The 62608-nt window shown below is 38.9% G+C and overlaps 3 protein-coding genes and 1 pseudogene across 3 annotated transcripts; 3 read left to right on the top strand and 1 right to left on the bottom strand.

The window, feature by feature from the left end:
• Positions 1–8069: 8069 nt before the first annotated feature.
• On the top strand, positions 8070–8447 carry LOC132038081 (uncharacterized). The gene has a single exon (XM_059428805.1). It carries the CDS (start codon positions 8070–8072, stop codon positions 8445–8447), a length of 378 nt encoding a protein of 125 aa, XP_059284788.1.
• Positions 8448–23645: 15198 nt separating this feature from the next.
• Positions 23646–24452, top strand: LOC132038080 (transcription factor CYCLOIDEA-like). The gene has a single exon (XM_059428804.1). It carries the CDS (start codon positions 23727–23729, stop codon positions 24450–24452), a length of 726 nt encoding a protein of 241 aa, XP_059284787.1. The 5' UTR covers positions 23646–23726.
• LOC132037870 (uncharacterized) lies at positions 24451–25670 on the top strand. Its single transcript, XM_059428509.1, has 2 exons — positions 24451–25138; positions 25380–25670. Exons 1-2 carry the CDS (start codon positions 24535–24537, stop codon positions 25394–25396), a joined length of 621 nt encoding a protein of 206 aa, XP_059284492.1. The 5' UTR covers positions 24451–24534; the 3' UTR covers positions 25397–25670.
• Positions 25671–38805: 13135 nt separating this feature from the next.
• On the bottom strand, positions 38806–48229 carry LOC132038078 (uncharacterized; annotated as a pseudogene).
• Positions 48230–62608: the final 14379 nt, after the last annotated feature.

The raw sequence follows: 62608 nt of genomic DNA, 5'->3' as shown, positions 1-62608 counted from the left end.
AAAGTAACATTTTTACATTTTGCCTCATTAAAAACCTTATCAAAAAATCCACTTCGAGACAAAATCGATCTAAGAGAAAAAGAGTGCAACAAGTGTTTTCAGATCTAAGTCTAACCTTTTGAGCTTTGTTTGGGTCTATACCTGCAAGGACCAATTGACGAGCAACTTAAGAAATTCACAAAGGGTTAGCGATCCATACCTTAGCAATAATATCTTTTCAAGTGTGCCACGTTTCAATTTGCTGGCAACTGTTGGCCATCTTCAGATTCCAATTAGTACGAGCCTTTACCAGTTATTCCGGTTAATCTGTACGGTCCTTCCCAATTCGAACCCAACTTCCCATTGTTGGGACTCTTAGTGTGAAGGGTAATTTTTTGAAGAACTAAATCCCCAACTTGAAACTGTCAAAGATTCATTCTTTGATTGTAATATCTTCCCATCCGTTATTTCTGCACTGTAAATGGACCAACGAATTTTCGTGAAGTTCATCTGTTAAATCAAGCTTTACAACCATAGCCTCCTCGTTTGATTCGTCTGTAGCGTATTGGAATCTTAAGCCTGGTTCTACGACTTCCACAGGAATTAAGGCCATAGCACCATACACTAGAGAAAATGGTGTTTCTCCAGTACTGAGGTCGTTCTATACGCCTAGAGTACCTCCGAAAAAACTTCTGTCCATTTGTGCTTTGACTCCTCTAAGTGCTTCTTTAGATTCTGAATAATGGTTTTGTTTGTTGATTCTGCTTGTCCGTTCGCTCTTAGGTGGTACGGGATCGACAAAATCTTTTTAATCTTTAAGCCTTTGAGGAAATTATTGACCTTGCTGCCAATAAACTGACGGTCATTATCACATGTGATCTCGATTGGAATGCCGAATCGACAGATGATGTGATCCCAGATGAAGTCGATGACCTCCTTTTCTCTAACTTTCTCAAAGGTATGCACTTTAACCTATTTAGAGAAATAGTCAGTTATAAACAAAATGAATCATACCTTACCAAGATCCCAAGGCAAAGGTCCAACAATATTCATTCTCCATTTCATGAACGGCCATGGGATAGGATGGGGTGCATCAGTTCCCCCGATTGGTGTATCATCGGTGCGTGTCGCTGGCATTCGTCGCACTTTAGAATGAAATTCTTTGTATCTTCTTCCATCTGGTTCCAATAATAATCGGCCCTGATCAGCTTCTGGACCAATGACTCTGCTCCCGAATGATTGCCATAAGTCCCCTCGTGGACTTCGCGCATCATATAATCTATTTCTCCAGGCCCTAAACATCTAGCCAAAGGATCGTAAAAAGATCGACAATATAATTGTCCGTCGATCAAGCAAAATCTCATCGCTTTGGTCCAAAGAGCTCTGGACTCCTTAGGATCCAATGGAAGCTTCCCATGTTGGAGATAGTTTATATAATTGTTGTGCCAGTCCCAAGTTAGAGGTGATGTATTTACCTTGGCGTGACAGTTCTCTACCGAAGAGTTCATCAACTGAACGACCGTATCGGAGTTAAATTCCTCCGCTCCTACTAACGAACCCAAGTTGGCCAATGCATCTGCCTCATTATTTTGTTCTCTTGGTACATGCTGCATGGCCCATTCCATGAATCGGTGTAAAATCACTTGGATTTTGTCCAAGTACCTCTGCATCCTTTCATCTTTTACTTCGAAAACCTCGTTGACTTAGTTCACGACAAGGAGTGAGTCACATTTTGCTTCGATGACTTCATCTTCCAAACTCTTGGCAAGCTCCAAACCTACAATCATAGCCTCATATTCGGCTTTATTGTTAGTCAATTTTAAGGTTCTTATTGATTCTCGAATAATATCTATAGTGGGAGCCTTAAGTACGATTCCCAGTGACCCCTTCACGTTCAATTTCGTTCTTGTATAAGGTCCAGACCCTCAAAGTTTTTTTCGAGGCTAGTAAAAGTTCTTTTTCCACCTCAAGAACCATTACGGGCGTAAAGTCTGCTAAAATCTGAGACTTTATAGTCGTCCTTGGTTTTTAATCAATATCGTAACCACTAATTAGTACCGTCCATTTTGCTAACCTACCAGATAATTGCATGACATTTTTTAACGGTTATGGGGTTACTACGCATATAGGATGATATTGAAAATAAGGTTTCAGCTTTCTAGATGCACTTATCAAAGCTACAACCGATTTTTCTAACCGGGGGTGTAACACCCCAAAAGCTTTGTTTAGCGAAAACTTGAATTTTTGATTTATCATATCTTGATAGTAAGGGTATATTTTACTTCGCAATTCCTAAATGTGAACTTGACGATATTTGAAACTTGTTTGAAGTGTTATGGTGTATTTATATAAACTACTCCTACTATGATTATCTTAGTAAATTTATTAAATGGATTAGATATTTATAAAAGTGAGCAGCCCCTTTTCATTTTATTTTATATTTTTTCATCCTTATCTTACTAAGTAAGATATATACCCTTTTAGCTCTTATCCTCTCCACCACCCCTCCAATTTCATTTTCTCCAAGGAAACAAGACAGCAAAACCTCTCTCCTCTCATAATATTCATCCTCTAAATCAATCATCAAGACTTGCTTTGGTTGAGCCCAAGCAACTCCACACGGTTGAGGTAAGTTACAAACCCGTTTTTGGACCTTTGTTAGTTTTTTCAGAATAATTCCTTGTATAAAGCTTAGTTTTAAGTCATTCAACATGTTCTAGAAAGCTATTTTATAGCCCTACAACTTTAGTTCAGGCTCCAAAACCCAGTTTTGCTTGTGTTTACTCGAAAAGGGGTGATGAATACAGGGTGGGTGCGAGCCGAGTTACATTTTGCAAACCCTACACATGTCTTTGTAAGTATTTTGAGCATATCTTTTTGTACAAAACTTCTATAGGAGTGATTCGAATTTCTCTGAAACCCAAAGACATATATCTACAACTTTCATTAAGGCCACAAAGTCTATTTTGCCGTTTACCCCTTTGAAAGCGAGCGACGGTACAAAACAATAGTCGTCCGAATTCTGTTTGATAGTTTAGGCTGATTTTCAACGATTTCATGTTTAGTTTCGACGTGCTGAAACTATTGAACTTAAGTAGATATTTGATTGTATATTTAAGGTATATATGCTCTTGTACAAGCTAAGAGGAATTGTTTGACGAAGTGGACTTTGGTTGGTCTATGGTGTAGACGATTTGAACTCCTCGAGTTGTGGTAGAACTTGTTGTGTGGTAAAACGCCAAGGTTTGTGTATTAACTTGAACTTGGAATATCTTTATTTTCTAGAAGTTTGAAGTATCTTGACGGGTTGTTTCCTTACCCTTCATTTATATCATTATACGGTTATTATCTCGTCTTTACTGCAAAACTTTCGCTAAATCGCCCACTTGTACGAATTGCTTGATCATTTTGCATCCTTGTTGGGGCTTTTTCCTTCTTGTTGGGGCTTTGTCCTTCTTGTTGCGGTGACTTTGTCATCGATATCGGCATGCCTCTCAATTCGGATCTTGCCCATCTTGACTTTGGATTTACATTTCGCCTTGATGATGGATTTTCGTCCATTTTCGAGTACGAGTGGAAAGCCACTTTCAACATGGCTCTTGATTCTCTTGACTATTGGATGACGACCCTTCTTGATTTGGGGCTTGGGTCCATCTTGATATTGATTGTGCTTGGTGTGATGGCATGACGTACATATTGGGCGAAATTGGTTAATTGACAAACTCTCTTGAATTGAAGTATAAGCTTTCTTGATACTTGAACCTTCGAATATTGATTTCGACATTTGGAAACTCTTCAAGGTTTTGATATTTGATACTTTGATATACTTGTTTACTTGATTTATTGTTATCTTATTGAGCTACCTACGATGGACAAGGGGATTGGAGAATCTAATAGCTCCAAGCCCAAAGTTTATACATACTAAGCTTTATGCTTAGCGATAGTTGTTTTCTATCGTAGGTAATGTACGGAAAGAGATTTGAAGATGGCCATTTGGAGTAGACTTTTGGGAGCCTTAGTGAAGATCACATTTGCATATGCATCTAGGTCTTGTAAAATTTTAGGGACTTGTACATGATCCATATGTAACACTTATGTATGAAATTTTAGAGGCTTGTTGGACACAAGACCATATGCTTGTAAGTTGAACTTGGTGACTTGTTTTGCTATTTTAGGGTGTGCTTCCAACCCAAGTCATGCCATGTACTGGGTTTACATTTTTCCTTGTAATTATGTACAAAGAAAGATACTAGTTTCTGTGATAATCGCAAATTTGAGTTTTGTGTATCTTATGGACCCGCAGCGGTGTTGATTTGAAAATATAAATTTCAAAATGAAGTTTCTTCAATGTGTTGACTATTTGAGAAGGGCATTTCCATTTTAAATTCATACTCTGATATTATATTTCATCTGAGAAAGTTTTCGGAGGGTACAATGGAAAAAAAAATGTCGCACTTTCAACCCTTTTTCGCATGGGCTTATTTCCGCTATTAAATATTTTTGTGAATATCTTTTGGCATAAATTTATTCTAAACGTTGTAAGTGTGAAATTAGCTTTTGTTTCGTAAGTGGTATCCTCCCAAAGGAGATGCTACAAGTTTTGGTATCAGAGCCTAGGTTTGTGATTCTAGGACTTTTGTTGTGACTTGTTGGTGTACTTGTTCCTTTTTTTTTTTACATGTTTTGTTGAGTGTATTGCGTATATGCATCAGGTACAAGTCCCTAATGCAATGTGATCTTCCCTTATGTAGGAATTAAGTTGTGGCCTCTTCTTCTTCTAATAGACCTATGGAAGCCGCTCGTGAGGGTTTTAATAACTATAATGCCCAACCTCACTTACAAAAAGGGGTTGGAGAACATTTTTCTGATTCTAATTTTCCTCGTTCTAGTGGATCTGAAGTGGGAAATAATCAGGGTACACGAGTTGGGCCACACCCTCAAATGAGTCATAGTACTCCTGTCGTTGATCCTCATTTTCAATAAATGGCTAGAAAAATGCCCGACCCTAATGAAATGAACTTTGAGAAAATGAGAAAAATGGGTGGAGTTGATTTTGAAGGCACTGTTGATCCTACGGATGCCGAGTAGTGGTTCGAGCGGATGGAAAGAGTATTTGAGCAATTAGAGTGTTCGGTATCACGCCGGCTAAATTTAAGTATCTTTGTCTCTTGTTACAAAGATCCTTATGACTGGTGGGTAAGTGTACCGAATGCCAAGGCAAAACCTCCTGTTCTTACTTGGAATGATTTTGTGAAAGAATTTCATATGAAGTATGTTCCACCTGCTTATTATGATGCAAAGAAAAAGGAGTTCTTGAATCTAGAGCAAGGGAGTATGTCTATTGCTGAATATCAACAGAAGTTTCTCAGGCTTTCTCGTTATCTTTGGTGGTATTATTAATAACAAAAAAGATAAGTGCAGGCGATTCGAAGACGGTTTGAATAATTGCATCAGAAAATCTGTGGCGGTCCTACAACATGAAAACTTTTGTAAATTAGTTTCAGCTGCTCTTACTTGGGAAAGGATCGACAAGGAATAAGCTAGTAGAAATGAAAACAAGTTCAGAAAGGCTGATGTAGATTCAGGAGGTCCATCTAAAAGGGGAAGGTTTGATAATTCCAAAGCTAGTACTATTCACAAGTCAACCCAGCATAAGAAAAATAGATAAAATTTCTCTCTTTTGCTAGCACTCCAAGCTATGGCCAAGGTAAGACTCGTATACTCACTTGTGCACAATGTGGAAAGAATCACTCGAAAGTACTTGTAGGAGAGCTTCTGGTGCTTGTTTTAATTGTGGGAGCTCCTGTTTTATTTGTGAAAAAGAAAGATGGAACTCTTAAGCTTTGTATTGATTACCGGCAACTGAACAAGGTAACAATTAAGAATGGATATCCACTGCCTAGGATTGATGATTTATTTGACCAGCTGAAGGGTGCTAGATTGTTCTAAAAAATTGACTTGAGGTCTAGTTATTATCAACTGCGGGTAAGTGAACAAGATGTCTCTAAAACTGCCTTTAGGATTCGATATGGTCATTATGAATTCTTGGTGATGCCATTAGAGTTGACAAATGCTCCTGCGACATTCATGGATCTGACGAATCGCGTGTTTAAGCCTTATCTTGATCAATTTGTGGTGGTCTTTATAGATGACATTTTAATATAGTCCAAGAATAGTGAAGATCATAAAAAGCATCTCCGGATTGTTTTGCAAATTTTGGAAGAGAAAAGGCTTTATGCTAAGCTTTCCAAATGTGAATTTTGGCTTGGTGAAGTGGCTTTTCTGGGACATGTTGTGTCAGCTAAAGGTGTGAAGGTGGATCCTAGTAAGATTGAAGCTATTGTTGAATGGAAACCACCTAAAAGTCCAACTGAAGTAAGAACTTTCTTGGGCTTAGCAAGATACTATAGAACGTTTGTCAAAGGCTTCTCCATTATAGCCTCTCCTTTGACTAAACACTTGAGGAAGGATGTCAAGTTCGTATGGGATGACAAATGCCAAGCGAGCTTTGAAAAGCTCAAATCCTTATTGACGAAGCTCCTATACTTAGTCTACCGAAGGGAAAGAGTATGTGATATATAGTGATGCTTCTTATCATGGTTTGGGTTGTGTCTTGATGCAGGAAGGGAAAGTGGTTGCGTATGCCTCTCAAAAATTGAAACCACATAAATTGAACTATCCTACTCATGACCTTGAGCTCGCTACCATAGTGTTTGCTTTGAAAATTTGGAGGCATTACTTATATGACGAAAAGTGTCACATATTTACTAATCACAAGAGTTTGAAGTACTTGGGTACACAGAAAGAGTTGAATTTGAGACAACGTAGATGGCTTGAACTCATTAATGATTATGACTGCACGATTGATTATCATCCGGGTAAAGCCAATGTGGTGGCAGATGCTCTAAGTCGCAAAGCCTTTGCTAGTTCATCTCTAAGTCATTTGTCTTTGTCTCTTAAATTATGAGCCATGAATGCTTGTCTTGCATTTAATTACGATGGCTCTATTGTTGCTAGTTTTCAAGTCAAGCCGCCCTTCTACTTGAACAAAGGTGAAAGAAGCACGAAGCTAGATGAGAAGCTTGTGAAATTGATTAAAGAAGTTCAAACTGGAGGAAAGCTTGATTTTAAATTAAGGGAGGATGGTGTTCTATTTTATTGAAATAGGTTATGTGTCCCTAAAGATGACAACTTGAGGAAGTAAATTTTGAATGAAGCACATACTTCACCATATGCAATGCATCCTGGAGGTACTAAAATGTACCAAACCATCAAAGAACACTACTGGTGGAATGGTATGAAGAAGGACATTGCGGAATTTATTTCTAAATGCTTAGTTTGTCAAGAAATAAAAGCCGAGCATCAATTCCCAACTAGTTTGTTACAACCCTTATCGATACCTAAATGGAAATGGGAAAGAATAACTATAGACTTTGTTTCTGGGCTTCCACGCACTCAAAAAAATCATGATGCAATTTGGGTTATAGTTGATAGGCTAACCAAGAGTGCTCATTTCTTGGCCATCAAAATGGACTACCCACTTGAACGTTTAGCAGAATTATAAGTTAATGAGATTGTGAGGTTGCATGGAGTTCTATTTCTATTATATAGAGCGAGACCCAAGGTTTTTACATCCGGATTGGACTAGCTTGCAAGGAGCTTTGGCACTAGGTTGAACTTTAGTACTTCTTTCCATCCTCAGAGAGACGGCCAGTCCGAGAGGGTGATTCAAATCTTGGAAAATATGCTTCGAGCTTGCATTATGGAATTTGAGGGTAGTTGGGACAGGCACCTAGCCTTGATAGAGTTCGCTTACAATAATAGCTACCAATCAAGTATTGGCATGCCTCCCTACGAAGCCTTATATGGGAGAAAGTGTAGAACTTCACTTTGTTGGAGTGAAGTTGGTGAAAGAAAAATTGGTTGGTCACGAGATTGTGCAACAAGCGAAGATAAGGTAAAAATCATCAAGGATCGTCTAAAAATTGCCCTCGGATAGACAAAAGTCTTATCTTGATCTTAAGAGGCATGAAATTGAACATCAAGTGGGAGATAAGGTATTTTTAAAGGTTTCTCCATGGAAGAAGATTATGAGGTTTGGCCAAAAAGGAAAACTTAGTTCTCGATTTATTGGACCATATGAAGTACTTGAGAGAGTTGGTCCAGTTGCATATAAACTAGCTCTTCCACCGGAGTTAGACAAGATCCACAATGACTTCCATGTTTCTATGCTTAGAAGATATCGCTCAGATCCATCTCATGTTCTTCCTGTTGAATCCATTGAGGTCAGCCCTGACTTGACATATGAAGAGGAACCTATCCAAATCTTGGCGCATGAGGCAAAAGAGCATAGAAACAATAAAATCCCATTAGTAAAAGTCCTTTGGAGAAATCATTTTGGCAAAGAGGCTACCTGGGAGCGAGAAGTGGATATGCGAATTCAATATCCCCATTTGTTTCGAGACTAGCATAAGGTAAATTTCGGGATGAAATTTCTTAAGGGGGAGAGAGTTGTAACACCCCAAAAGTTTTTTTTAGTGAATACTTGAATTTTCGATTTATCATATCTTGATAGTAAGGGTATATTTTACTTCGCACTTCGTGAATGTGAACTTGACGATCTTTGAAACTTGTTTGAAGTGCTATGGTGTAGTTATATAAACTACTCCTACTATAATTATCTTAGTAAATCTATTAAATGGATTGGATATTTATAAAAGTGGGCAGCCCCTTTTTATTTTATTTTATTTTTTTTCATCCTTATCTTACTAAGTAAGATATATAACCTTTTGGCTCTAATCCTCTCCAACACCCCGCCAATTTCGTTTTCTCCAAGGAAACAAGACACCAAAACCACTCTACTATCATAATATTCATCCTCTAAATCAATCATCAAGACTTTCTTTGGTTGAGCCCCAAGCAACTCCACACGGTTGAGGTAAGTTACAAACCCATTTTTGGACTGGACTGTTGTTAGTGTTTTTAGCATAATTCCTTGTATAAAGCTTAGTTTTAAGTGATTCAAGATATTCTAGAAAGCTATTTCATAGCCCTACCACTTTAGTTCAGGCTCCAAAATCCATTTTTGCTTGTGTTTACTCGAAAAGGGGTGATGAATTACAGGGCAGGTGCTGCCCAGATTTCTGTTTTGCAAACCTTACATGTACTGCTGTAAGTATTTTGAGCATATCATTTTGTACAAAACTTCTATAGGAGTGATTCAAATTTCTCTAAAACCCAAAGACATATATCTACAACTTTCATTAAGGCCACAAAGTCTATTTTTGTCGTTTACCCCTTTGAGGCGGCGACGGTACAAAACGGTAGTCTTGCATCCCGAAATTCTGTTTGATAGTTTAGGTGATTTTCCGATTTCATGTTTAGTTTCGACGTGCTGAAACTATTGAACTTAAGTAGATATTTGATTGTGTATTTAAGGTATATATGCTCTTGTACAAGCTAAGAGGAATTATTTGACGAAGTGGACTTTGGTTGGTCTATAGAGTAGATAATTTGAACTCCTCGAGTTGTGGTAGAACTTGTTGTGTGGTAAAACGCCAAGGTTTGTGTACAAACTTAAACTTGGAATATCTTTATTTTCTGGAAGTTTGAAGTATCTTGATGGGTTGTTTACTTACCCTTCATTTTATATCATTGTACGGTTATTATCTCAAGTACTGCAAAACTTTCGCTAAATCGCCCACTTGTACGAATTGCTTGATCATTTTGCATCCTTGTTGGGGCTTTTTCCTTCTTGTTGGGGCTTTGTCCTTCTTGTTGCGGTGACTTTGTCATCGATATCAGCATGCCTCTCGATTCGGATATTGCCCATCTTAACTTTGGATTTACATTTCGTCTTGATGATGGATTTTCATCCATTTTCGAGTACGAGTGGAAAGCCACTTTCAACATGGCTCTTGATTCTCTTGACTATTGGATGACGACCCTTCTTGATTTGGGGTTTCGGTCCATCTTGATATTGATTGTGCTTGGTGTGATGGCATGACGTACATATTGGGCGAAATTGGTTAATTGACAAACTCTCTTGAATTGAAGTATAAGCTTTCTTGATACTTGAACCTTCGAATATTGATTTCGACATTTGGAAACTCTTCAAGGTTTTGATATTTGATACTTTGATATACTTGTTTACTTGATTTATTGTTATCTTATTGAGCTACCTACGACGGACAAGGGGATTGGAGAATCTAATGGCTCCAAGCCCAAAGTTTATACACCACTAAGCTTTATTCTTAGCGATAGTTGTTTTCTATCGTAGGTAATGTACGGGAAGATATTTGAAGATGGCCATTTGGAGTAGACTTTTTGGGAGCCTTAGTGAAGATCACATTTGCATATGCATCTAGGTCTTGTAAAATTTTAGGGACTTGTACATGATCCATATGTAACACTTATGTATGAAATTTTGGAGGCTTGTTGGACACAAGACCATATACTTGTAAGTTGAACTTGGTGACTTGTTTTGCTATTTTAGGGTGTGCTTCCAACCTAATTCACGCCATGTACTAGGTTTACATTTTGCCTTGTAATTATGTACAAAGGAAGATACTAGTTTTTGTGATAACCGCAAGTTTTAGTTTCGTGTATCTTATGGACCCGCAGTGGTGTTGATTTGAAAATATAAATTTCAAAATGAAGTTTTTTAAATGTGTTGACTATTTGAGAAGGGCATTTCCATTTTAAATTGGTACTCTGATATTGTATTTCATCTGAGAAATTTTTCGGAGGGTACAATGGAAAAAAAATGTCGCACTCTCAGCCCTTTTTCGCATGGGCCTATTTCCGCTATTAAATATTTCTGTGAATATCTTTTGGCATAAATTTTTTCTAAACGTTGTAAGTGTGAAATTAGCTTTTGTTTCATAAGTGGTATCCTCCCAAAGGGGATGCTACAGGGGGTATCTAGTTTCTGCATCCCCTAAGGTTCTGCTTACATAGAAAATTGGGAATTGCGTACCTTCTTCTTCTCGAACCAAAATGCCACTTACCGCAACCTCGGATACTGCTAAGTGCAAAAATAATTGTTCGTCTGCCTTTGGTGTATGCAGCAAGGGTGGGCTCGAAAAGTATTGCTTCAATTCTTTCAAAGCTCATTGACACTCTGGTGTCAACACGAAGTCAATTTTCTTTTTCAGCACTGAAAAGAACCGATGGCTTTTGTCTGAAGGTCGAGAGATGAACCTGCTCAAAGCTGTGATCCTCCCGGTTAACCTTTGCACCGTTTTTACATTATGGATCACTGCGATGTCTTCGATGGCTTTTATTTTGTCCAAGTTGATTTCTATTCCTGGGTTTGACACCTTGAAACCAAAGAACTTGCCCGAGCCTAGTCTGAAGGCTCACTTCTCTGGATTCAACGTCATGTTGTATTTACGAAGTACATCATGCTTTAAATGGTCCTCTGTTTCCAGGAACATAACTAGCATGTCATCAATATAAACTTCCATTCTCTATTTGTTCTTCAAATATCCAGTTAACTAGGTGTTAAAAAGTTGCTCCAGCATTTTTTAGTCCAAATGGCATTACATTATAGCAATATGTGCCATATCTAGTTACAAAAGAAGTTCTCTCTTGGTCCTCCGGATCCATCCGAATCGGGTTGCATCCGGAGTAAGCGTCAAGAAAACTTAACAATTCATGCCCTGCCGTCGCATTAACCATTCAATCAATGTGGGGCAAAGGAAACAAATCCTTCGTGCATGATTTATTTAAATCTTTATAATCTACACACATTTTGAATTTATTACCTTTCTTAGGCACAACTACTATGTTGGATAACCAGTTCGGGTATCTGACTTCCCGATGGAACCTATTTTTAAAAGCTTGGTTACCTCTTCTTTGACGAACTTATGTTTAACTTCGGCCGTTAGTCTCATTTTTCGCTTCACCAGGGGGGAAATTTTGATCAAGACTTAGCTTGTGAGTCGTCACCTCCGGTAGAATACCTATCATGTCTAAATGGGACCATACAAAACAATCGACATTAGCTTGAAGAAATTTAATTAATTTATGCCTGAGCTCCGGGGTTAGCCCCGTGCCTAGGTATACCTTTTTGTCTGGCATATGTACGAACAAGATGATTTGTTCTAATTCCTCCACAGTAGATGTTACACCTTGGAAATTTCACGTCGTTTGCATTATAAGTAAACTAATGCAAGCCTAAAGTGGATATGAATCCCTTAGAAGGTTAACGAGGATATCCAATAATTTTAAATATGTACCTTAAGGTTTCGGAGTTAAATGAATTGGCGGAAGTAAGTTCGTTGAAGGCTAGGATTGGTGCCATGTTTTTGGGAGGATTTCATGTCATTTGAGCTATACATTGGTTAGCATTACCTTGAGGGGGAGTTATAGGGCTCCTTATATAGTTAATGAAGTTTTATACAAGTGCCAAGAAGGTTCCATAAGGATTGGGGGTCAAAAGAATCGAAAAGAACACGTTTTCGCGAAAATTGGAGTTTGTGGACCAGTATGCGACAGCAAACTAAGTTTGAGGTGCAGCATACTAAGTTTGAGGTGCAGCATACTGTCCGAAAACTTGCCATTTTGGCTAAGTCTACTGCCCAGTACCACCCCCATATTGTGGAGGCAGTATGCGGTCGCATATTGAGTATGTGGTGACGCATACTTCCCGCAGCATGGGGCGGTGGGGCGGTTTTCAGCCCTTTTTAATGTCTAAAAGATCCCATTTTTCACATTCAACTTTCCACACTTCTCTCCCCACATTATTAAAGAGTTCTTGAAGGTTTTATAATATTCCAAAACCCTTCACACCATCAAAAGAGAAGATCAAACACCAAAACCCCAAGATAATCCATGGAAGATGATTATCTTTGCTTCTAATCAATGTTGTGATGAACTTGGCCTTGGAAGGAGTTGAGTAAGGTGAAGTTCTTCTACTACAAGGTATGTTCTTCATCTTATTCATATGATTGAGTTGGTTTAAAAGGTTTAGCAAGTCTTGGGGAGGAAAGAATCATAGTAGAGAAGTCATAAAGTATTGAATTGAAGTTGAAGATTATGAGTTGAACTTGAAAGGGGATTTTGAATTGATTTAAGATTAATATGAATATAATTCCTTGACTATGGTATTGTTGATGTTGTTATTGTTGATTAGGAATTGTTTTGGAATTTGGTGGAAGTCAATAAAATAGGGGAAATGCTGTCCAAATTTCGCTAGCTCGTTAATTACTCTAGTTTGAACTTAAGAGTGTTTTCAAGACTTAACTCTAGAATGAATCATCTTGAATGTAGATTTGCGAGCTTGGAAAGAGAACATTAAGTAGTTAAGGAGACGAAAGTTATGTTAAGGCTAACCCATTCTTTCTTAAGGCATGATTCCTTTGTTGTGAACCTACTCATGATATCCATAATGTCTAATTTCCTAAAAATGCTAGAAGCTTATGATTCTCAAGGTTCTTATGATATTGTTGATAAATGTCCTCTATGATGATGATTCCATTTCTAGAGATACCAAAGCTTATAGTTCTTGATGTTCTCATGATATTATTGAATTTGTTACATGATTGTTATCTTGTGCATTGTTGTTGATCTCATCTTATGGTAATTGTTCTTCCAAGGTCAGATATAGCGATAATGAGGATTGCATAATGGCAATTGAAGGTTTACCGACCTTACGTCACTCCGATAAGAGTTATAGCTTTCATTTGGGCTCTCATGCATGCTTTATATATATGTACATATTTTCTCACACCGAGCCGCACTATAGTCGGTCGGGTAAGGCACGTAGATGTGCACACCACTGTAGTGGGTATGTTATAATGTTACCCTGGATGCGGAATGATATGATATATGGATCGGGTTGCACGTTCCGCAATACTAACCCTTATATTATATATGTATGTATGAAAATGTTTTTTTTTAAAAAAAAAAAAGCTAACCATGTATGACATCCGCCTTAAGAGGCATTCAGATATACAGGTTATCTATCTTATCTCATGTTTTTTGTCATATCCTTATTATGTTGTTATTCATGCCTTAGATACTCAGTACATTATTCGTACTGACGTCCTTTTGCTTGTGGACGTTGCGTTCATGCCCGCAGGTAGGCAGGGAGACGGATCAGACCCCTAGGTTTCTTCATCAGCAATTACACAGGAGCGCTCCATTTGCTTCGGAGTTGCATTTTAGTGGTATTATTCTTTTGTGTACATATATGAGTATGGCGGGGTCCTGTCCCGTCTTTATGATGTTATGCACTCCATATAGAGGCTCGTAGAAAAATGTATATAGTTAGATGCTCTATAACCTCATCGGTTCATATTTGTATATCATTTTTAGCAGCCTTGTTGGCTTGTGCCTATTGACAAAGTTGATGGTGATTATATTGACGTGCACATAATTAATGAACTTGTGTCTCTTCCAATTTGTGGTAATTATGAGTTAGCCATGTGGCTCACCTAGATATGATTATGAGATGGATGTTAGAAGGTGCTCGGTAGGTTAGCTCCGGGTGCCCGTCGCGGCCCTCTGGTTGGGTCGTGACAGTAGATTTGGTTGCGTCCGAATCATCCGGCAGCACGGACGACTTGGGAACACCTAAGTCATCTTTCTCAGAGTTTGTCGCTTCTTACTCTTTCCTCGGGCTGTTTGGGCCCGAGTCATGTGATTGCTATTTAGCATCTCTGCCTCTTACTGGCTCTTCTATGGATTTTGAGGGTAGTGCCTTTGGTGTCGAGCTGCTTTTTCAACTGCAAACATCTCTCTGGCCACCGGCTGCTCCCCATGAACCGTTTTCACCCCCTCCGGGGTTGGAAATTTCAACATTTGGTGTAACGTTGAGGGTACTGCCCTCATGTCATACACCCAAGGTCTGCCAAGGAATGCATTTTATCTCATCTCTCCTTCGATGATGTAGAACTTCATTTGCCGAACTGTCCCGGCGGTATTCACCAGTAGTGTGATTTCCTCCTTCGTAGTTTCACATGCCATGTTGAACCCGTTGAGAACCCAGGCTGCCTACAACAATTTGGTCCAACAGCCCCAACTGCTCTACCACTTTTCAACTGATAATATCGGCTGAACTACCTGGATCAATCAAAATACGCTTAACCTGAGATTTATTAATAAGGACAGAAATTACCAAAGCATCATTGTGGGTTGAATGATGCCCTCTGCATCTTCATCACTGAAAGAGATGGACCCCTCAAGTACGTAATCCCTGGTTCTTTTTTTCCTGAGTGATCGAGACCTTTGTCCTCTTCATCATCGGACCTCAGGGAATTTTTGCCCCGCCGATAATCATATTGATCATGTGTTGAGGTTCCACTGGTTCGACCTGCTTATTTGCTTCCCTGCTTTTGTAATTTCCTTTGGCCCGGTCACTTAAGAATTTGCGCAAGTGCCCGTTCTTCAACAGTCGAGCTACTTCATCCTTTAGTTACCGACAATCCTCAGTCTGATGGCCATGAGTACCGTGGTACTCGCACACCACATTCAGATCTCTTTGAGCAGGATCGAATCGAAGCAGCCTTATCCATCTCGTGTCCTTAATATGGCCAATGGCTGAAACGAGACTCGCAGAATCAACATTGAAATTGTACTCAAACAACTTCGGGCTCTCGCCCTTTGCTAGACTACCCATCGGTATCATTCCTAAATTGCAAACCTTAGTTACCTGAACCGTAATTATTTCGCCTATCAATCCTGACTAAGTGATGTTTGTGACCGCTTCTTCCTTTGTCCATCCTAAAGTTGGACCTTTCCGACTGACTGTATGGCTGGTATCTATCCTTTGATAGCTTCGCCTCTGTCTTGACCACCCTTTTCGATCTATTTGCATTTCTGCTTTGGGTTACTGAACCCGGTGGGAGCTCGAGTTGATCATCCTTCACTTGAATTTTGGACTCGTATCTGTTGTGGACATCAGCCCATGTCACCGCCTCGTATTCTAACAAGTTATCCTTTAGAACGAGGCGGCGGAACTCCGAGAGTTTAGCTCCTTGGTGAAAGCTTGCGCTGCCCATTCCTCCGGAATTGGGGGAAAAAGCATTCGTTCCTTTGGCAATCTCGATACAAACTCTCGTAGTAATTTATTTTCCTTAGGCGATTTTGAATATATCGGCCTTTCTTGCTTGAACCTTCCAAGCTCTAGCATGTGCCTTTATAAAAGTATCTGCAAGCATTTCAAATGAGTTACCAGAATGTTCAGGAAGCATAGAATACCATGTCATTGCCTCTTTGGATAATGTTTAGCCGAACTTCCTTAGTAGGAGCAATTTAATTTCGTCCTCTTCGAGATCATTGCCTTTTATGGCACAAGTATAGGAAGTCACGTGTTCTTGTGGATCCGTTGTTCCATCGTACTTAGGAATGTCCAGCATCTTAAACCTCTTTGGCATCAACTTCGGGGCCGCGCTCGAAGGGTAACACCTTTTGTCACGACCCAACTAGGGGCCGCGACGAGTACCCGATACTTGTACCGAGCACCCCTTATCTGCCATATTACCTTTATTACTAAGTGGGCCGTGGGAACCTTACCAAGTTTGTTTTTTCTTAACATTAACAATAATAGCATATTTATAGACATAGGCTAACAAGCTTTGTTAACACGTTATACAGCGACGAGGACCATCAAAAGTACAAAACATCTGCGTACATATGTCTACAAGCCTCTAAACATAGTGCACATATACATAGGGAGGGCCGATCTTTACCGCCGTGCCCGAATATATATATACAAAATAGTACCAAAAACCGAGGCTCGGAGCAACCGGAGCGAGCCCCTTTCTGATGCGCGATGGAGCCCACAGGAGTCAAGTACGTCCCTCTGCCGACTGCGCGCGGCATGGAACGCAGCGTCCACAAAAAGGGGACGTCAGTACGAATAATGTACCGAGTATGTAAAGCATGGAAGACAATGTAAGCAGAAGTATGAAGTACGAATAACAATATCATGAAACCATAGAACATATGATAAGATAAGATAATAACCTGTACATATGAATGCCCTTTAGGCCGGAAACCATGCATGCTTACCTTTCCTTTGAAAAACATTTCTCTTTCATATATAGAAAATAGAACATATCATATCATAGCGCCGAATACGTCGGCTCCCCCATGTATCCCGCGTCCGGGACGATAACGCCAGCTGACCAGGTGGCAATGCGTCTTATAGCGCAACATGTCTCCCTTCCCCATATCCCCCATATCATATACATATCATATACATATCATATAAGCGGCATGCATGAGATCCCAAAGAAAGTCATGTATCTATCGGAGTGACGTAAGGTCGGTAACCTCCGATTACATTATGGAACAATCAGGATCGTCATGTCTCACCTTGAAGGAACAATTATAAGGTGAGACTAACAATAAAGGATAACTTCACGGGAACATAAAACAAAATCATGACATATCATTTCATGTACTTTGAAACCTTAAAATAGTCATTGTTCAAATATAGCTTAACATTTCGTGTCGTCATATTCATGATAAGAACAGATCCTTGACATATTCGTCATATACGTTTTCCCATATCTAGCATTATCATTGTCATCATAAAGTCATAGTCGTTGTTTTAGTCATAAAACTTTCAAAATCGCAAAACTTGGATTTTTGGAGAATATGGCATCTTGGAAAACATTTACGACTTATTAGAAAGAAAACGATACTTTAGAATTCTAGACTTCAAGGAGTTACTCACGAAAATTTTGGGACGTTCGGATCCATTTATAGAAGTTGCATACATTCAAGCTACTTTTCTAATAAAACCTAGAAAATCTAATTCAATTCTATTGAAGGAATAGTGGTCAAATTCGAACTCAGGTTTCTAGAGATAGAGTAGTCCCCGAGGCTTGCATTCAAACCTATTATGTCTAGGACATGCCAAAGAAGGAAGGGTAAAGCCTTACATACCTTTTCCGCCTTTTACGCCTCTCCAACTCAAGTTCCAAATTCGCCAAAATCTACAATTTGGTCACATTTACCAAATGTTAATTAGAGCATCTAGAAGTTGAAATTTAAAGTAATCACTTGTCTACCGAAATTTCGGCGACATTTCCCGTAAATACTCCATCCCACCAAGTTCACTCGGCCGATTCCAATCAACAACCATCCGGGAATTCAACCCGGCCAAACTATCAACAATAATAACAACAATCTTACCAAACCTCATCATTCTCGGCCAACCACTATCAACATATTTTCACGAGTTTTTCGTCTATTTCTACACATTACGATAACAACCAACACATAACATAAAATTAATTCATTCATTCTTCCTTGACATCACATACACACGCCAACTACACAAACACACGGCCACACTCTCATAATAATTCCATAGCAATTACAACTTTGTTTCAAATCATTAAATCCTCATTTCACATTATAGAATTCGCAATACAACAATCAAACAACTAAATAAAATGAACTCATCACTCCAACACCTCACCAATCCATTCGGCCACCACACACACATCCATATCTCATGAATTTCATGCATTTCTACATACAATAACATGCACAACCATCCATAATATATAAAGAAGGTTAAATCCTTACCTTTTTCCTTCAACTTCCTTCTTGGCTAGAGTTATGATTTTGTAAGAAAGGGTGATTCTTTTGCTTCAACAACTATACCATGTCGAAGAGGACGTTCAAATTAGCGGAAATACATGAAGAGCCAAATTTTTGGAACAAGATTTTTGGTCTCCTCTTTCCCTCTTTCTTGGCCGAATTGGCCCCTTTGTTGTTCTTCTTCTTTCTTTTGTTCTCCTCCTTGGAAATTTCTAGAGATTTTTGGACAAATAAGATGACTTAGTCATCTTTTTATATTTACTCTTGCATGCACATGGCCGGTCATGTGCATGCTCTCCTCTTTATTATTTTTTTTTTTTGTTCCAAATTTTCTTCCATTTTCTAGAATTTTCTTCAATTAACAAAGATGACCACTTAACTTGCTTCATAAGTTTCATCCATATAATAGTGGGACCCATATATATACATGCACATGCACACACACACGGCCAAGCCTTGGCTTGGGCTAGAAATTTTAAGACAATTTTGTAAAATTCCCATTTTGTCCCCCTGTGCTTCCAATATTATCATGAACCATTTGCGAATTTTTCCTTCTTACCCTTGGCCTTTTCGAACATTTCCACACTAATAACCTCCGTACCTAATATTCATAATAACTTGCACATTACAATAACTCTTGAAAGTGATCTCATCCTTAACTTGCCGCGACTTTCTCGAAGTATCCGAATGTATGAAACACGGGATATAACACCTTTGATGGTGCCGCTTGGAATCCGGCCCTCTTAAGATCGGTAGGGCCCCGGGGATCTGGTCCACTCGTGAATTATAAGTTTCCACCTTTTTCTCATTGGTGTCGATCCGTTTGGCCAGTGTTTCAAGCCTTTTCAGGACTTCGGTCGACCCATTGGAGCCCGATCCATTGTCGTAATCAGCGACTTGATCATTCCTGCAGACCGGTTTGCCAATTTGGCTCAATCCCTCCACACTTGCACTGCTGTTCTTCTTTTGGAGTTGAGTTATAGTCACCCGTTGTTCCTGCAACATATCAAAAATTAAGCGTAAGGTAATTTCTTCTCCCATATCACCTGGTGTCTTTCGCACAGAAGCACGCAGTGAAATCACGAGGTTATTGTTGTTGAATGGATCATCAAGCTGACTGCCGTCGACATTTAGGTTGACAGCGTTATTCGAATTGACAGCATTATGGTCAGCAGGGTGAACGCCATTTGGATCTTGGGGTAACTCGTCGACCGACACCTTGTTATTGTTGTTTTCGCCGTGGTGACCTGGTTCACCATTATTGTTCAAGTGAATTGACTTGCTGCTGTTTAACATTTTGAGGTTAACCTGAAATCACAAACTTCAAGAGAACAAGTGAAAGTAGGGTTGTAAACAAATCACCACTATTATCCTTAGCCCCAGGTGGGCGCCAAATTGTTTACCCCTAAAAAGGTAACAATTGAATTTATACGCGGTTTAAAGGGTACATGGTTTGATTAGCTGTTAACGTAATGAAATAAGAAATAACAATCAGTTGAATATAGAAAATACAGAGAGTAATAGCCTATTTCGTGTATGACTTCACTGCAAAATTGGTCCGGCCCGGAGTATAGTGCTACGAACCCGAGCCAAATTAAAAGAGAGCGTAAGCTTTTTTGAAGAGATATTACAGAGTAAATATATGTGTAAGCGTAAAGAAATCAGAGAGCTAAAATAAGAGGGTTTCACCCCTATTTATAGTTACAAGAATGAGCCTCTCCTTAAACCCTAAAAGCCTGATAAAACCCTAATACTAAAGACGGCGCCTCCACAGTTGTTCGAGTAACGGACGGCATAACGGGAGGTGAGAAATCAGGCCCGTAACGGATTTCTCGCATGTGTTGACTAGCTTCTCTTCGGTCTCTGGTGTCACTTCGGCTTCTGTTGTCTCTTCGGCTTCTGGTGTCTCTTCAGTTGTGGGCATCGACTCGTCGGGCATTAATTCATCCGAACCACCGAACTCAATCCAATGCCACATCTCTCGGCGTTCGTATTTTACTCCGACCTCTCATGGCACTTTACACCAGTTTTTACCGTATACAAAACTATTTATAAAGTAGTCCAGTGCAAAATTTACTCTTGTCACCTTATTGGTAGTTGGAGTCCTAGTAGATGGTCCTAAAAGTTCTAAAATTTTCTATGCAGATTGGTTGGATGCAGGGGCAGATTTAGATCATTGTATGGTACATTTGCGTGGATTCGATATTTGTATTGAAAAATCTAATAAATATGTAAGAAATACAACTTAAGAACTCATTAACAAAGTGTGTTGTTATTCTTGTGCCAGAGAAGGAACCTTTTAAGTTCTGCTTCTTCTCGGGTCAGGGATTCGAGTTTAGTAGGAAATTATAATATAAAGAAAGCACATTATAAAAGTATGAAGAGTATAGCTAGCCGTATGGGTCCGATAATTTTGCATAAATAATCAGTAAGAAAAAGGTGTCCAAAAGAAATGACTTGACGTTACTACTATTCAATCTTTTTGAAACATTTTACTGTCAATTCCATCAAGATATGACAGAAATTTAAATAGCGAGTATTAATCAGTAAGTACATCGATCTCCTCAATTATTAGTGCGGCCAAATTAATATTACGCCTTTTGTGCTACTATAATCTTTTAAAGTTAGTGGTGATTATTAGTATCCATACATATACCCAACGGACGTTTCATTTTCTCTGCCAATTTTAGTATACACACGTTAACAATGCAACAGAAAAGGAAAAATATGCCATCAAGTTTGAGTTTTGGAAAATGGAGAAATAGTTGGTGAAAAGCGTTTTTTTCCTTTATGAAATCTATTTTGTATTAAATTATTCGTGCTAGTGGGTTCTGAATTCTAGTTGATTATAAAAAATAAAAATAAAAAGGGGAAGAATAAGTCCGTGTTCATTTTTGTTCTCCATAATTTTATTGCATTTCTACTTTAAAATTAGGAAACAATTTGGCACACGACTTGGCTTTATGTCCAAGCAATGAAAAAACAAAGTGTGCCACTACTCAGTGATTAGCAATGGAAGTTTGAATTTAAATTTTGATTCTTCAAGAAAAAAAAATATTACTAAGCTAGGTCCTGTAGAAAAGTAAAATCAAGGATCTATCTTTACAGACTTTACTAGACCCTTCAATGTTCTCGTTCGAATTTAGTGTATATATTGTATCGAATCGACAAATGTAAAGAGAATTGAGGTTTCACCTCATTTTTAAATTTTACCCCTATATAGGGGTTAATTTTGATCTAGTTCCCCTATATTTTTGTATATATTTTATATATGTTCTAATAAAACTCCATCATCATGTGGTGTTTATCTAAAGGGATCTTAACATATTTAGGTCGGTGGCTATAAAAAATTTCACCCACTTAGCCATAATCGTTTGTAGTTGTTGCTGATGTATCCTACTATAAAGGGATTATAATAAGTATATAATATATACATACTAATTATACACAGATATACAGTGATTATACTGACCAAAATTTGGAGAGAGAAAAAAGTGTAACTAATAGGATTATTTTTTATCGTGGACTTCGTTATGAGGTTGTGTAGTGTACAAATCACTTATAAAGAAATCCTAAATATAACAATAGAAAATAAGTACTAGAGTAGATATTTTAGGGTTTGCTTTTATAGATAGTAGTGGAATGTTCAAATATGGATTTAGCTAGGGGTCACACTATATGAAGTCAGAGAAATTAGGGTTTCTTTTTTTTTTTTTTAAGAAATTAGGGTTAGTAGTAATTTGACTGAGTTGATGAGCTCCCAATAAGAAAAAGCCAGTCAGAACAAGCATAAATTAGGTTGTCTTTTAGTGAACATAGCGAAAAGTACATGTACCTGCCACTACTATGAACACTCCCAGTCCAAACATAAAGCTCACGGGTTTAATCAATCCCAGCCCTAGCTCTTCAATACCTAGGTTTTTTTTTTTTTTTCAGACCTAATGAATCTACTCTTCTATTTGTCCATAAATATGTGCCTTTGATTTGTTATAGATAGAGGGGCAGCAACAAATACCCGGTGAAATCTCACAAGTAAGGTCTGAAAAAATAATGATAATTGAACCGTACGCGAATTGAACTCGCAACTTTATGATTTCGAGTTACGTGCTAACATTGCGTCAAGGATCCACTTGGATAAAAAGATAGATGCAACACGAGGACTTTCCAGAGATAATCACCCATCTTAGACAGAGGGGAAACCAGTAATTATTTCCATCAATTTCATTGTTTGGCACACTACAAGAGAACATGGAATTAGCTACTGCATTTGTCGGTAATCCCTAGCTAATTTGTCGCTAAATAGCTTCTCGCTAATTAGATTTTCTTATAATCTGTCGCTAATCCGTAGCTAAATAATATTAGCATGGGATTTTGCTGTTCAGCTACGAAATTTTGTCCGTCGCTAATTCCATAATTTCTTGTAGTGGCAATAATTATTTCCATCACTTTCACTGTTTATAAATTAGGGAAAGTTTGAAAATGATCATCAGAACAATTACGTTTAGTAGATATTCTCCAAAGCCAAAAATCAATAAAAGGCGTTTCGTTCAGTATGAAATAGGTTAAAGAAGGGCAAAGTACTACTATAGATATATACCCCACCGAGTTCGAATTAAGTGGTCCTATTAATTGGTGCGGTTACCTTGAGTCCAATGTTTGTTAGAAGTCATTTAGTCTATAGTTATGATAGATTTATATAGGAAATGTAGAGAACATCAAATGCTAGGAACACGAATTTTTTTGTTTTTGTTATTATGCTAGTACTAGTAATAATAATTACGCTTATTAATTTTATTGTTTGCCGTTTTTCAATTAAGGTGTACTTAAATGGAGTAGTCAACAAAGTTTTCCTAACTTGTTTGTGATTGAGACACGGTTCTAACTTGCTTGTTACTGAGGCTATGGTTGTCTCTCCGAGCTATTTAAAAAGTTCCTACGAGCTTGTCTTTAGAACACATTCTAAGTTTAGCAATCCTAGCTCCAAGAAAGAAAGAAAAAAAAAGATAAGAAAGAAAGCTTCATCAAGATCCATTCTTTGTATGTGAAAGACAAAACCCTCTAATGCATGGAACTTGTGTGCAATTGGAGAGAGTAGTAATTACTTGCTCTAAAAAGCTTTTTGTTTCTTCAATATTTTAGTCAAAATATATTCCACAACCCTAACTAAATTTGCTTTGACCGAAATGTTCCCTGCCAGTAATAGTAGTACTGGGAACCCTGTTCCTCAGTACACTTCCTCTTCCTTTCATAGCTCTTCACCCTTTCTTGGCCTCAATGGAAACCAAATTCTCCTTCATCAATATTACCAAAATCAGTTCTCTAGCCACTACCTGGCAAAGAACACGGGATTCTCAGCAAACAATATTATCAACTGTCCAAATAACAATCAAGATCATTGTGACAATTCCTTCAGGTCATTTCCCATCAAGAAGAAAATCAAGAAAAAAGAGAGGTGTAGTAAGATTTTGACGGCTCAAGGTCCAAGGGATCGGAGAGTAAGACTCTCCATTGGTATTGCTCGAAAGTTCTTTGATCTTCAAGAAATGCTAGGTTTTGACAAACCAAGCAAAACAATGGATTGGCTATTCACAAACTCCAAACTAGCCATTGAGGAGTTGACTAATTGGTTAACTCTTCGGGATCATCAGTCAAAGATTTCAGGTTCGATCCCTAACCCCATCAACTCACTTCGAAGTAGGAGCTTAAACTCAAGTACTACAATGAACCTGATTAGGTTATCTCTGAGGTCGGCCCCCTCTAACCTCGTGAGCCCTGTCCTGCTTTGCCTTAAACTAGAACTCCAAAACCAAGTTACCAAAATAAGCTCCCCAAGGTCGCACCTAAGATCCAAAAGAATGCTTGAGAACTTTTTTTCTTTAAGACACCATCACCCGCGTTATAATGCTTGAGAACTAACAACATACCTAGAGTTAGCTTATTTACGCATAGCGTTATCCTATCTTTGAACAATTCTGGCGAGGAAGATATTTTATGTGGTCCGTTAAACTGACATCATCATTTCAATTCTATTGTATTTATGTAGGAGCAACGAAGTCCAGCTGCGAAGAGAGTACTGCAAAGGTTGGTGCTTCATATGCATCAGAGTGTGAGGACCTGGCAATAGCAACAAATCCCAAAAGAGGAAAAGAAAATGAAGAAGTAAAAGATGAGGCAACAAATCATGTCCAAATTGCAAGAGAGTCAAGGGCCAAGGCAAGAGCAAGAGCTAGAGAAAGAACAATCAAGAAAATGTGGAGCGGAATTGAAAATAGCCACAGATCATCAGCTAATTCTCAGATAATATCTAATTTATTTGGAAAGAAGGATATTAGGGAAATGGAAGAACAAGTTTGTAAGAACAAACTACAAGCAAGTGAAGGAGCAAACAAAGAGACAATTAGGGGATCTGGAGCTACCAATATTAAGATCAAGCCTTCTTTAATCTTGGGTTTTCACCCTAATCTCTGTGCTCCAATAGAGTCAGGTACCTACTATGGTAGCTCTTCTTCCAACAACGGAAACTGGGACATCTGTAGAAATTTGGTGAAATCAACTGAAATTGCTGCTATGACCACAGTCACTTCCTCACCACAAGGTATCATTTAGGCTTCAAGTTTATATACACCGACAGTAAAAACATTATATATATATTAGAATGTTATTACACCTTTTTTAAGATATTAATTAATGCTTATCATAGAGAGTTATTTATGTTTATTTTATAAGGGAGCTGATTGTGTAAATATTTTTTACACCATCAGTAATTTTTTTTTTTTTTTTTACACCATCAGTATATAAAATTTACACTCTCACTTTAATATCCTTTCTTTGAGCAGGACCTCACAGTCGCTAGAGACCATGGGACTCATATCACAGCAGCCAAATCTAATATGGGGAAAATGTAAGCTAAGGTTTCGTATGTTTGTTTCTTTCTCCCTACCTTTCTCTGTGGCCGCAGGTAATGGGTGTATAAGTCTTTAGCACGGGCAGATCTAAGATTTAGATTTGTTAAAATTATACGCTGCCCTATAAATCCCAGAAGGGATGAGATGAGGACAGGGTTATAGCTCATATTTATTCTTGGATTTACTTTATATGCTCTTAGGAATTTTTGTAATATCAATGTAATTTTATTTATTTCAGCAGATTGCTTGATTTATTTTCTAGGTTACCAAATATTTAAGCTTAGTATAACCAGTTACTTATTGGCTTGGATATATTGGATTCTGTGTGACTATCTCAATTAAAACTTTAATCAAATCGTTAGGGAGAATAAATCACCTTACGTGTAGGTTTGATTCTTTTTTATGAGCCGAATACGTAAATAAGCTTTTGCTTCTTGCATAGCGGTGAGATTTGAACTCATGGCCTTTGTTTGCTCTAATAATGTAACATATTGAAGTATGAACCTTAACGGAGTAAAAATGTAAGATGTTACAGAAAATATAATATAACTTTATATTTAATTATAATATATATGACATACTACTAAACTTGAGACTGTAAAACAGTCTGCACAAAAGTTATGCTCATCGTTGATAAACAACTAACTAGGCGTTTGGTCAAAGATCCTAAATATTTTTCACTTTATTTGGAACTTATGGAGTTGTGTTTGTTTAATTTTTTTTGCAAAGAATGTTTGGAATAATGTTCATGTTTGAATGTACCTAAATATAACTTCAAAAGTGAAAAGTGAGTTGGCAAAAAATAAAAACAGATTATTAGTTGTTTTTCAAATTTGAAATACAACTTTAAGTTGAGATTCTCATGATCAAACACTGGTTCTCAAATAAAGTGATAAATTATTTTGGGAATAAGTGAATAATTTCGATGGCCAAACGGGTCCTAAAAAACTTGTGAGCTCATATTGTCATTGTTCTTCACAGCTTTTATCAGGTGTAAATGATCTTTTGGAGCAGTGCTTCTTCCCTAAGTAGAATCAAGGCTTCTTAAACTACTGGATGTTCAGCAAAGTTATCAGCTGATGAACAGAGAAACACTTACGTATTGACTAAATGCCTAAACAGTGCAAATCCTAGAAGACATTAATGTTGATTAACTACTAAAGCTGAAAACAAATTCAATACTAAAGGTAGAATCTATGTAAACCATGCATGACTAGAATGATAAATATGTAAGTACTATTGTTGTTTCCCTTATCTCCCCTTTCTCTATTTAGTTTGAAACTGTTTCCTTCTTAAATTTTATTTTTTTATTTCTTAAATTTTGTGTCAAGTCAAACGGTGTCACATAAATTGGGACGGAGGGAGTAACATTTTTGTATGTTAGTATATCTATGCAGAAGGGGTCCCTAGTATATCTATGCAGAAGGGGTCCCCTTCGGCAGAAAATTACACTATTTAGACATGATTAAAATTATCTTTTATGTATATATAATAGACGTTGAACCCCCTTTGGCTTCTTCGTGTGTTTATGTTTTTATATTTTGAACCCTTTAGTGAAAATTCTGGCTCCGCCACTGTATGCCTGTATCTATGCATTGTTATTTTAGTTTTTCCTTTTCCCTATAAAATTTATATTTTCATATTTTTTATTCGCAAAAATATTTGGAATTCCTTGAAAGTTTTGTTAGTTAGCAAATATATATATATAGTGTGTGTGTGTGTTCATTCTCAAGACAAAGGAAGGGGGAGGGGCGCTATATATATTATGTGTCTCTTGAGCCGAGATTCTTTCGGAAACAATCTCCCTATCTTCCGAGATAGGGGTAAGGTCTGTGTACACCTTATCCTCCCGCATCCTACATTGTGGGATTTCACTGGCTAAGGTCTGCATACACTTTATCCTCTCCAGACCCCACATTATGAAATTTCACTGGGTATGTTGTTGTTGTTGTGTTGCTAGCTGTTATCTTCTTACCCTTTGCATAAGCAATAGGAATTTTCAAGGTTTTGACTTATAATATTCACTAATAGTGTACTTATACTCTGTGTAACTAACTTGTTATAGAGAGTTAGTTGTCTTATTTTCGGGTCATCAATTCTAATTAATTTATTATGAGAAATTAGAATCAAGGCAAAAAAATGAATTTCTGAGATAATAACTACAGTATCATATGAAAAATCAACCCCAACAGAAGTACAAAACCGCTTGTTAAAAAAGAAAGGAGCGGAAGAAGGTTCAAAAGTCTTTTTTTCATACTTGAGCTCCGAGTTTAGTAAAACACCTTCACATAAATTGGGACGGAAGACGATGAACCCCTTAGTAAAAACCTGGCATCTGCAACTCCTCAAAAATTCAATTTTACATGAACATAAAAGAGTTGCACATATGTAGAAACATGCATATGCTAATTAATTATCTTTCACTTAATGCAGAAAATTTGTAAGGAAACTGAAGTGGAGATAGAGTTCAGCTAACGATATGTCTAAGCCACCATGAATAAAACTTCATTTTAAATACTACAAAGGAGAGAGAAACATACAGAAAGTGGCATTAATTATAGCAAAGGTGGGGTTTTGACGTATGTTTGCTTCTTTCCCAAATTTCCTTACTAATACATCATGTTAAGTTCTGCTGGTCAGACTTTACCCCGATGGAGACTAGCCGCAGGCTTAGATTGATATCTACAGTAGCTTTTTGTTTTTGACTTTTACTCCCTTTTGTTCCAAAAAAAAAATTGACATTTTTTTTTTTTTAAGAGTCAAACTTCTTAATTTTAATCGTATTTGAATATAAAATTTTTAATTTTTTCAAAATAAAATTTACATATTTGAAAATTACGTAAAAAGTACTATAAATCACCATAATTAATAATTTAAAATATTTAAAAGACATAAAAAAATAATTCATTTGATTCTACGAAAGTTTAAAAAATGACAATTTTTTTGGGATCGAGGGAGTACGTTTTTTCATTGTTAACGTAAAAGAGTTTTTACATTATCACAAAGACTAAAAGATAATTATATAGATCACTTATTGAAACTAAAACTGGTAACCCGAAAAATAAAGAAAGTACTTATTCAACATGTCAAAGTTTTACATATTTGTATACATAAATTAAGAATTTAAGCTATGTGCACTAATAATATACTTCCTCTGTTTTAATTTATATGAACCTTTTCGAAGTATGAGGATCAAATTTTATAACTTTGACCTTAAATTTTGACATAGATTTTTCAAGTTTGTAGAAAAATAAAATTTATATATTTTGAAACTACATTAAAAGTACTATAAATCATGATAATTTTTAATTCAAATAATTTAGAAAAAATCTAAGGAAAACGTGATCAAAGAATCACTTTGTAGACTCCCAAAATAGTAAAGGGTTCACATAAATTGAAACAAATGGAGTATATAGTACCATAGTAATTTTTTTTTTTTTTTTACCATCGGGTTAACTTGACCTACAGCAAGTTACTCCTCCTAGCAAGTCTAGCAGAAAAAATACTACTCGTTACATTCATTTTTACTTGTCCACTTTTAACTTTGCACGTCCCTTCAGAATTAAAAAATGAAATATATATTTTACCATAATACCTATATTAATTGGTGTATAGTCTCAATATACTTGGAAAATAACTTCGAAATGAGTAATTAATATTAAAAATAAAATAAGAAAAAAGAGTTTGTCTTTCTCTTGATATGTTAAAGTAGAAAAGTAAAAGTGAAATTATTTTAAATATAATAGACAAGTAAAAGTGAACAGAGGAGTGAGTACAACAATATAATTTCACTAATGATATAATTAAAAATTGTTTTATTTAGGCTTAAGTTATTGATAGACCCTCAAACTAATCCGTGAAATCTATTTGAACCCTCCAACTGAGATTCTACCGTCTGAACCTCCAAAACCTGTGCCACTTGAACACAAAATAAATATGCAACAATATACAAATGGTATGTAATTCACATGCAAGAATAACAAATAAAACGACACATGGATTTTAGCTTTAAAAATAAAAATAAAATTGCAAAAAAAGAGAAAAAAGAAAAAGAAAAACATTCTCTTTCTATCTTCCTTGACCCCACCACCTCTCTCCTCTTCGAGTCCACCTCCTCCGTTAGGTTCGCCCCACCTCCTTCACCCATCTCCTCTTCTTCAACATCGCCTTTGTTTACTCCTACCTCGCCACCCACGCAACTAACATCACTGTAGCTATTGCCAATTTTAACCCAATTTCCCAAATCCTTAGTAGTACCAATTTTAACTCAATTTCCCCTCACCACTTCATTACATGTCATCAACCGAAAAACCATCAAATTAACAAGGATTTTCAGAAAATATGAAGTTTCGCTGTAAAAATGATTTTCCCTTCTAATTCAAGGATCCAAATTTGACTCCTTAACTAAAGACAAAGCATTTAGAGGAAGAAGCAATCTTACTAGTTCACAATACCATCCACGAACAAGAATAGGAAAAATTAGTAGTCAAAATCTAAGAAAACATAAAGAAATGATATAACATAAAGAAATGATATATAAAAATCTAGTCCAAATTTGGTCATGGTGAAAGATTCAAATGAAAGCACTGATTAAGACGGTGGGTTGGTGAAGAAATTCTATTTAGGGCTGAACTATATTAAAATATACTTCTGTACAACTAAGTATACTACTGTACTCTGAACTACATTTAACTATTTAGGGCTTTATATATTAAAATAATATACTAACAGGGCAACTACAGTAATAGAAAACGACAAAATTAGAAACTGGTTTTTAATGACATACGTGCGTAAAATCGAAGTATATCTGCTTCTCTCTGAGCTTTCAGAAACATTTCTTTCAACGGAACAGTAGAAAACATTACGATCTACACTTATTATTAAAGTGCAAGTAGAAATAGACACTGAATTTAAAAGCTTAAAGAGAAAAACAAGAATCAAAGTTCCTCACTTTTTCAGGAACATGTTTTCATTTTAGTTGAAAATTTGATCATGAAAGTTCCAAATCCAACTTGAAATTTGTACTTCAATTCAAATTGGAAAACAGCTTATAGCATGCTTTCCAACTTATTTATTACTTTTAAAGTTATATATAAGTACATTCAAACATAAACATTATTCTAAATATTCTCTGCAAAAAATATAATCAAACACAACTTCACCTTCAAACTCAACTCCATAAATTCCAACTAAATGAAAAATATTGGAAACTATGGCCAAAAGCCTACTTAGGCCCCGTTTGTCCATAGATGTCAAAAAAAAAAAAATCACTTTTTTTTTGGAATTTTGGAGTTGGAGTTGTGTTTGGCCATAGTTTTTGAAATTGTAATTTTTGGTGAAATGTAGTTGTAAAAAAAGTGAAAAAAGTGAATTTTTTTTTAAAAATAAGTTTTTTGAGTTTTTGGTGTTCCGGAATACAACTTCAAGTTGTATTCGGAATTTTCATGGCCAAATGCTGATTCGGGAAAAAAGTGAACAAAAAAATTCGGAATAAAGTGAATAATTTTTATGGCCAAACGGGGGCTTAATTTCTGGAGAATCTCCTCCAAAGCTCACCTTACCAACACTAGCATATTATTATCTCATTTTCAATTAATATGAACCTATTTCTTTATAATCGGCTTACGAATGAATTTTTTAAATTTAAATACAATCTAATTTAAACCTCTTATGTTATTATATATAAAATATAACTTATTAATTATTATTAATGAAAGATTTCTAATTGTGAATATCTTTTTCCTTAATTTAGTTGAGGTTGTACAAATGTGTGAATAAATAATGATAAAAGTTTTCTCTCTTATTAGATTAAAATAATATATTTATTGTCCTCTTAGGTGCACTTGTTTCTTTTTCGTGTTTCAACGATTTCACTTTTTAATTTCAGCTAGGCTTTTCCGAATTAGTTATTTTATTTTTCATGTTTGATTTATACATCGGAGAACAAGTTCTTCTGTGTCTAATCTTTCTTAACCGAGAAATTCCTGAGCACAAGTGGTGCAAGGTTCGAAACTCGATGGGTAATAGGTCCTTCCCTCCATCCTTCAGACGTAAATACCGTGCTTTTGTCTATAAGAAAGTTTGAAATAATGACACGTGTGACACTCTTACCACTTGACAAAAGCCATGAACTTTTTGTTTGAGTCTCATTATTGTATGGATTTTACGAAATAAGTTTAAGGGTCTTTTAATATATTTTAGCTTTAGGCCGCTAGATTTTTCAAGTCGCCCCATGTTACACTTAATGAGAAGCTTTTATAGCTACACAAATGTAATGACATGTTTAGAACCACAAGTTTTAAAAAAATTATAGCCATACAATTGTTATGGCATGTTTAGTTCACGCGTTTAAATATTCTTTTCTTTCTTAAACTTCGTGTTCATTTAAATAGGCTCGTATATATTGAAACGATGGAGTATAACTTTATATGTGTTGAAGGTGTAAATTTCTTTTAAATTATCAGTATATTTTAATATATTGGAGGAAGTAACTTATCTTATTATTTTAGGTTATATTAGTCCCACCCTTTTATGAATTGTTATTATATTTATCATTTGGATTTAAATTACAAGCAAAAATGTGTAAAGATTTCCTGTACTAGTTATTACTGAATTTTAACATGTATCACTATCACGACAATCCGTCGTGATAGCACCCACAGTAACCCCCTGTTAGGCGAACCATCCCCTTAATCAATTATTCATTCATTTGTACAATTATAAATCCATAATAGGAAATAAAACCATGACAATGTCTAGTCATGCCATAACTAAAATAAAGATGCGGAAGTCTAACTATTACAACCCCAAAATTTGAAAGTCATCTAACAAGGACTCTAAAACAATAAACTGTCTAAGACTAAATAACTGTCTGAAATAACATAAATGTCTGGAATGAAATAGACATCAGAATAGGAAAGATCTTCAGGCGGCATGGCATGGATAGAAGCTCACCCTCTGATCTGGATAGGAAAAAGCCTCGAGCTAGATGTGAGGTCTGGAAGAAGTCTCTGCCACATAATCTGCACCAAAATAAAAAGTGCAGCAAGGTGGCATCAGTACAAACACTATGTACCAGTAGATATCATAGGCCAACTAAGATTAGTAGCATGCATACATTGTAAAACCAACAAAATAGCCAGATAGGCACAACAACACAACAACACAACAATATCAAGGGTCAATCATCAACCAGTCCACAATATGCCACAAGAATAAAATAATTCCAATGCAATGCAATGTAACCAATGATAGTATCTCAACCGTACACACATGCCAACGGCTATTTTCGCTCATTAATCATGACCTGCAGCGAACCATGGTGTCCATGTACCACTCGCTCCGAAACTGACCTCAGATTATGAGCCCTTAAGTAGCCACATACTCACCCCCTGTCAAATGTGCCATCATATATGTGTGTTTCTGTATCTGATTACAATGTGCATCTCAACATATCCCAGTCCAACAATCAACATGGAATATGATCAGTCAATAAATGCAAGCACCATGCCACAAGTCATAACATGACTCAGAAAATTAACTCAACATAGCATGAATATGCAACCATCTCAATCAACAAGAGGAGTATATATTGACTCCTTCCTTTTCGTAACACAACAACATAGCATGAATGGTGACAAGCCCATATAAGCAGCAATCATACCAACCTAAGTAATAACCAACCATACGTCATGTCTGAAGACCTAATCATGCTTTCTCTCATCAATTCTACTACATATACAATTAACTAAACAAAGTCTAACTCAAGTAAACCATAACCTACCTCAGATGCAAAACTGGAACAATGCAAGCTACTCCGCAAGAGCTTTCTCCTTTCGTAATGCTTCGGAACGCAAGTCTAGCAGTATAACACCAAGTAAGCAATAGACCTTCTAATCAAGTAAGAACAACAATTGGAGAAGAAGACCTAATTACTTCTACCCATTTCAAATGGGTGAGCTATCACTTACTAATGAATTTATCATAATCTTAATCTCAATAATCATAATCTTCCAATTTATGGGTTTTCTAATCAGGTTACCCCCTTCAAAATAGATTTTAGGCCAAAGTTTCCATTTTTATTAGAACCCTAAGTCTCAATAAACTATTCTCAAAATTATTAATCAAATTCTCGTCCTAGAAAGTAATAATCTACGATCCTAGGTGATAGAACAGTAATAAAATCAATATTCCACATTTTATGCAAGGGTTTATCAATTCTAGGGTTCTAGGGCCTTCACCCACCATTAATGGACCTTAGGCTAGTCATGGGACTTGAATAAGAAAGGGGAATGAATTACAAAAAGGTTGGAACTTACCTTCAAAGAAGAACTTCGCCCTAGTCTTAGAAAATCGCCTCTCACTTTCATGGGAACTGCTTTTAGTGTTATGTGGTGAATGACTTCGAAATTTGCAATATAAAAGTGGGTTTCTATCTCCCGTCGACTGCTGCAGCGGTCATAGCTTGGATGCAGCGGTCGCGTTATAGCGAAAAATCCCACCGCTACGGCGGATCTTATTAAACTCGAATTCCAGCGGCGGCGACCGGTGCCCCACTGTGGCGGACTCGCTGTAGCGGTCCCTCTCCCACTGCAACGGTCCCATTCGACCAGTGACCTCTGGTTTTTCACCCAAAATCCCAATATCAATCCCAGGCCCTACAGACACAAACCAAACATGAACACAAATGTAAAAACACGTTGCGGACTCACATGTGGCCTCGGAATTCACAATGGAGGTATAATTTACTAGGTCAACCCCACAACGAAAATAAGTCAAGTTTTCAAACAAGTGCACAAATACAATCAAAGGCCTTTATTTTAGAATTCTAGCTCCTTAAGTTATCACTAGACTCGCTCCTAGTCTCTGAAATGAACTGGCGAGGGGTAAAATGGTCAAAGCGCACAAAATGACCTAGCGGGTCATTACATCAGATACCAATTGCACAACCGTTAGTCCTCAAACGGACAAGGGAAGAATACAATGGGAAAGGCACTTGACTGTGTGAAAAGCTGGGGATACTTATTGCGCATATCAGACTCAGTCTCCCAAGTAGCCTCTTCAACGGGACGATTCTTCCACTGAACCTTCACTGACACTATTTCCTTAGACCTCAACTTACGAACATCTCTATCCAAGATAGCGATAGGCTCCTCCTCATAAGACAAGTTCTCGTCTAATAAGACTGAATCCCAATGAATGATGAAAGAACCATCACCATGATATCTCTTCAACATAGAGACATGAAACACCGGATGAATACCGGACAAACTTGGACGAAAAGCCAATTCATAGGCTACCTCCCCCACACAGTCAAGAACCTCAAATGGAGCGATAAACCTAGGACTAAGCTTGTTCCCAAACCTCATCACACCCTTTATGGGTGAGACCTTCAACAATACCTGTTCCCCAACCATGAACTCAAGATCTCAGACCTTTCAATCCACATACTGCTTCTGTCTACTCTGAGCCGGTAAGTGCTTATCCAGAATCACCTTAACTTTATCTAGTGACTCCCTCAAAAGGTCAGTACCCCATGGCCTTACCTCAACTGTATCAAACCATCCAATAGGAGACCTGCATCTCCTCCCATACAAAGCCTCAAACGAAGCCATATCAATACTCAAGTGATAACTTTTATTATACGTAAACTCTGCCAACGGTAAGAAATGGTCCCAATGACCACCTGTAACGACCCGTTTGGTCGTTATTGCATTTTTACCGTTTTTGCCCCCGTTGACTCATCCCCCAACCTTGTTAGTACTATTTTGACCCGCGGGGACATGTGGCACAGTTCCCTAGGCATTATTTTGGGTTTTGGAATGACTTTTAGAAAATTTGGTCTTAAAGCGAAAACCATTTGACTTGAAGTTGACTTTTGGGTAAACGTGCCCATAATCGAATCTCGACGTGGTTCCATTAGGTCCGGAGGATGATTTATGACTCAGTGGTGTCATTGGTTTAGTTCCCGAAGGGTTCGAGTGTGATTTGGGTCATTGGTTGAGAAACTGGTTAAGTTAGAATTAGAGTTGACCACGATCAACATCGGGTCAAGATGATCCTGTGTCGATGTTTTGAAGATTCCAATAAGTTTGTATGATGATTTTGGACATGTCCACAAAGTTTGGTTAGATTCCAATGAGTTTTGGATAATTTTGAGTTGTATGGTGATTGTTTTCGGTTTCGACGTCGATTTGAGCATAAAGGGTACCATATTTAGCAAACGACTTTTGATTCGTGTTTCTACTGAATCATTATATCCGTATTATAATTTTGGAACCATAGCAACTGAAATCATCAAGTTTCAACATCGTATGAAGGGATTATGCTCATTTTACAAAGAATTGGGTTGCTAGATTTTTCAATTTAATTACGAAATTATCACTGAATTCATATTTAAAATTTTGCACTATTCCAAATATTAAAACTTCCATATCTCCTTCATTATAAGGCCAAATGGAGTGATTCTAAAGCCTGACTTGACTGGAATTTCACAAAGAATCCATTGGAGGCATCAAAAGCAAGTTATGCTAGATTATGATGTATCTAAGGTTGCTAATCATATACCTTCCATTATGAGTGATGAATTCTTGAATTTAAGAGTTAGGGTTTATACCAAAAATTGGGTGTTTTGCTTGGATTTTGAAATTGGATGAATCCTTGAGTTAATTTATCAATTAGTTGGTGGGTTTTGATCACCTAGTGTTTAATTGGATAATTTACCCCCGAATTTTTCGTTTTGCCCTTGTGGGCCCCGTTTTCCCAAATTCTAGGGTTGGTTTTGACCCAATTTGAATGATAGCAATATAGGTATCGATCTTCATGATTTCTAATCTAGATTTTGAATATGACTAGACTTTCTTGATCTCGAGGCACGAAGGAAAGGAAAGGCTAAGGAGTGATTGTTGGTGTTATTGATGTTCGGTCTTCCAGGTAGGTTATGGCTTACCCTTGGTGAGACTTCATGTAGCGAAGCATATATTTAGATAATATTATCGGAGACAGCATGTAAACTTTGGGGTATGAAGTTGGGTTGGATATTATCTTAGGTTGGGCCCTATTGTGTGATTGGGGCTAGCCATCCCGTTATGTTGTGACTTGACTGTTCTATTATTGTTGGCTTGATGCCACGTGATGATAGTAGTTATTGGGGAATTTCGTTACCTCTTGATTGTGATATTATAGTAGTTTACTTGTTGATGTTGATACGAGGATAGTGTTCGATATGGCTTGTGTAGTATTCCATGATGTTGTTGGCGTACCCGTGTTTGGTACTTGTGATATTGATCAATTATTGATGTTGACACGTATATTGCACGCATTCTCATCCTTCATGATATACTGTTGATATATTATTGGTACTTGATGAAACACTGTGATGAGCTAGGCTCGGTTTGGATAAGAGTGATGTGAGAGTCTGATATCCGATGTTTATCCCGGAATAGTGAATTGAGTGAGTGCATGGACTCCGTGGGTCCCCCTGGGTAGTGCTGATGAAAATCCTCCGTGGGCAAAGATACGGAGTCTCGTCTGTCTGTTAGGCAAAGATCCGAGAAGAGTAGCATTTAGACTTCACGAGTCAACTTGGGTTGTGCTACCGAGACGTAGAGGTTTCCGTCCGGAGTACATGGGTACACAGCATTGCATTGCATTTGCATTCATACATTATTGCATTGCATTGCATTAAGGCTTACATTGTGATGATCTAGCGTTTTACTTGTGATGTTGGTTTCGATTGGATATATTGAGACTTGGCACACTTGGATTTAGATGCTTCTACCGAGGTGATGACGTGTACTTGGTTCTGATTACGTTTGATTTATACTTGTTGATTTATCTACCTATCTTGCTTTATTATCTGAATTATGTTAGCTATACTTAGTCGGCCTATGATCTATCGACCGTGGTTTTGTCAGACGACTGCACTCGTCGCATTCTTTTATGAATGCAGAATTCCAGGTTTGATCTACTTCAATTTCTCGTGGCTGATAGTCGCTCCGAGATTTGCTTAGAGTCTATAGGATGAGCACGAGACGTCCGCCGCCTTGAAGATTCTATTTTATTTATGTCTTACTTTCTATTCCGAGATATATTCAGTGTTGATGTATTATTGATATTCCAGACTTGTAGATTCTAGTTAGATGCTTTTGTATGGATTAGACCAGACTCTGGGGTGTATTTTCTTATTTCCGCACTTGTTCTATATTATTATCGTCAGACTTACGTGATTTATTCTCTTCCGCTTATTTATGTTTTTATTATCGTTGGGTTGAGAGTTCGCTTATCGAGGTGGAAAAGGTAGGTGCCCGTGCGACTTAGCTAAATTGGGTCGTGACACCACCAAAGTCAATCACACAAGCTCGGAGCATATCCTCGAGAACATGAATCGTCTGCTCAGACTGACCATCTGTTTGAGGATAAAAAGCAGTACTGAGATCCAATCGAGTACCCAACTGGGCCTGTAAAGTCCTCTAAAATTGGGACAAAAACTGAGTGCCTCTATCAGAAATGATGGAAATAGGGACCCACGCAAATGAACAATCTCACAAATATAAATCTAGGCCAACTTTTGAGCAGTGTAGGTAATCTGAACCGGTATGAAATGAGCAGACTTAGTCAATCTATCAACAATGACCCAAATCGAATCAAACTTGCCCAAGGTCTTCGGAAGACCAACGACAAAGTCCATAGCTATTCTCTCCTACTTCCACTTAGGAATGGGCATCCTCTGAAGTGTACCCCTAGGTCTCTCATGCTCGTACTTAGCCTGCTGATAATTTAGACACTACGAAACAAACTCAACAATATCGCACTTCATCCTAGACCACCAATAGTCTTTGCCTCAAGTCTTGATACATCTTGGCTGCATCAGGATGAATAGAATATTTGGAACTGTGGGACTCCTCTATAATCGTCTGAATCAAGTCATCAACACGAGGAACGCAAAAATGTCCCTTGATTCTCAAGACCCCCTCACTATCAATCATGGCCACCTTGGCCTCAACACTCCAAACCTTATCACGAATCTAGCACAATCTTGCATCCTCGAACTGCTTTGCTTTAATATGGTCCAGAAGTGATGATCTAAACCTCAACACAAGCCAACACCCTACCCAAATCGGACATATCAAACCTCACAAAACTATTAGCCAAAGTCTGAACCTCCATGGCTAACAGTCCCTCCGAAACGATCAAGCGAGCCAAGCTACCCATACTAGCTGACTTCCTACTCAAGGCACCCGCTACAATGTTTTCCTTCCTAGGATGATACAAAATAGTAATATCATAATCCTTAAGCAACTCTATCCATCTCCGCTGCCTAGAATTACTATCTCTCTGAGTAAACACATTCTAAAGACTAATGCACACCATAGAGATAGGGCCTCCAAATCTTCAAAGCAAATACCACCGCTGCCAACTCCAAATCGTAAGTGGGATAGTTCATTTCATGAATCTTCACCTGTCTTGAACTATAAGCAATAACTCTCTTTTCCTGCATCAACACAACACCCAAACCAGAACATGAAGCATCACTTTAAACCACAAAATCCTTACCCTTTATGGGCAATGCTAGAATCGGAGTTGTAGGCAATAAAGTCTTAAGCCTTTGAAATATCTCCTCGCACTCGTCGGACCACGTAAAAGGTACCCCTTTCTGAATCAAACAGGTCAAATGCGAAGTAATAGAAGCAAACCCCTTCACGAACCGATGGTAGTAACTAGCTAATCCCACAAAGCTACGAATCTCTGTCATTGATTTACGCCTAGACCAATCTCTCACTACCTCAATCTTCTTAGAATCAACCATAATCCCGTCCTTCAAAACCACATAACCAGAGAAAGATACAGACTTAAGCCAAAACTCAAACTTGGGGAACTTAGCATATAACTCCCTGTCTTTCAGCAACCCAAGAATAATCCTCAAGTGTTTCTCGTGATTCTCCCTACTCCATGAGTAAACCAAAATGTCATCAATGAATACTATCATAAAAGAATTCAAGTATGGCTTAAAAATGCCATTCATCAAATTCATAAAAGCAGTTGCGGCATTAGTAAGCCCAAATGACATAACAAGAAACTCATAATGCCCATATCGAGTCCTAAAAGTTGTCATAGGAATACTTTGGCTCGAATCTTCAACTGATGGTAACCTGATCTTAAGTCAATCTTAGAAAACACAGAAGCCCCTTGAAGTTGGTCAAATAGATCATCAATACGAAGAATGGGGTACTTGTTCTGAATAGTGACTTTATTCAGCTGGCGATAATCAATGCACATCCACATAGTCCCATCCTTCTTCTTCACAAAAAGCACAAGAGCGCCCCAAGGGGAGACGCTCGGTCTGATAAATTCCTTACTCAAAAGGTCCTAAAGCTACCCTTTCAACTCCCTCAACTCTGCTGGTGCCATCCGATATGGCGGAATAGAAATAGGGCGAGGCCTAGGCTCTAAGTCAATATGAAAGTCAATATCTCAGTCGGGTGGCATACCTGGCAAGTCTGCGGGAAACACCTCCATAATCTCATGCACCACAAGAACTAACTCAAGAGATAGAACGTCAACACTAGTATCACGAATATGCGCCAAATAAGCCAAGCACCCTCTATTAACTAGCTTTTTGGCGTAAAGAAAAGAAGTGATCTTCTTTGGTAAGGGACTAGGGGTACCCTTCCACTCAAGTCTAGACATACCTAGTATAGCTAAAGTGATTGTCTTGGCATGATACTCCAGAATCGCATGATAAGGAGCTAGCCAACTCATACCCAGAATAACATCAAAATCTACCATGTTAAGAATCACTAAATCAACCCATGTGCTATACCCCATAAATGTGACAGTACAAGAGCGGTATACTCTATCTACAACCACAGAGTAGCTATAATGTACGGCTAAGTTGGTGCTGCTGCAAACTCTACTGCCTCATCTGGAGCAACCTGAGGCGCGGGGGATCTAGTACAAGCCTGACCAGTCGCAGAAGCCCCGCCCCTAGCTTGTACTTCTCCTCAGCCTCTACCACGACCACGGCCTCTAACCTGGCCTCCACCACGAACTGCGGTCAGCTCGGGTACCTCATCCATGGCTTCCCTCACACGATCCTCACCATCCGTGCGAATACAATGAAAATTCAGATACAAATTTGACTTATCCAGATACCAATTTGGAATCAAGTAGCACGAAAGAAAAAAAGAGTTTGAATTTTCCTAGTGTCCCATAGCCTCTCAAAGATAAGTACAAATGTCTCCGTACCGATCCGCAAGACTCTACAAGACATGTTGTTGTACAACGAGATCGATGAATCTAGGGCTCTGACACCAACTTTCTCATGACCCAACCCGTCGTGATGGCACCCACACTAACCCTCCTATTGGGCAAACCATTCCCTTAACCAATTATTCATTCATTTGTACGATTATAAATCCATAACAAGCTGAAATAAAACCATAACACTATCTAGTCAAGCCATAAATAAAATAAATATGCGAAAGTCTAAATATTATGACCCCAAAATCTGAAAGTCATCGTATAAGGACTCTAAAATAATAAACTGTCTAAGAATAAATAACTGTCTGAAATAACATAAATGTCTGGAATGAAATAGACATCAGAATAGGAAAGATCTTTAGGCGGCATAGCATGGATAGGATCTCATCCTCTGATGTAGATAGGAAATAGCCTCGAGCTAGATGTGAGGTCTGCAAGAAGTCTCTGGCACACAATCTGCACCCAAATAAAAAGTGCAGCAAGGTGGTATCAGTACAAACACTATGTACCAGTAGATATCATAGGCCGACCAAGATTAGTATCATGCATACATTGTAAAACCAACAAAATAGGCAGATAGGCACAACAGTACAACAACACAACAATATCATGAGTCAATCATCAACCAGTCCATGATACGCCACAAGAATAAGATAAGTCAAATGCAATGCAATGTAACTAATAATAGTATCTCAACCGTACACACATGCCAACGGCTATTTTTGCTCATTAGTCATGACCTATAGGAGACCTATGTTGTCCAGGTACCACTAGCTTCGGAACGGATCTCAGATCACGAGCCCTTAACTAGGCCACATCCTTACCCCCTGTCAAATGTGCCTTCATATATGTGTGTTTTTGTATCTGATCACAATATGCATCTCAACGTATTCCTGTCACGACCCAACCCGTTATGACTGGCACCCAACTAAATCCTAGTGGGCGAACCAACACACAAGATCTCTATTCATTCAAGTCTGATTTTATATTAAAAAGTCAAACGATTATACTCATTCATGCATCAATTAAACTGGGTAAGTCATGCCATAAAATACTAAAATGAGTGCGGAAGTCTAATTGTTACAAATTCCCCAAAATCTGAAAGTCATCGTACAGGACTCTAAGCCAAAACACGTCTAAGAACTGAAATCTATCTAATGAATATCCATAATGTCCAGAAAAAGAAAAGACATCATAAGTAGAAGACCTCGGGCAAATTTCGGCATGGAGAAGAAGCTCACCCCAAAAATCACAATTATCCTCCACCCTAGATGTGAGGACGAGTAGCGGTCTCTATAGCACAATCTGCACTTAAAGAATGCAGCAAGGTAGTATCAGTACAAACACTATGTACCGATAAGCATTACAGGCCGACTAAGGCTAGTATCATGCATATCTTATGAAATCACTAGAATCAACAAGCCAAGAATCATACACGAATATTAATACATCACAACAAGTCAAACACAGACGAACACAACAAATCACCAAATTGCCAAGAATCACAAACACGTTAACTACAACGGAGATAAAAGTACACTATACCCCCCACTCGTTGTACACTCATGCTATCTGATGTCATTGCTCAGTAGTCATGACCTGCAAGGGACCCATGGTGTCTATGTTCCACTTGTTCCGGAACACTACTCGAACTCGAGCACAACCTCCGCTCCGGAACGAACCTCGGACGCGGGATATAATAATAAACCTCTCGTTTTCGGAATTAACCTCGGACCACGAGCCCATAAGCTAGGCCACATAGGTGCCTTGTCATACCTTCTCAATAACCGTATTTACCTCATCATTTCATGTCACATTACCCTCGAGAAGACTATATTAACTTCTCCTCACAATATATCCACTGCAGGTTAAATCACACAGGAATAATGACCTGAAGCCTACACTGCATTCAATCACAAGCACATAGGAGCTTAACCACACAATATCATGTAATGAATACTAGACATGCTTTCTTCTAATAAAATCACAAACATACTTTCAACTAACCTAAGTCTAACTCAAGTAAACCGTAACCTACCTCAAAGCAGAGCTGGAACAATGCAAGTCACTCTGCTACAACCTTCCCTTTCCTCAAAGCCTCTGAACGCTCAACGTCTAGAAATAGAGGGCCCAATGAGTTATAATACTCAATCACAAGTTCCAACGCAAGAATACCCTTCCCTTACCCTATTCCAAGGGTTGGATGATTTTCTAGGTGATAAACAACCTATTTAGACCCTTAGTAATCACTAATCATCAATTTATAACAACATTCTATCAATATTGCCTCTACAAACAGTTTTCCATGGCAAAGACACCATTTTGTTAGAACCCTAGGTCTCCAATCACTTAATTTTTGTCTCTAAATGTTTAATTTATGATCAAGAACAACTAACCAACGCATTTAGATGATAAGTAAGCGATAATAATCATAGAAGTTCCATTAATATTCTAGGGTTTCTAATTCAATTTCACCATTACGGACCCAAGAGGATGATTATAATCATGAAGGGGAACGGAATGGAAGCAGTGAAACTTACCTCAAAAGGTTGTCTTGCCCGAGCTTGGAATTTTTCTCTAAGTGTTTGTTGGGAAGTGCGTTGGGGTGTTATGAATGAGAAAATAAAACTAAGGCATTTAAAACCCAGCTACTGCCTCCCGTCGACTGTTGTGGCAGTCGCTACGCCGCTGCAGTGGTCCCATTATAGCGGTCAAGTGACCGCTACCCCCACTTTATTGACTGACCGCTATGGCGGTCGGTTTACCACTATAGCGGTACCGCCACAGCGATCAACCTTCCGCCACAGCGACCACCAAAGAAATGGTTGGCCGCTAGAAGCGGTCGAGGCGTCGCTACAGCGGTACCGCCGCAGCGGTAATCCCACCGCTGTAGCGGTCCATTTTGGGCAGTGAGGTCGTTTTCTGTTTAGTTTTTCCCCCTATCACCCCACATTTCATCCAAGGCCTTAAAACACAAAACGAAACATGCATACATATAAAAAGACGCCCTACGAATTCACCCGCGGCCTCAGAATTCCCAATGGAATCCTAAATTTCCATAACGACCGAAAAGGTCATTACACCAGATACCAATTAAGACATCGTTCATCCTCGAACAGACAAGAATGAGAATCTAGGGAGGAGTTACCTGATTCGGCAAAAATCTAAGGGTATTTACTACGCATATCTGCCTCTGTTTCCCAAGTGACTTCTTCCACTGGTCGATTCTTCCACTGAACTTTTACCGAGGATATTTCCTTGGACCTTAACTTGCGGACATCCCTGTCTAAGATAGTAATGGGCTCTTCCTCATATAACAGATTTTCATCTAACAACATTGAATCCCAACGAATGATATAGGAACCATCACCGTGGTACCTATTCAACATCGACACATGGAACACCGGATGAACGCCAGATAACCCCGGAGGTAAAGCCAACTTGTAAGACACCTCCCCCACACGTTTGAGAATCTCAAACGGACCAATGAACCTCGGACTAAGCTTGCCCTTTTTCCCAAACCTCATCACCCCCTTCATGAGTGAGACCTTCAATAGCACTTGCTCCCCTTCCTCAAACTCAAGGTCTCGGACCTTGCGGTCCACATACTCCTTCTGCCTATTCTGTGCTACCAACAGTTTGGCTTGAATCACCTTCACCTTCACCTTCTCTAGGGACTCTCTCAGAAGATCAGTACCCCAAGGCCTCATCTCAAACGCATCGAACTACCCAATAGGAGACCTACACCTCCTCCCATACAACACCTCAAACGAAGCCATATCAATACTCGAGTGATAGCTATTATTGTAGGCAAATTCGGCTAAGGGCAAGAACTGATCCTAATGCCCACCAAAATCTATCACGCACGCACGCAGCATATCCTTCAGAACCTGAATAGTCCACTCGGACTGTCCGTCAGTATGAGGATGGAAGGCGGTGCTAAGATCTAACCTCGTACCCAACTCCTTATGTAAACACTCCCAAAACCTGGATGTGAACGTGGTGCCCCTGTCGGACACGATAGAGATAGGAACCCCGTAGAGTCTAAGTGCCTCCCGAATGTAAACCTTAGCCAACTTCTCCGCATCATAAGTTATCTTCACCGGAACGAAGTGGGCAGACTTAGTCAAACTATCAACAATAACCCAGCTGGAGTCAAACTTCCCTAACGTCTTCGGAAGGCCCACTACAAAATCCGTGGCTATTCTTTCCCACTTCCATTCTGGAATGGGCATTCTCTGCAATGTACTCCCAGGTTTCTGATGCTCATACTTCAGCTGTTGGCAATTTAAGCACTGCGCGACGAACTCCACAATATCCCGCTTCATCCAGTAATGTTGCCTCAAATCACAATACATCTTAGTGACACCAGGGTGGATAGAATACCTCAAACTATAAGCCTCTGTCAGAATGGTCTTAATCAAGTCGCCCACACGTGGCACACACACTCGCACTTTGATTCGCAGCATGCCCTCCTCATCAATCACGGCCTCCTTGGCCTCACCAGGAAACACCTTATCTCGTATTTTACATAGCTTAGCATCTTCGAACTGCTTAGCCTTAATCTGCTCTAAAAATGATGACCGCGCCTCGACACAAGCCAACACCTTACCTGTGTTAGATATATCTAGTCTTATAAAACTGTTAGCCAGATTCTGCACCTCTTTAGCCAATGGACGCTTAGAAGAAATTAAACGAGCCAGACTCCCCATACTAGCCGACTTCCGGCTCAATGCATCAGCTACTATATTTGCCTTACCAGGGTGATACAAAATGGTAATGTCATAGTCCTTCAGCAGTTCCATCTACCTCCGTTGTCTAGAGTTTAGATCTTTCTGAGTGAACACATGCTACAAACTGCGATGGTCTGTGTACACTTCGCAATGGACACCATACAAGTAGTGCCTCCAGATTTTCAATGCGAACACCACCGCTGCCAACTCGAGATCATGAGTAGGATAGTTCTTCTCATGCACCTTCAACTGCCGAGAAGCATAGACAATCACCTTCTTTTCCTGCATCAAAATAGCACCCAAACCAGAACGAGAAGCATCACAATAAATAACAAAATCCTTGCCCTCAACGGGCAATGCCAGAATCGGTGCGGTAGTCAACAACATTTTGAGCTTTTGAAAGCTCTCCTCAGATTTGTCGGACCACTGAAACAGTACCTCCTTGTGAGTCAAACGGGTGAGATGCAATAGAAGCAAACCCTTTCACAAATCGACGATAGTAGCTAGCCAGACCCACAAAACTACTGATCTCGGTCACTGATGTGGGCCTAGCCTATTCCTTGACTGCCTGAATTTTCTGAGGATCCACCATAATACCCTATTTTGAAATAACATGCCCCAAGAAAGACACAGAAGACAACCAGAATTCACACTTGGAGAATTTAGCATACAATTTATTCTCCCGCAATACTCCAAGAGCAATCCTCAAATGTTTCTCATGCTCTTCCTTACTTCTAGAGTACACCAAGATATCATCAATGAACACTACGACGAATGAGTCTAGGTAGGGCTTGAACACAATGTTCATCAAATCCATGAACGCAGCTGGAGCATTTGTAAGCCCAAAAGACATAATCAAGAATTCATAGTGGCTATACCTGATCCGAAATGCAGTTTTTGGAACATCCTCTGCCCGAATCTTCAACTGATGGTATCCTGACCTCAAATCGATCTTAGAGAACACAGAAGCTCCCTGTAACTGATCAAACAAGTCATCAATACGGGGAATGGGATACTTATTTCGAATAGTTACCTTATTTAGCTGTCTGTAATCAATACACATACGCATAGACCCATTTTTTTTCTCAACAAACAACACAGGAGCACCCCACGGAAAGGCACTCGGGCGAATAAACCCCTTACTCAGAAGATCTTGCAATTGCTCCTTCAGTTTCCTGAGTTCTGCTGGTGCCATCCTATAAGGTGGAATAGAGATAGGACGAGTCCCTGGGTCTAAGTCAATCCTGAAGTCAATATCACGATCTGGTGGCATAGTAGGCAAGTCCCCCGGGAACACATCCGCAAACTCGCGTACCACTAGAACAGAATCAATGGATGGAGTATCTGCACTGGTATCACGGATATGTGCCAGATAAGCTAAACACCCCTTCTCTACCAGCTTCCTAGCACGGACAAAGGATATTACTTTCTTAGGGAGGGGACTAAGGTTACCCCTTCACTCGAGTCTGCAGTGCCCTTGGCATGGCTAGTGTAACAGTCTTAGAGTGGCAATCAAGTATAGCATAATGCGGGGACAACCAACTCATGCCCAAAATAACATCAAAATCTACCATGTCTAAAATCATCGAATCCACCCAAGTACTATACCCCATAAAAGAAATTGCACACGCAGGGTAGACGTTATCCACTACCACAGAGTCTCCAACAGAGTAGACACAAAATAGGGGTATTAAGAGTATCACACATCATATCCAGTGCCCACAAGAAAATAGGTAGAGACATAGAAAAAGAGAACCGGATCAAACAAAACGTAAGCCATACGGTCGTAAACGGAGATAGTACCTGTGATAACTGCATCGGAGGCCTCAGCCTCGGGTCTACCTGGAAAGGCGTACAAATGACCGCGCCCCCTGTCGCCTGCGTACCACCGCGATTACCATTACCAGTCTGAGCCCCGCCCCTGCCGGGCTGTTGTCCGCCTCTTTCTGCCTGAGGACCTCCTCGGTTAGGCTGGGCACCACCCTTACCCGTGGTGCGGCCACCCCGCCCTGTCGGGGCGCGATCCTTACCCCCTCCATCTGGTGCATATGGAGCTCGAGGAGCCTGATACTGAGTCCCCTTCCCACTCTGTCTAAATTTGGGGCAATATCTTTTAATATGTCCTATCTCATCACACTCGAAGCAAGAACGGTCCAGCGTAGGCCGCTGAACAGAAGATGATGAAGCAGTATAGCCTCCCTGCTAACCGAAAGCCTGATAATTTTCCCTTGAAGGGCCCCCAGCTGACACCTGCATCGCTGACTGAACCGGACGCCCCGAATAAACCTGTGAACTCTGACCCCTCGAAAAAGAGTTGCTAAACGTCCCACCCCTACGGGCCTTCTTCTCTACATGTTTCGCCTGGCTCTCCTGCCTAATACTCTCTACGGTACGAATGTGCTCCGCTACCTCCTGAAATGAAGCCCCAATGGCTACAAGCTGAAGAGCTGATAACTGAAGCCCAGTGTTCAACCCCTTCACGAACCGCCGTATCCTCTCCCCCTCAGTGGGCAGCAACTAAATAGCATATCGGGATAGGGAGTGGAAACGGGACTCATACACAGTAACCGACGAGTTTCCCTGATCAATAGTAGCAAACTCATCCTTCTTTCGGTCCCTTAGAGTACACGGAACGTACTTGTCCAAAAACACAGAGTAAAACTGGACCCAAGTCAACGGAGGAGACCCAGCTGGCCTACACTCCATATAAGCCCTCCACCAAAGCTTGGCATCACCTAAGAACTGGAACGTCACAAACTCTACCCCGTACTTATCTACGGCCCCCATATTATGGAGCCGCTCATGACAGTCGATGATGAACTCATATGCGTCCTCCGACTCGCACATAAAACACGGAGGCTTCATTTTTGTGAACCTCCGTAACGCATCATGTTCTTCACCGTCATCACCGGCCCCGCAATGTGCTCCTCGGGAAGGCCTCAAAACCCGAAACCTCATCCAAGCGAGGCGCCACTGCTGCTGCGTGCTGTACCCCCGGAGCCTGTGCTCTGTCCAGATCTGGAGCCGCTGCCCTTGCGCCCGGTCTGTGCTAACCCACGCAACAGAATCAACACTTATGCCATTGTGTCTGGTACACCTTGGGAGCCCAGCCTCCCGGTGGACCGGTACCGCCGCCGGCCGGGCTGCGGTGTCGCCGCAACTCGCCGCCTCGTTAGGGACCACCGGAGGCACAGGTCAACCACCGGGACACCACCCCCACGGGGTCGCCCTCTCGCGCCCTCCGCCGCCCCCACCTCATCCCTCAGTTGCCGCCGCGCGTGTTCTCGCCATCCTGCGCGATGTAATGAAGGATAGTCAGATACCAATTTGAATCAGCAGATACGAATTGGAATCAAGTAGCACGAAAGAAAAAAGAAAATGGCGTTTTCCTAGCGTCCGGCAGCCTCCCGAAGATAAGTACAGACGTCTCCGTACCGATCTATAAGATTCTGCTAGACATGTCCTGGTACGTTGAGATCGACGAACTTAAAGCACTGATACCAACTTTGTCACGACCCAACCCACCATGACTGGCACCTAACTAAATCCTAGTGGGAGAACCAACACACAAGATCTCTATTCATTCAAATCTGATTTTATATTAAGCAAGTCAAACGATTATACTCATTCATGCATTAATTAAACTGGGTAAGTTATGCCATAAAATACTAAAACGAGTCCGGAAGTCTAACAGTTACAAATTCCCTAAAATCCAAAAGTCATCGTACAGGACTCTAAGCCAAAACATGTCTAAGAACTGAAATCTATCTAATGAATATCCATAATGTCCAGAATAAGAAAAGACATCATAAGTAGAAGATCCTCGAGCAGCCTGGCATGAGAAGAAGCTCACCCCAAAATCTCGCACAAGAATTATCCTCCACGCTAGATGTGAGGACGAGTAGCGGTCTCTATAGCACAACCGCACTCAAAGAATGCAACAAGGTAGTATCAGTACAAACACTATGTACCGATAAGCATCACAGGCCGACTAAGGCTAGTATCATGCATATCTTATGAAATCACTAGAATCAACAAGCCAAGAATCATACACGAATATCAATACATCACAATAAGTCAAACACAGACAAACACAACAAATTACCAAATTGCCAAGAATCACAAACACGTTAACTACAACGGAGATAAAGGTACACTATACCCCCACTCGCTGTACACACATGCTATCTGATGTCATTGCTCAGTAGTCATGACCTGCAGGGGACCCATGGTGTCCATGTACCACTCGTTCCGGAACACTCCTCGGACCCGAGCACAACCTCCGCTCCGGAACGAACCTCGAACGCGGGATATAATAATAAACCTCTCGTTTCCAGAATTAACCTCGGACCACGAGCCCATAAGCTAGGCCACATATGTTCCTTGTCATACCTTCTCAATAACCGTATTTACCTCATCATTTCATGTCACATTACCCTCGAGAAGACTATATTAACTTCTCCTCACAATACATCCACCGCAGTTAAATCACACACAGAATAATGACCCGAAGCCTACACCGCATTCAATCACAAGCACATAGGAGCTTAACCACACAATATCATGTAATGAATACTAGACATGCTTTCTTCTAATAAAATCACAAACATACATTCAACTAACCCAAGTCTAACTCAAGTAAATCGTAACCTACCTCAAAGCAGAGCTGGAACAATGCAAGTCACTCTGCTACAGCCTTCCCTTTCCTCAAAGCCTCCGAATGCTCAACGTCTAGAAATAGAGGGCCCAATGAGTTATAATACTCAATCACAAGTTCCAACGCAAGAATTCCCTTCCCTTACCCCATTCCAAGGGTTGAATGATTTTCTAGGTGATAAACAACCTATTTAGACCCTTAATAATCATTAATCATCAATTTATAACAACATTCCATCAATATTCCCTCTACAAACAGTTTTCCATGGCAAAGACACCATTTTTATAGAACCCTAGGTCTCTAATCAATTAGTTTATTTCTCTAAATGTTTAATTTATGATCAAGAACAACTAACCAACGCATTTAGATGATAACTAAGCGATAATAATCATTAGGGCTGTTCACAGTTTTGGTTAAAACCAAAACCAAACCGAAAATTTAACCAAACCGAATAAAAAAACCGACATTTGGTTTGGTTTGGTTTTAAATTTGAAAAACCGATAATATTTGGTTTGGTTATGGTTATAGTAAAAAATAACCGAATAAATAACCGAACCAAACCGATAATTATATACATAAAATTTATAATTATTTATATGTATAATATTAACTTTTCATAAATAATTAAAGATATTTTATACCTTTTAATTATTAATTTAATTTTGATCTACTTATTTTTAAGGCCCGTGTCTTAAAAGAATATGTCCAAGTCCAACAATCCAAGCCCAACTCTAACAAGTCGTAAGCATAAGGGTAAAAAGTAAAAATCCTACTACCTCTTTTCATTTTACATTGCCATCAGCATGTCTTTCCCTCAATATGCAACAAAGTTCGCCCTTGTGGGCCATGAGGAAAAAAGAGCTTCATAAGAAATTTGAAGAATGTAGAGAGAGCATATTTGAATTGTCACGGCTAGTCATAAATTGAAAAACCGAACCAAACCGACAATAACCAAACCGGTGGTTATTATTTTACTTGGTTTGGTTATGGTTTTAACCAATAACCGACCCAAACCGAACCATGAACACCCCTAATAATCATAACCCAACAAGTTTAGAAGTTCCATTAATATTCTAGGGTTTCTAATTCAATTTCACCATTACGGACCCAAGAGGATGATTATAATTATGAAGGGGAAAGGAATGGAAGCAATGGAACTTACCTCAAAAGATTGTCGTGCCCTAGCTTGGAATTTCTCTCTAAGTGTTTGTTGGGAAGTGCATTGGGGTGTTATGAATGAGAAAATAAAACTAAGGCATTTAAAACCCGGCTACTACCTTCCGTCGACCGCTGTGGCAGTCGCTACGCCGCTGCAGCGGTCCCGCTATAGCGATCAAGTGACCGCTTCCCCCACTTTATCGACTGACCGCTATGGTGGTCGGTTCACCGCTATAGCAGTACCGCCACAGCGGCCACCAAAGAAATGGTTGGCCGGTGGAAGCAGTCGAGGCGCCGCTACAGCGATGCTACCGCAGCGGTAATCCCACCACTGTAGCTGTCCATTTTGGGCAGTGAGGTCATTTTCTGTCTAGTTTTTCCCCCTATCACCCCACATTTCATCTAAGGCCTTAAAACACAAAACGAAACATGCATACATACAAAAAGACGCCCTACGAATCTACCCGCAGCCTCGGAATTCCCAATAGAGTCCTAAATTTCCATAACGACTGGAAAGGTTGTTACGATTCCTACTAATAGCTACTATGGAATATGATCAATCAATAAATTCAATATCAATAAATGCAAGCACCATGCCACAAGTCCAGGACTCAAAAAATTAACTCGATACAATATGAATATGCAACCATCGCAATCAATAAGAGGAGCATGTATTGACTCCTTCCTTTTCGAAACACATCAATGTCACCTCAGGTTTCGGTATATAAAGCAGTGGCGACAAGTCGACCTAAGCATCAATCATACCAACCTAAGTACTATCCAACCATACATTATGCCCGAAGACCTAATCATGCTTTCTCTCGTCAATTCTGCTCCATATACAATTAGCTAATCAAAGTCTAACTCAAGTAAACCATAACCTACCTCAGATGCAAAACTGGAACAATGCAAGCTACTCCGCAAGAGCTTTCCCCATTCGCAATGCTTCGAAACTCTCAAAGTCTAGCAATATAACTCTAAGTAAGCAATAGACCTTCTAATCAAGTAAGAACAACAATTGGGCAAGAATACCCAATTACTTATATCTATTTCAAATGGGTGAACTTTCACTTAGTAATGAATTTATCATAATCTCAATCCCAACAATCATAATCTTCTAATTTATGGGTTTTCTAACCAAGTTACCCCTTTTAAAATAGATTTTAGGCCAAAGTTTCCATTTTATTATAACTTTAACTCTCAATACACTATTCTCGTCATTATTAATTAAATTCTCATCCTAAAAAGTGATAATCTACACTCCCAGGTGATAGAACAGTAATAAAATCAACATTCCACATTTTATTCAAGGGTTTATCAATTCTAGGGTGCTAGGGCCTTCACCCACCATTAATTGTAACGACCCATTTGGTCGTTATTATGTTCCCTACCCTTTTGATCCCTTTTCAAGATTTATTAGCTCATATTTGACTCGTGAGGACCATTGACACGCTTCCTGAAGTCATCGGATATGATTTGGGTGACCTTTTGGAAATTTGGGCTTAAAGCAAAAAAGGCTTAACTTAAAGTTGACTTTTGGATAAACGGATCTTTTTTGAATATCTGTCGATTCTGAGAGGTCTGGATAGTTATTTAGAACTTGTGTAAATATTCGATTTGGTTCCCAATGCACTCGGGTGTATTTTGGGACTTAGGTTGGAAAGTTGATGTTGAGGTATCGGGGGTTGATTCAGTTAATGAGACCTTCATTGGGAATTCTGAGGCCACGAGTGCATTCGTAGTGTGTTTTTATGTATGTCTGTGTATGTGGTAAGTGATCAGATGGCCTCGGGTGATAGTCGGGATTTCGGGATTGAGTTGTGATTATTTTAGGGAAATCTGGTTCTGGTGCCCGCTATAGCGGCTCACCACAACGGTCTAGTTCTTTCTGGGATGCCCGCCTAAGCAGTCTGAGTGTCGGTCGGGGTGGCACCACCGTAGCGATACCGTAGACGCAGAAGCGGTATCGGGCAGGGATTATTTCATTAACTAAGCATTAAAAGCCCTAAGTTTCCCATTCTTTATTATTTTGACTTTAGAGTTCTTGGGAGCTTTTCAAGGATATTCTTGGAGGAAATTCTTGGTGGTAATTTCTTCAAACTCCTTTACTATTCCATTTTCCGTAATCACCTTACAATTCCTTTATCTTGATAGTTCATTAAGTGTTGGAAGATTAAAAGTGGGTTCAATGAGTTCTTCTTTCTAGGCTTTTAAATTATGATTTGTCGATTGGGTTAGCTTCTTTAAGCATTGAATTGATGACTAGAATCTATAATTACATGATTCTCCCTAATTAGTGGCTATATTATAGGATTAGAAGTTAGGGTTTATACCCAAATTTGGGGGTTTGGCCTAAAATTCGAATTTGAATAAATTGTTGGTTATTCTAGCTTGATATTGATGGGAATTGATCACCTCGAGCTTTAATTTCATGTTGGAACTTTTAAATTCCTAACTCCACCCCTCTAGTTCTTAAATCCTATTCCATAGGTTGGGGATTTGAGCTTGAATAGAAATAAAGTTTCTTTGATGTTCTTCTTGATTATAATTCCATGATTCGAATATGCTCAGACTTTCTTAATCTTGAAGCTCTCAGGAAAGAAAAGGCTAAGGTGTGATTGTGGAGACCTTGTTGTTCGGCCTTCCAGATATGTTACGGTTTACCTTATGGTGAGACTTTAATTAGTGAAGCGTATGTTTAGATGATATTGTTGGAGAATTCATGTAATCCTTCGGGTACAAAGTTGGGATAGATATTGTCCTAGGTTGGGCCTTGTTGTATGATTTTGGGGCTAGCCACCCCGTAGTGTTGTTGACTTATCTGATTAACTACTTGTTGGCATTGTTGAAATATTGATACCGTGACAAATGAGAATTGTGATTCCATTATGGCTTATTGTGTAGCCTTGTCATTGATATTATTTTTGTGCCTGAGAGGTACTGCTGAGAGCTATGATTCCATTGTCGCTTATTGAGTAGCCTTGTCATTGATATTACTTGTCTGCCTGAGAGGTACTGCTGAGAGTTGTGATTCCATTGTGGCTTATTGTGTAGCCTTATTATTGATATTACTTGTGCCCTTGAGAGGTACTGCTGAGATTTGTGATTCCATTGTGGCTTATTGTGTAGCCTTATCACTGATATTACTTGTGTTCCTGAGAGGTACTGCTGAGAGTTGTGATACCATTATGGCTTATTGTGTAGCCTTACTATTGATATTACTCGGGTGCTATGTGTGGTGCTATTTCGGACAGAATTAGTTATTGATATCACATTTCATCATATGCATACGCATTTCTATGATGCATTGACATATGCATGGTTCTGGTGCTGATGATGATATGTTAGAGAGCGTAGCCTTGGAGGTTTCTACCGGAGAGCGTAAGAAAGATGAGTGTCCGATACCCGAGATTTTTGCCGGGATCTTAGGAGTGTCAGATACTCTAGGTCTTTTAGGGATCATGAGAGTGGAGCGATTGTCGAGATTTTGCCAGAATTGTGAGGTACCGGTTGCCAAGGTTGTAGCCGGAACCGTAAGGTACATAGACTTCGCGGTCTCCCATGGGTCATAATCGTTGAGACGTGATGTTCCTCTCAAGGCATGTGTGTACAGGGTGTTGATATATGGCCATTGTATTCATGTCATCCACATCATTGCATTGCATTGCACTTGTTATCATCATTGTGTTTGGTTGTTATTGTATTGTGGATACTTGATCGAATACTTGGTTGAATATTTTACCGGTTTTAATGAGTACTTGGAACACTTGAGATTAGATGCTTCAACAATAAGCTTGATCGGATATGATGAGACTGGGAACACTCGGGTTTAGATACTTCACTATAGACTTGATCGGTTATGGAACCTTGTTGGTAGCGGATGGTTTGAATACTAATGTTAATTATTGATACTTGAGGACTTGTTAGGTATTGTTGAGGTTGTATTATACTTGTACTTGTTGATTTATGTGTTTATCTGGCTCTGTTGTCTTTATATACGTTAGCTAAACCTAGTCGGCCTATGATACCTACCAGTTTGTTGTTTGTACTGACCTGCACTTGCTGCATTCTTTTATGAATGCAAAGTTCCAGGTAGGATCGACCTCTGCTTCTCGTGGCTGATAGTGGTTCGAGAGTTGCTGCGTAGAGTCTTGTGGTGAGCATAGGTACATCCGACGCCTTGGAGATTCTTCTTTTATTTATGTCTTACTTGATATTCCGAGATATATTCAGACTATTGATGCATTTTAGTACTTTCAGACTTGTAGTATCTAATTAGAAGTAGACCAGACTCTGGATGGATTTGATGCATTTCCTTACTTCTGCATATTTCTATATTAGTATCGTCAGACTTACGTGATTTTTATCTCTTCCGCTTGTTTATTTGTTTATTCATGATTTTACGAATGCTGGGATAAGAGTTCGCCTACCGAGGTGGAAAAGGTAGGTGCCCGCGCGACTTAACTAAATTGTGTCGTGACACTAATGGACCTTAGGCTAGTCATAGGACCTGAAGAAGAATGGGGAATGAATTACATAAAGGTTGGAACTTGCCTTCAAGGATAAACTTCACCATAGCCTTAGAAAATCGTCTCTCACTTTCTTGGGAACTGTTTTTGGTGTTATGTGGTGAATGACTTCGAAATTTGAAATATAAAAATGGGTTTCTGTCTCCCATCGACCACTACAGTGGTCTCGCTATAGCAGAAAATACCACCGCTACGACAGACCTCATTAAACCTGAATTCCTGTTGTGGCGGACTCGCTGCAACGGTCCCCCCCCCCTCCCCCACTATAGCAGTCGCATCCGACCAGTAACCTCTGGTTTTTTACCAGTTTTACACCCAAAATCCCAACATCAATCCGAGGCCCTACAGACACAAACAAAACATGCACACATATGTAAAAACACGCTATGGACTCACCAGTGGCCTCAAAATTCACAACGGAGGTCTAATTTACTAAGTCAACCCCCCAACGGAAATAAATCAAGTTTTCAAACAAGTGCACAAATACAATCAAAGGCCTTTATTTCAGAATTCTAGCTCTTTAAGTTATCACTAGACTAGCTCATAGTCTCGAAAATGAACGGATCAGGGCTAAAATGGTCAAAGCTCACATAGCGACCTAGCGGGTCGTCACAATCACATATTTAGTAGTTGTCACCCCCAAATCTTGAGAGTCGTGGCCAACACCCAGTGCTGTACTCGGCCCGATCGAACCACTCTGTAATTGTCACACCCCAATCCTGATAGGGTATGATGGGCACCCGACCCTTACTTAGAGTCGAGCGAACCCACTGGCTCTCGTTATACTCTTAATCTCACTGGACTTGCAGGTCATGAATTGAAATGCATAACGGAAGCTTTTTAGAAAAAATATATATTCTTTTCGTCTTTCTTAAACCAAGTAAACTGTAATCATATGAAATCTGTAAAGTAATGCATGATGATACATCGGCTTACAGAGTCGCTTGCAAAACTGACATACTATATACGTGACTCTCGTCTCGCAAAGTCTCTAACATAAATCATTATACCATGACATGGATACTCCGACTCGACAACACTCCGAAAGAAATGGAGCTCGCCAATCCAAATCGGAACATCTTCTATCCATATCCTCTACTCCGTCCGTATACACCGCGTGGCATGAAACGCAACGTCACAAGAAGGGACGCGCACGAATAATGTACTGAGTATGTAAGACATGAATAATATCATAATATAGATGTGAGAAGTAACAATGAGCAAGAGAGATAACCTGAACACCTGGATGACTCATAAGACGGATGTCATGCATGCTTAGCCTTTAAAAAAAACATTTCATACATATACTTAGTAACATGCCCGGCCATAAAGGCTCGGTGTGATATATAAGTAGTATCATGCCCGGCCATTTAAGGCTCGGTGTTATCATCATTAGCTCGCGTCTGTGCCTCCCCGCGTCCGGGCAATATCATAACATGCCCACCGCAAGTTGCGGGTGTGCACATCTACGTGCTCGCCCGCCGACTATAGCGACGCGGTGTGATAAAATACATACATATATACATATATATATATATAGCATGCATAAGAGCCCAATCAAAAGCCACAATCAGACGGAGTGACGTAAGGTCGGTAACCTCCGATTATATTATGGAATAATTATCGTCGCTTTGTCTCACCTTGAAGGAACAATTAATTTAAGGTGAGACTATCAATGGAGAATAGAACTAAGAGAAAACGTAGAATAAGACCATAAATCTCATAGGGCATCAAGTCATGTACTTTTGGAATCTTAAAAGAAATAGTCATCTTCCATGAACAAAATTGAGACATCAAGATATAGTTCAACGTTCTCATATCGTCATCGAAAACACAAACTTGAAACCTTTAAACATGAAATAATTCTCATCATTTTCATCATAACAACATTCTCATTTTTGACAGCATCATTGTTATTGAAGAACATTCCCATCGTTGCCATCATAAGGGCTCACATAGTCACGACCTTTGGTTTGGAAGATACGAATATTTTGGAAAACATTTATGGATTATCAGGAAGGAAATCATGCCTCGCAATCTTAGACTTCTTAACTTTTGATAACAAGGAAAATATGGAAACATTTAGGAAATCATAACCTAGAGATCATGCCTTGAAAGAAAGGGGAGAGCCTTAACATACCTGGAAGATAAATTCTCGACCTTCAACTTATTTCCTGTCTTGCAACTCGCTTAAGAATTATTCGTAGCCTCAATCTACATATGTAACCATTCATAATATCATTAGGATCATCGTCATACGCTCGTCTTCAAGACTTAATGAAAGTCCTTTTAGATTCTGTCGAAATTCGGGCAGCATTTCCCCTGTTTATGTGCCTAGCCCGAAATTCCAATTCAACAACCAACAACATCAACAACAAAACCAATAGCAATAACATCATTTCCAACACCAACATATGCCATAAAACAGCCCACACACTGTTGTCTAAATTTCTCAACTAGCCAACTTGGGGTACGACTAATTAATAACTTTATTTCCGTAAAGAAGCCGAAATTAATACTAACAACATCAATAACAACATCCTCAACATTCTACAAGATGAATATATATAGATTTTATCCAAAATTCTCTTCAAGCCTCAATCCATAATTCAACAACATCAACACAACAAACTATAACTCTATTCTTGCAATTATTCCTTAATCAAACTTGATAGAGAAAGAAATTCAATGATTCATACCTTGTATTTACTAAAGTGGAAAGATATTCTATATCCACTTGTTTCCAAGCTCATTCCGTCGCAAAACGAATTTATAATTGCGTTACGCGTCGCTCCTCGGACTTCGATTAGTATTTCGTAGTTTGAATTTCACTCAAAATCCTCACTTTTATGTGGGATTTAAGACCCCTTTGTGTGCAGAATTTTCTGGAAATTTTGGACCATTTTTATGATGAAAAATGGGGGTTTTGACCCTTTTTATAATAAGTTGGGTCGGTTTCACTGTAGCTACAGTAACTACAGTAGTACGGTACTGTAGCGGTACTGTTTCTGCGCGACAGTTCAGTTTGTAACGTCTATAATTCTCTACTCCGACGTCCTATCGGCGAGCGGTTTGTTAAATTACAAACTAGACTCGACGAACTTCATTTTAGGCTTTGGTTTCACCTTAAAACTCCAAATATACTAGGAGATATGCGCCTCCCAAGTTGACTAAAAATCCGCCCAGCATTTCTCAAATTTTCGTCGAACTTATTTCTCTTCAATTTATTCGACCTCGAAATATTCCGAAACTCTCCATACATGGTATTTGTCATTCATTATACTAAAAATGGTCATGTTCTCGGGTCTCAAAATAGTCTTTCCCGACTACGACTTACGAGATTGTAATTCATCATTTTTCTTCGTTGTTACGTACTTTCCATGGCTTGTGCCTTTCAAAACATCATGGGACGTCTCCGACACTCCATTACTACGGTGAGGTACATGTCATACTCATGTTCTGAAAATGCGGGGTATAACAGTAATGGTGACTCTGGAGGGTAACCCTCAACTTAGGCCGACGAGGCCTACCTGCAAATAGACAATACCAACAAAGGCCAACATGGCAGTATCCTGAATTATTTGTAAGTAACAACTATCATACTGGAAGGGTGCACACACCCAAAACATACATACATAACTGTGTAGGCCAACGAGGCCGCCATAAACTTCTACAACCAACAGTACCAAAACGAACATATACAAGGGCCAGCAAGGTCGTTACGTTGACATACATATCATAGAGGAATACATCTACAAGCCTCTAAAGAGTAATGATTGTACTATGGCCGGGACAGGGCCCCGACCTACCCTTCATCTATATATACACAAAACATGGGACTGGGTAACTCCAAATGACATGAAGCATACCACTCTAGCTGGTACTCGGCAATCAATTGAGGCGATCTCTCCAGCTGCCTATCTGAACCTGCGGGCATGAACACAGTGTCCCCAGGTAAAGGGACGTCAGTACGAAATAATGTGCCGAGTATGTAAGGCGACTAAAACTAATACTGAAATGAAATATAAGATAACGGACCATAAACCGAAGAGTTAATAAAGAATATGGTTGTCCTTACCTGCCTCTAGCATCTAATAACTAATAATACGACATCAAACACTTAGCACTTAGCCTCGTATAAGGATTCTAGACATGCATGATTAGCCCGGTAGGCACTCATTGTAGCCCCGAAGGCAGTCTGTATGTATAATCATAGCCCCGAAGGCAAGCGCGCGTCTGTATAGCCCTGAAGAAATCTGTATGGCCAATAGCCCCGTAGGCAAGCATCAAAGCCCCGAAGGAAAACATCATAGCCCCGAAGGCAAGTATATACTTCTATAGACTCTACAATCTCACTTATATCTACTAGCTACATGAGAAACAATGCAAACTGAAAGTCAACTCCCGACGAGGGAAACAACTATACGAATATCATGAAATGACATAGACATGGAATCTCTGTGAGTGGCACCTCTTTATGCACTTGGTCGGGACTCGCTTGATAAGGTATCATGCCAAACAAAGAAAGAAGGACAGTCTTTACATACCTCGTAGCGCCAATACGAACTAACCACGAACTCGTCTCAACTAGGGCTTCAACCTATAACAATGGTAATATGTTTATCAACTCGGTGAATACCAGTATATGCTGTCTATCGAATGATAATTCATTTTTATAATGAATCGGGTAGCAATTCCCCTAATTTATACACATCCACAACTCAACCACAAGATCATCAACATTAACAACAAGTCACAACTCAAGAACACATCCAAATCAGTCCAATATACATTAGATAGAACACTGATATACATTCTTCCTCTCTACATCCATAGAGTATAATAAAAAAAAAATAGCACACCTATTCCTCATGTCAATCCAGCCACTTTAACAACATCAGAACAACCATCAAGAACAGCCCACACTCCGACAATAACAAGAACGCAATATACGGTGTATCTTCCATCTTTTCCCCTCAAACAAGTTGGCTAAAGGTTACACAAGCTAAATTACATCTAGAAGGGATGAAATCTTACCTCAATCAATTAAGAACAACTTCAACTTCAAATTACTTCTCCGCAAAGAAAACTCTAATCTTCCACACAAGAAGAACAACTCACTTCCATAATCACTACTAGCTTGCTAGCACTTGAATCACCTTAATTATCTTTGGATTTGACCTAGCTTGATATAATACTTGGGGAGAGGGATTGAGAGCTTATAGGAGCTGTGTTAGGATGAAAATGACATAACAAAATAGGGTCACGAAATATATACAACAAGAACAAATTTTAGCCAACCTAGATCTAAGTCTGGGTCTGCGTCACAGATGGCCAACTGGGGACGCAGATCCCAATGCATTTCCAGGCAGAAATCCAAGAATTTCTTGGCCACAAATATGGCCCCTTCTGCAAGGCATACTGGGTTTTGCAACGCAGCAGCACACCGAACTTCGACAAAATGCATTCTCTTTGATTTGTTTAACCTCTAATCCTTCCAACACTTAATAAAAATGATCTCACACTCTTGTGTACTTAAGGTCAACATGAATCTTTGCTCCTAATCGCAATAATAATCACATTCTTCGAGTCTACGCCAATTAACCTAAAGGAAAACTCAACGTTCAAAGGTACGAGGTGTAACAGTAGTATTATATTTACTATATCACTTAAAATAATATTTACCATAAAGATGTATTTGTAGTTACCTTATAAATGACCTGATTGTATAATTATTTTTTATGCGGTCATTATATAAAACTAAATGTTATAATCTATTTTCAAAAGTCACGACGGACACTCATAACAAGCTAGTAACCATTAAGTGGACCAGTATAATTAATCATAATCCCATCCAACAAAATAGTCATAGCATAAGTAGAAATTTCACTCTAGACCAAATATGACATCGATGCCAATCCATCACAACAAGCTCAAAGACATCAATTGATGTAAATCAATACAGTTAACTTTAAAAAGAAAACAATCCACACACCCAGGATCTCATCCTTGTGGTGTCGGGGGTTTAGCATGGACTCCTACCATGTATATTAAACAAAGGAAAATTACAAACAATGAAAAGGGACATATAGACAAAACTTTATAATTCAAAGGGCCTCAAAGAACACCAAAAAAGGTCACCGACCATATATTATATAGAATACAACCTAGTACACTAAGTTAGAAACCATAGAAATTTAGAATTACACATATCAATAACACATACCAAGTAACAAAAATCGGTATCAATGCTTAATTATTAAAATGATTGTAATACATGCTTCAACATGTTTCAACCTATCATGTCAATATCATAAAACATTATAGCATACTTCGATAGAGATGAAGAAATCTCATAGCAGACACGTTTTTAGCTCAAAAATGCATCCTGACCCTATAACATACTAGATATTTAGAATCATTTGCAAGTATTTAAGCATAGCGTGGCTAAGTGATCCAAATCACATTGGGCCTAGTTCCCAGGTGGTTTGGCCAATAGCGGGCCAATAAATATTAAATGGTGACGTAATGTTCTAAATCACACTTTAGGTCTCAGCTTATTTCTTCTTCCACAAAAGTCTATCGAACTTATTGAGGCAATTTGTAAACCTGCTTAACTGGACAAGCTGATATTTCTAAAAGAGATTTAGTTGGTTGGGATAAGGTATGCCTACCTAAGGGAGCAGGTGGTATAAACATCACTAATACGAAGATACGGAACCACGCTGTTGTTTGTAAGATTCTTTGGGCACTAAGTCAGAGAAAAGAGAAGTTATGGATTACTTGGATCCATATATAATATATAAAGATACAATGATTAGA

The sequence above is a fragment of the Lycium ferocissimum genome, chromosome 11 (genome assembly GCF_029784015.1).
Source record: "Lycium ferocissimum isolate CSIRO_LF1 chromosome 11, AGI_CSIRO_Lferr_CH_V1, whole genome shotgun sequence".
NCBI classification, from domain to species: domain Eukaryota; kingdom Viridiplantae; phylum Streptophyta; class Magnoliopsida; order Solanales; family Solanaceae; genus Lycium; species Lycium ferocissimum.
The sequence above is the reverse complement of the archived record's forward strand: the minus strand, read 5'-3'. Positions and strand labels throughout refer to the sequence as shown.

Bases quoted from the DNA above. Each gene is read 5' to 3' on its own strand.
- LOC132037870 (XM_059428509.1), top strand. From the start codon at position 24,535: ATGTGGTCCGTTAAACTGACATCATCATTTCAATTCTATTGTATTTAT.
- LOC132038081 (XM_059428805.1), top strand. From the start codon at position 8,070: ATGAGGTTTGGCCAAAAAGGAAAACTTAGTTCTCGATTTATTGGACCA.
- LOC132038080 (XM_059428804.1), top strand. From the start codon at position 23,727: ATGTTCCCTGCCAGTAATAGTAGTACTGGGAACCCTGTTCCTCAGTAC.